This window comes from Pinus tabuliformis, chromosome 8 (genome assembly GCF_031772625.1).
Source record: "Pinus tabuliformis cultivar Carrire ecotype Pingquan chromosome 8, CPIR1, whole genome shotgun sequence".
In the NCBI taxonomy this organism is placed as follows: Eukaryota; Viridiplantae; Streptophyta; class Pinopsida; order Pinales; family Pinaceae; genus Pinus; species Pinus tabuliformis.
The window spans coordinates 1,519,147,839-1,519,219,927 of record NC_142294.1 but is presented as its reverse complement, the minus strand read 5'-3'; the positions used below and the strand labels follow the sequence as shown (position 1 = coordinate 1,519,219,927).

Here is a 72,089-nt window from a genome sequence, read left to right as displayed (position 1 = left end):
ATTCAGCTTGGAATACGTGTTCCTTAACCGTGGTCTTATTTTGCCTTTATTAACTTTTATTACATGAAATTTTCACTAGGGTTGTTACAAGACACAACTCTAGGCCATCACATCTAGGGATGCGTGGGAGCGTCTAGTAATGAGCAATGGACTATAGGTGGACATGGAGATGCATGGTGGGGTACCATAATGTGTTGGATTGCATTGTGGAGTAGGAGTGTCTTACATCACATTAAGTACACACGAGGAGTGACTGGTGTCTTGATGCAGACAAGACGCGGGGCGGTACAAGATGGTATAGCCTTGGTTGAGGGTATCCAGTGGTGTACAAGGACAAGCTGCGGCTTACAGTGGCATGAAAAAAAGTACATGATACTCAGTGGTATGCGGTGACACATGATGCAATACAACATACTCTTGGAGCGTTGCCTCCAAGGAGACTTATGGACTGGGGCATTGGGTGTACCATTGGATGCAGCTCACCTAGGATTGATGAGGACATTGTTGAGCATCTAGGGACACCGTGTTTAGTAGAGACATGGCTTTGAGAGAGTTATCAACACATCCGAGGCAAAGAGAGTGTCATCCATAAGATCACTCTTGAGCATTTCGACAGACTTTTGATCATACCCTTTGGGACATACCCGCCCATCATACTCTAATGTTGCTTACAATCACAGAGTGTTCAGTTGTTTCCCCTTGACACTCTCCATTCAGGTTGCAGGGCATGGGAGGCTCACCCTATATAGTTAGATGAGACACCGCGTGTCATGAGCCGGGAGGAGACTCTCTCGTTGAGTATAGTCTCGAAGATGGTGTGTTGTAGCGTACAGTATATCTCCATGTTGGGTGGTATCTTCGAGAGTATACTCATGGAGTTCATGTGATGGCCTACGTGGTAGGAAAACTTCACGAGGATTTGGGCATGGTGCCACATTATCATGATCCCCTACTCATTGATGGTATACAAGGGACTTCTGGTACTTATATCGGGCAGGATAGTGAGTGGAGAGAGGGGAGCTTTAGGTGGGACAGGATGGATTGGAATCCTGGTATTGAGGGATTCCTTCATGTTAGGACATTACAAAGATTTGGGATGATTTAGTGGCACGTTTGGGACCCTGGTATTACTAATGGGGATAGGAGTGATCAATAGACAGAGGAGGCGTTGGTTCAGGCATTGCTTGAGGACAAACACTTTTTGGCAGGGAGGACTGTAATATCGCCAATTTTTATTTTTAGCATTAGAGATGAGTTTGGGGGAGAGGACACAATTCCGTCACTGAGACTTAGGAGGAAAAGAGAATATTGTTGCTCTAATGGAAAGTGGGGACAACAAGAAAGAGAAATTCGACCCAAGGAGGGAACTCGCACTCTTGGGAGAGAGAGGCAAGAGAAGAGAGTGCGAATGGAGAGAGAGAGAGAGTGGGGACCAAAATGAGAGAAGGAGCCATGAATTATAAATAGAGAAAGAGGCACTCATTTTTTTCATTTCATTCATCTATTCGAAAATTGTGTCTTTGACATAACATGCTTAAGTTGAATCCAAGTCTGCAGTGATGTTTAGCACATGAGTGTCTCCGAGTAGAGATCTCAACCCTTGCTTCAGTGGACTTCGAGTGCTATCCCAAGGAGGGAGTCCTACCTATACCAGTTCATACTAGCAACAGGGAGTGCAAGTTTGTGGAGAGGATTGGCAACAACAGCTTAGGGACTACGTAGTTCTTGGAGGAGGCATGCTTAGATGTTGAGGAGTGAAGGGAGATAGGGGTTAAAACTTGAGGTGGAGTCCGGGGAAGTGTTGTGGGAGCTTTTCCAGCATTTTTGCAAAGTAGCAATCACAACATTTGCTACATGTTACATATTCTGCTTGTGGAGGAGGGCCAAGCAATTGGGGGTCAATTTTGGAGTGTCAAAAATAGGACAAACCCTTTCTGGGTTTTTTTCTGGGTTTATTAAGGAGAGGCCAAAAATAATTTGGCAGAATTTTATGGGCATATTTGAGGGGTCAAACAGGGGTCCCAACTTAGCCAGTAGCTACATTCCCTGGGGGAAAATTGGGTTGAAATTCCAAGGTCAACATTTGGCTAATTCCTTCATGGGTTTTTGTGGGTTATTGGTGGAGAGCATGGGGTTAATTTCCTAGAATTTTTTGAGCATCCGAGGAGGCCCTAGCAATAGTTCTTTGCAACCAACAACATATTTTCTAGGTAGTTTTAGTGTAGAGCCAGGAGAGAGCAACAACAGATTTGAGAGGGATTTCTTATTGTTCATTTGGGCTTAGCTAGCTTTCCTTGAGCAAGCCCAGGTGCACTCTTTCCAACACCACATTGTACCCTCTTATTTATTAATAAAATGGCTCAGATCAACGCAGTTCATGGAGATTTCTGGTTGTTAAATGTGTTATAAATTTTTATATATGTTTCTACTATGTTTGTTTTGTTTAACATTGTATATTTCCATTGGGAATATTACATGTGTAGTGACCGGGGGCCAGGGGCTTAACCCCGACCCCTTCCACCATACATGTAATGCTGAAACGTTAAATAGAACTTTGCAACAATGGTTAATAAGAGCCACAACAATAGAGATGGTAGACCGTGGAGTTTGTAGGCTTTAGGTCGAGAGTTCGATCCTGCCCGGGTCTCTGGCCAAGCTTCCAATTTTTTTTTCATTCCCGGGGTGCCATGTGGCAACCCATGATTGGGCCACGTGGCACCCAACCATCAGTCCACCAAAAGAAGCCATCAACCAATCAGATTTCGCCAACATGCACCAATCAAATGAAGCCACTTGCTAGCCTGTCATTGGCCCAAGGGTACACAATTAACCTGTTGAGTCATCGTACGGACTGCCTAGTCAACAGTCCTGTATTTCAACCTGCAAAAATTTTATTTGTTTAGGAAAATGACCAGAACACGATATCTAGAGCATATGATGTCGGTTTTGAGAGATTCAAATTGTGTTAGATTCAGGACGGATAACTTTATGTTTTCACTATAGTTTCGAGAACTTTTGAACACTTTCATTTTGAGCACTTTACTGATCCTCTGGATCACTCCTCCCCACTGGAAGCTTTTGGACCACCAAAAGACTATTTTCAGTCAACAAATAGGTGAGGATACAACTCCCTCACCCTTCCAATCTCAATCCATTTGGCCTTGCTTGGATTTGTTCCTTTGAGCCCCACACGAAGGTACTCCACATTCCCTCTTCTTGAAGTTCTTGTTTTTTTGTCAAGGATAGTATCTTGCTACAATTCTTCAAGATATTCAGGAGAGAAATCTTCTATTGAAGGAATCTGAACATTCTCTCCTTGATCTTCAATCAAAGGAGGCTCATATAATCTCAAGTTCTCTTCACCTTGAAGCTTTTCTTTGCTGATGCAAAGCCTTACTTCATCTCCAACCTGAAAACTGTGGTCAACACGATGCTTATCATGTCTAGCCTTGTACTTGGCTTGAATCTTCACCAAATGTTCTTGTACCATCTGATTCACCAACTGAATCTATAATGGATAATTAATATGTGACGCAAAAATTGATGTTGTATTGATTTTACCTTTCAATGCATTGAAGGCTTTCTACTGCTTGCCTCCCCATTGAGAGACATGTTTCACCCTTGTCAAAGTATGCAATGAAGCTAACTTTGTCTTGAAAGTGGTTTTCCATGTATCACCTTTAGCAAGTCTTATTTGATGGTAACCACTTCGCAAGTTCAACTTAGTGAAATAAACAACATCCTTCAATTGATTTAACAAAACATCAATGCGAGGAAGAGGATAATGATTCTTTACCATGATTTTGTTCAAAGCTCCAAAATCCACACACTGTGATCACCATCGCCATGTACCATCCTTCTTCAGAGCCAAGACATTAGGAGACCCACAAGGAGATGTACTAGACCTAATGACCCCTTTGTCAAGTAGCTCTTGCATCTGCTTCTTGATCCCTGCATTCTCTAACACTGGCATCTTGTTCATACCAATGTTCAAAAGTGATGCATCTTGCTGCAATTGAACTTCATGTTGTTTTCCTCTTTTAGGAGGCAACACGTCAAACTCCTGAAACATATTATCACATGTGTTAACAACCTCGACTAAATCATGTTTGAGTTTTACATCACATCCGCGGAAAGCTTCATATTCCTCAACATCTTTGTGTTTGATCATTAACAATGCAAAATTCTGACTAGCATTTACAAGCCTCTTCATTTGTTTAGCATTCACAAGAGACAAATTCAACTTCTGTGATGTGCTCTAACAATGTACTCAATCCCATCTTTAAACAAATGATACTTTATCTCATGGCGATGAAATATGGATTTCCTATCATATAAGTACGGGCTTCCCAAAACAATCCCGCATATGTCAAGTGGTACTACATCAAGTTCTACCTCATCAATAAAATTTGTAGTGATGACGAATTTAAGTGTGCATTTTCTTGTCACTTGCAATTTGGCATTGTCACATACCCAACCCAAAGGATAAGGTTTAGGATGAGGAATGGTTTCCAAGTTTAGTTTCTTGACAATGCCTTTGAAATAAGGTTGGCTTGGGATCCACTATCAAACAAAGTATCTACTTTGTTATGTTTTGATATGACTCTAATATGGAAAAGCTCAATTCTTTCTTTTTCATTTTTAGTTTCAATGGGCTTGCTAGAAGAACTAGTACTTGCAATAGAATCCTTACCTTTCAATCCCATGGCTGTGATTTTGGTCTCATCTCCGGAATCAGATCCTAGATCTTGTTGAGTTGTTGCAACAGTCTTTTCTTTCTCCTTGTTGACAACATTTTGAGTCTCAACTCAAGATGAAGTTTCCAATAATTGTATTCATCATGGCCTTCTTTTGAACAATGTTTACATGTGAGTTTTTCTCCCTCTTTCTTAATTGAAGCATTCTTTTTGTCTTTGCCTTTAAACTTCCTCTTTCCTTTGTCTCCAGACTTAAATGGCTTCTCACTAATCTCTTCAGAAACATTCTTCCCTCTTCCTTCTAAATGAGTTTCCTATACGCATACTTCATCTAGATTTGTAGGGTTAAACATAAGAATTGTATGCCTCAAGTAATTATGTAAACCACCTATGTCTTTGAGGGGAGTGTCTTGAGAGGATAAATGTACACCCAAAATGAGAGTTCTTCTTCTAAACTCTCAGGTATAACTTTGAACACTCATACCTTTTGCTTGTCTAAAATTTTGTTTGTCCATTATTGCTTTCTGCATATAAGCCAATGGATAAAATTGTCTCCTTAATGTAGCTATGACGTCATTCCAAGAAGAAATTATCTTACTTGTTTTCTTTAAATCCTCTTGGGTTTTGGCCTCCCACCATATGAGAGTTGCACTTTCGAAACGAAGAGAAGCAAGTTGGATTTTAGTGGAATCATCATCAATTTGTTGAATCATGCAATAGGATTCACGCTGACGAATCCAATTATCCAATTTCTAAGCATATACTTCCCTATTGTACATAGGCAATTCAAATTGGACATCAAGCTTTAACAAAGGAGTTTTACCATGTCCCTTTGGATTTCTTGGAGGAATATGTGAAGGGGTTTAAGTAGAAGAATATGAGGGTGAAGATGGAGGTGAAGAAAAAGGTGGAGGTAGAGGTAGTTGTTTGTCACAATTTCCTCCATTACCTTTTGGAGGATTTGAGCTCTCTCCTTATAACCTTGTGTTTCTATCTTCAAATAGAACTTTCACCATTTCAAAGAAAGCTTTTCTGAAAGTTCTCTCACCCTCAGACATCCCCTCATGACCTTCTTCATATGCCATGACTAGTGAATCTTGAGGTATGTGTGGCTTCCTTGAACCCACTTGAGGATTTGGCTCTTCAAGCACTCCTTCTCCTCTTTTCAGCTTCAACCTTGTAAGCATCAGAAAACACTTGCAAACAAAATCAAACATTGAAAATAACCTTGAGCTCCGATACCAAACTAATCTGTATTACAAACTTGAAGGTTTATGGAAAATTTGCAAGTAATTTTTTATGTCTTTTAGGAAATGGATCAATTTGAAAAAGTAGATAAATTTATAGTTTTAAAAATCAATTTGCAGCATAAAAACAAACACAAATATACCATACGCAACAACACAACACAACAAAATGATAAAGGAGTTCACCCCTCTTGGGCTACATCTCCTAGTCCAGCTTCCAATGTTGGGCCTCTTTCATTAAGTGCTCAAATTTGTGATTTAATGGATTTACAATGCTCAAAATGTAAAAATAATGTCTCCAATGGCTTCAGAAGACCCAAAAACCCCAAGTTGGGCTCTTTTTGGGATCAATTTGGCCAAAAACTGAGAAAGTTATGCTCTAGAGAAGTTTTGTTGCTAATTGATCTACAAACTGGCTCCCATATCTAACCTTCCTACGAATTTCGCAGTTCAGGAGTCCGTCGAGCGCCATTTTCGCTTGGCTCTAGTGAGATTCGCGTTAGATTCGACGTAATTTTTTTAGATGCTTTTATTGTCCAATGACCCTTATGGAAGAAAAATTTGGCCACATGGGGCCTTGTGGACGAGGGTTCTGCCCGCCCCCGCCAGCTTAGCCCTTAACCATCAGGGCACGATTTCGTTGGTTCCATATAACTTGGCGCTAGTCCCTGATTTTCCGCACCCGTCGCTTTGACACCTTTCCCACTCCACCCGTGGTTCTTTGCATCAACACATCGCCTAGGGTCGTGCCATACCCAAGCCCTCTTTGTATTTGGCTCTGGTTCCCAATTGTGGTGGTCCCGTGGCATATCATGTAACCTCGAGCTGGGCTTTGACCCATCTCCCAATATATTAACACCTGCAACCTCCATCCACCTATCATATGACTATCATGTGACCTCGGGCTGGGCCTAAGCCCTGAGCCCTCGATTACTCTGTCGTGGGTTGTGGTCCCGTGGAATGTGTAGTGACTGGGGGCTAGGGTCTTAGCTCTAACCCCTTCCCCCATACATGTAATGCTGAAATTTTAAATAGAACTTCACAACAATGGTTAATAAGAACCACAACAATAGAGACGGTAGACTGCAGAGTTTGTAGGCCTGAGGTCGGGGGTTCAACCCCGCCCTGGCCTTTGGCCGACCTTCCAAAAAGTTTGTTCTCTCTCGGGGTGCCATGTGGCAGCCCATGATTGACCCACATGGCACCCAACCATTGGTCCACCTAAACAAGCCATCAACCAATCAGAATTCGCCAACATGCACCAATCAAATGAAGCCACTTGTTCGCCTATCATTGGCCCAAGGGTACACAGTCAAGTTACTAAGTCATCGTACGGATTGCTAAGTCAGCAGTCCTGTACTTCAACCTATAAAAAAATTAGTTGTTTAGGAAAATGATCAGAATGTGATATCTGGAGCATATGATATTGGTTTTGAGCAATTCAAATTGTGTTGGATTCAGGACAAAGAGCTATACGTTTTGGCACCGATTTTGAGCATTTTTTAACACTTTCATTTTTGAGCAATTTACTAATCCCCTGGATTAATGAGCATGTTGGAAATGTGGTAAGGAGCATCTTATGAGGGATTGTCTGCAGAATCAAGGTGGTAGGCCTTAGATTTATAGTGCACAAGAAGTGCAGATAGTTGGGGTTGTTGGGTAGAGCATTACACAGATTTATGCAGTGCTGGATAACAAGCAGGCAGATCACTATGCAACTATTATCGAGATGGACGGTAAGCTTTGTGACCAAGTTGTTTCTATTTTGATTGACCCTGGATCTAATTATAGTTATTATAGTCCTGACCTGGTGGATAAGTATGGTTTGAATAAAGAAGTGCATGCAGGATATTGGTTAGTGCAGTTGGCTACAGGTATGAAGAAGATAGTGCATCATTGGGTAAGAGCTTTTGCTTTTGAGTTGAATGGTATTCCTACATCAACACATTTGAATGTATTATCGTTGGGATCATACAATATGTTTTTGGGTATGGACTGGTTGCATCTTCATAGGACCAAAGTGGATTGTTATGACAAGGTCATTGAGTGTTTGGATGACAATGGAGAACAATGAATCTTGCAGGGTAAGAAGAAGGCAACATCAGTTAGAATGGTGACAATTATGTAGGAAAAGTATAGTCACAGAAAAGGGTGTGTGTTATTTGCAGTGCATATTTCTAGTGATAAAGGTAAGGATGTTGAGGATGCAAAGGAGGTACCCGATCTTGCAACAGTTTCAGGATGTGTTTCCAGCAGAGATTTCAGAGTTGTCGCTTCATAGAGAAGTGGATTTTTCCATTAAGTTGGTACTAGGGGCAACACCAGCATCGAAGGCACCGTACAAGATGAGCACACAAGAGTTAGTAGATCTGAAGTTACAATTGAAGGAAATGCTTGAAAAAGGATACATTAGGCCAAGTGTATCACCTTAGGGTGCACCGATATTATTTGTGAAGAAGAAGGATGGTACTCTTATGTTATGCATCGATTACAGACAGTTGAACAAGGTAACCATCAAGAACATGTATCCATTGCCGAGGATTGACGACTTGTTCGCAGTTGGATGGAGCAGTAGTGTTCTCGAAGATTTATCTGAGATCATGATATCATCAAATGCAGATTATGGAAGAGGACATATATAAGACAACTTTCCAGACTAGGTACGGGCATTATGTGTTTGTTGTAGTTCCATTTGGTTTAACTAATGCTCCAACTACCTTTATGTACTTGATGAATAATGTGTTGCATCCTTATATGGACAAGTTTGTTATTGTATTCATTGATGACATCTTGATATATTCTAAGAATGAGGAAGGGCATGCCGAGCACTTAGCAACAGTATTGAGATTGCTGAGAGAGAATCAATTGTATGCTAAGCTCAGTAATGCAGTTTCTTCCAGACATAGGTACATTATGTAACACCCTCCTCCCACATCTACTCAAGCAACCGGTCAACCAGGGTAAACATGTGATGAGAAGTTACTATGATATGATTCGACTCCCTATGTGTCTGTTAAGGAAGTAGAACCGGCGGAACACATCACACAAACCTTCCACATCAAAAACAATACTTCCAGGAGCCATCCCAACCACTAAAGTAACCAGCGCTTGAGACCAACTGAAGTTTTAATGCATCAAACCCCTAGACGCTCCCTTGATATGGACCAACGTGCGTCCAGGAGGCTCCAAACACTCCCACAGCAAGGGAAAGAAAGCGTCCGGGGACTTTTTCCCCCAACGTTGTGCCTGCGACTCTGGGATTCGTGCCACTTTTTCAAGACCAATGCCCAAGTCACTGCCCATAACTCAATGGCACCTTCAAAAATGTATTTTCACAGCGAAACAAAGATACATTTGAAAAGATATTGGCAAGGACTAGACTAGACCCCTATTAGCCATGACTGGAATTTCAACAAACATGTCCCAAACGTGAAAGCTACAAGTCTTAATAGTAGAACTGAGCATAGGGGTCTCATACTTATCTGAGAATCACTAAGAAGCATTGATGCCTCAACACATTAGCTGCAATTTCATCTATTAAGCCATAGATATATTGTTCATTCATTTACAAGTAAAGACATGATGAGAGCCATACATAGCCACTGTCATAATACATGTTCATAACCAACATAATAACAATAGAAATAACAAGGAAACAACAGTTATATAATCCACAGATAAACCAATATAATACTCATGAATTAACAAGGAGAAATAATCTCATATTAATGATGCAAAGGCTAACCAGGTGTGGGAATTCCATGAACCACCCGACTGTAGACATTGTTGAGCCAAATCTCTCTTCATCCAGTCATCCCCATGCCATATTCAAAGCATGAATGTGGGATCTCATGGAACAAACCATCAAAATCGAACCAGGGCTTCCAGAGACCAAACCACCTCAACCCATCAAACAATGATTCCACCTCACGGTCGGACATCACAAACCATCACTAGATTGGTCTCTACCCAAGCCTTCCGGGGCTCCACAACGTTTCTTCCAACCAAGGCTTCCAGGACTAGTAATTCAACCCACAAATGTCATCGGGCTCCTACAACGTTTTTCCAACCAAGGCTTCCAAGACTAGTAACTCAACCCAAGTTGTTATAAGCCTTCCAAAGTGTTTGTCCAACCAAGGCTTCCAAGACTAGTAACTCAACCCAAGTTGTTACAAGCCTTCTAGAGTGTTTGTCCAACCAAGGCTTCCAAGAACTAGTAACTCAACCCAAGTTGTTATAAGCTTTCCAGAGTGTTTGTCCAACCAAGGCTTCCAAGAACTAGTAACTCAACCCAGGATAAAGGAAACATGAGAACCAACCAGAAAAACAAAGAAATGAACCCACAACACCATGACTATCCAGGAAATGGCAAGGCCAAGCAAATCCACTATCATTCTAGGAAATCCTCCATTCAAATGATAGATCATGACCAATAATCCACATGCATATGCCATGCATGCCAAAAATAGTGAGGAAAACATACATGCAACTCGGTACCTGCAAGAAAAACCCGACGTAGCTGCTGATCCTGACCTCTTGCGCTTTCATGCTCTTCCTTTGCCTTCTTGCTCCAAAACTCCAATTATGCCACACTCCTCCAAGAGTGCTCCAAGAAATATCTAAGTGTCCAAGAGTGTGTGAGAGAGAGAATATAGAGAGAGCTCCAAAAGTAAACTGACAAAAGTATGTGAGCTGATCCTCATAAGCCTTTTTATTAATGAGGCCTCTATTTTCTTCATTTTCCATTTTCCTCCTCACATGCAACCTGTGATCTTTCACCTCCCTTTTCTCCTAATTTACGTTATTTTCATAAATAAATGTCCCAAAATGCCACTTTTCCTTTCCAAAGTATTTTCCATTGTCTTTGCCAATTTCCTTAGTCATTAATCAATCGCTAGTGATCCCCATCACTATGCTTTTGCCCAACATTCAGCTTGGAATAAGTGTCCCATCAACCATGGTTATTATTTTCCTTAATTAACTTTTATTACATGGAATTTTCACCAGGGCTGTTACACATTACTTGGGACATGTTGTCTCTAAGGAAGGTATAACAGTGGATCCAGAGAAGATAAGGGCTATCATGGAGTGGGAAGCTCCTCGAAACGTGGATAAGGTAAGATCATTTATGGGTCTAGAAGGATATTATAGGAGGTTCATCATGAACTTCCTTCGCATTGCATATCCTACATCACTACAAAGGCAAGGTAAGAAATTTGAATGAACAAAGGATTGTGCATCAAGTTTTGAATGGTTGTTGACAAATGCTCTAGTGTTAAAGATTGCAGATCTGAACAAGGAGTTTGTGGTGTGTACAAATGCTTGCAAGAGAGGACTTGGTGGAGTCCTTATGCAGGAAGGATAGGTAGTATGCTATGAGTCACGTAAACTGAATGAGAATGAGCAGAATTATCCAACACACGATCTTGAGTTGGCAACGTTCATCCGTGATTTGAAGATGTGGAGACATTATCTTCCTGCAGGAGGTTCATCTTGATGAGTGATCACAGTGGATTTTAGTATCTATTTGACCAATTGAATTTGAATGTTAGACAAGCTAGATGGTTGGCCACAATCAATGAGTTTGACTTTGAGATGAAGTACATTAAAGGTAAAGAGAACAGGGTTGCAGATGCTCTTAGCAGGCGGATACAGGTGAATCACATAGCAACCATGTGCTCTTATGGGACAAACTTACATGATCAAATCTTACAGGCAGGTCAGTAGGATGATAAGTACAGGGAGCTTATGCACATGTTACAGTAGGGTATAGATGATCACGATATGGACTATCGTCTCATAGCAGATGGCGCGATCAGATTTAGGGATAGGATATATGTGTCAGATAATAGTGAGCTCAAGAAGACTATCTTGAGAGAGTTCCATGCGAAACCGTATTCAGGTCACTTGGGATATCAAAAGACATTGACAACAATGAAGAAGTTATATTATTGGTAGAATATGAAGAAGGACGTGGCATGATTTGTGGCTAGATGCTTGGATTTTCAGTAGGTGAAGGCATAATATAAGCATCCAAGTGGATTACTACAACTAATTTTGATCCCAGAGTGGAAGTGGGAGGTGATTTCCATGGATTTCATCACAAGGTTGTCGATGAAATCTAGACAACATGATTCCATCATGGTTGTGGTGGACAGGTTGACAAAGGTTGTGCACTTCATTCTAGTGAAGTCTACATATTCAACCAATGATGTAGCACATGTATTCATCAGAGATGTAGTGAGGTTGCATGGTGTCCCGAAGAGGGTTGTGTCAGACAGGGATGCTAAGTTCACTTCCAAGTTTTGGAAGGAGTTGTTCGCAGGATTAGGGACAGAGTTGGCCTTCAACACAAGTTATCATCCATAGACAGATGGACAGATAGAGAGGGTCAATCGGATATTAGAGGACATGTTGAGGATGTATGTCATGCATCAGCAGAGGAGATGGGAGGAGTACCTTCCATTGGTTGAGTTTGCTTACAACAATGGGTACCGGGAATCTTTGAGGATGAGTCCATTTGAGGCATTGTATGGGCAGAGTTGTAACACTCCCATTAGTTGGAGTGATCCAGTAAACGGGGTGTTGATTGGACCGGATATGTTGGCAGAGATGGAATAGGAAATGCAGGTTATAAACAAGAATCTAAAGGCAAAACAGGACATGCAGAAAAGCTATGTAGATCAGAACAAGTTGTTTAAGGAGTTTCAGGTTGGGGAACATGTGTACTTGCGCATCAAGCCCAAGAAGAGCTCCTTGAGGATTGGATCATGTGCCAAGCTGGCACCTCGGTTTTGTGGACCTTTCAAGATTCTTGAAAGGATTGAACCAATAACCTATCGACTTGCATTGCCTCCGAAAATGAAAGTCCATGATGTTTTCCATGTGTCATTGCTTAAGAAGTATGTTAAAGATGTTGATCATGTGATTGATTGGTCTGTATTGCAGGTGGAGCCAGATGGAGAATTCTAGCTGGAACCTCAGTGTATATTGCAGAGAAAGATGCTCATGCTCCGAAACTGAGCAATCGAGTAGGTTAAAGTGTAGTGGAAGCACTTTGGGCCTGATGAAGCTACATGGGAGATGACAGATCAAATGTGGGCTATGTATCCTTCTTTATTCATTAGTTGAGCAAATGTTTTTGGTATATGTTTTGGTATATGTACATTTGTATATGGATGTAAATATTGCCATGAACTGTGTTATAAATCTCCAATAAGTGGTATGGGTGTCATGTTGTTATGGTTATTATGTTGTTATGTGTCATGTTGGTTTACTTCTCAACAGGCTTATCATTGTAAATACTGCATCGAGCTAAGTTATAAAGCTCCATGGGCAATATGTTTTGCTTTTAGCAGTGTTGTTGGTTGTAGGTGCAATTGAACACCAAGGATGATGTTTCCCCAAGGGGGAGGGTTCTGTAACAACCCTTGTTAAAATTCCATGTAAATAAAGGCAAAATAATAACCACGATTATGGGACACTTATTCCACGCTGAATGTTGGGCAAAAAATCCTAGTGTGGATGTTCATTTGGTTTATTATGGCTAAGGAAATTGGCAAAGTAAATGACAAAGGATTTGGAAAGGCAAAGTGGCATTAATTGGAATTTTATTTATGAAAATAATGGAAATTAGGAGAAAAGGAAGGTGAAAGGTCACAAGTTGCATGTGAGGAGGAAAATGAAGGAAAAATAATGGAAATTGAAGAAAATAGAGGCCTCATTAATAAAAAGGCTTTTGAGGATTAGTTTGTAACCTTTTTTGTCAGTTAAACCTTCTATCAATTCAGTTTTGGAGCTCTCTCTATTCTATCTCTCTCACTCTTAAACACTTATAACATTCTTGGAGCACTTCAACATTTGATCAAGAAAAGCAAAGAAGGCAAGAGGAAGCAAAGATCAAGCTAGGAAGAGTGAGATTAAGCGACTACAATGAGATTGTTTGTAGGTATCGAGTTGCATGTATTATTTCCTTGCTAGTTTTGGCATGCATGGTTATGCATGTGTGTTCTTGGTTCTCTTACTGTCATTGGCATGGGTTTTGCAAGGTGTGACAATGTTCTTAAGCCTTGCCTTGCCATTTTCTATATAACCATGGTGTGATGGGGTTCTCATGTTTTGGTTGAGCTGGATTGCTGGATGGATTTGAAACTGAGTGAGGTGGTCCATGAAAGCAAGAACACATGGCCTAATGATCCTTGAATTACACTGTGGATTGCAGTAAAGCCTTGTCCTAGTAACCCATGCATCAGACTATGGGTTGCGGTAAAGCCATATTTTGTGTTACCTCGGTAGGCCTAGGAATCCTTGACCAGTGAATGGCAGGATATATAGTAAATCCAAGAGGTGGGTGCCTTCGATGAGGCCTAGGAATCCTTGGCTGGTGAATGGCAGGATATACGGTAAATCTTGGAGGGCAGAGTCTTGATGAGGCCTAGGGATCCTCAACCATTGTATGGTGGGATGTATGATAAAAGCTAGATACTAGGAGACATGAAAATTCCTCATGGTGTAGGTGGAGAAATCCGGTGGCATCCATGCTTGTTTAGGGCCTAGCGATCCGGTGGGGATTGTGGTAAAGCTTGATTCTATTGATTAGGGTGAGGTGGTTTAGCCTCAGGAATCTTTGGTTGATTTTTGGTTATGTGTCCCACATTGATGCTTGGAATATGGCACGAGGGTGATTGGTTGAAAGAAAGATTTAGTTCAACCAATCTATGGTCGGGTGGTATGTGGAATTCTTAAACCTGGTTGGCATTGCATTCATTAATAGGAGTTCCTTTCCTTGGTATTTTATGAGCAAATGTATTGGTTCATATGTGGCATTTATGGTTGTTGTATCCTTGTTATTTATGTTGTTTATATGTTGGCTATGAGTATGTTTTATGACAGGGATGATGTATGGCTCTCATCGTGTTTTGAATTGTAAATGAATGAACAATGAATATATGACCTAATAGATGATAATGCAGCTAATGTGATAAGGCATCAATGCTTCTTAGTTATTCTCATATAAGTATGAGACCCCTATGCTCATATATGTTGTTATGACCTGTAGAATGCATATTTGTGACATGTTTGACGAAATGTATGTCATGGCTAGTAGGGGTAAGATCAAGTCTTTGTTCAAGTATTTGCATTAGTATCATTGTTTCGATGTTAATTTTCATTTCTAGAAGTTTCATGAAGTTTTGGGCAGTGGCCTAAGACCTAGCTCTAAAAAGTTGCACAAAATTTGGGGTCGCTAGCTCAGAACTAGCTGAAAAGGTCCCTAGTCGCTAGCATGCCCTTGCTGTGGGAGTGAATGGAGGATCCCAGTCACATGCATGCCCATGTCATGTGAGCGATTGAGGCTTTAGGTTAGTAAAATGTCAAGTTACCTCAGGGGTTGGTCACCTGGAAGGGTTGGTTGGCTCCTGAAGGTTCTGTAACATGTGTAGAAGGTCAGATTGGTTGTGTTTTGTCGGTTCCACTTCCTTAACTATACATGGGGAGTTGAATCAGATCATAGTAGCCTCTTGTCACATGTTTACCCCAGTGGACTGATTAACTTGGGTAAATGTGGGAGGAGGGTGTTACAATTATGAAGAAACATTTGCTCCGATAACAAGGTATACAACTATTATTTCATTGGTCTCTTTGGAAACATCGACGGGATGGAACATCCACCAAATGGATGTCAAGACTGCATTCCTAAATGGCACAATTGATGAGGAAGTCTATATAGAGCAACCCTTGGGATTTTAAGTTAAAGATTGAAAGGCATATGCTTGCAGATTGAAGAAGGCATTATATAGCCTCAAGAAAGAACCAAGGGCATGGTATGCTAGAATGGATGCATACCTACAAAGATTAGGCTTCTCAAAGAGTTATGCTGATCCAAACCCTTATATTAAGGTTGTGAAGGGAGAGTCGGTAATTATTCTTCTTTATGTGGATGATCTTCTCTGGATAGGTGTGGAAGGTCAAATTGAAGAATGTAAGAAGCAACTAGCAATAGAGTTTGACATGAAGGATCTAGGGTTGATGAGATCTATCTAGGTCAAGGAAAGTATGTGATCAAGATGTTGAAGAGGTTTGGCATGATAGAGTGCAAACCAATGACAACCCTGATGATCACAAAACTTGAAAATACTACAGAGTTTTGAATCAAGGCTTGTGGATCCTTCCAGATATAGGCAATTGATTGGTTCACTGATGTACTTCGTGAATACTTGACCATACATATGTTTTGTCGTAAATATCCTCAATCAAATCCAAGAGGATTAGAAGCATGATCATTGGATAGTAGCAAAACATATATTGAGATATCTCCAAGGAACAATCCACTACTGCCTAAAATATGATAGGAGGAATGATGTCCACTTGTTTGAATATACAGATTCTAGCTGGGGAGGCAATGAGTAGGATGGAAGGAGCACTACAGGAGGATGTTTTAGTTTGGGATCCTCCATTATCTCATGGATGAGTAGAAAGAAAAATATGGTTGCTTTGTGTAGTGCTGAGGTTGAGTACATTGCAGCCTGTGAAGTAATAAGAGAAGCTGTCTGGTTAAGGAAGTTGCTATCATACCTATTTGAAGGACCAATGGACCCTACAATGATACATTGTGATAACACTAGTTATATACAATTGTCTGAAGTCCTAGTATTTCATGGAAAGGCAAAGCATGTCAACAACAAGTATCACTTCATTTGGAAGCTAGTACAAGATCGTGTGTTGTAGCTTACAATATATCTCCACCGATGAGCAGGTAGCTGACATATTGACAAAATATCTTCCTATTAGAAGCTTGTATATCTGAGAGACAAGCTTGGTTTGGTTGATGCATCCTCCCTGATTGAGAGGGAGAGATAGACACATCATTCTTTTCTTCACTTGGGAAGACATAATGGAGGATTGGGTAAACATCTAGCATCCGATACTCTTTGAGGATGTGGTAGTGCATCCAAGATAAGATTAGTCTTGAATCGATATTCTTTGAGGACTATCTATCCAAGATAAGAATAGTCCAAAGAAGGTCATACTTTGTGAACACCCGGGTGGGGTATGTACCTTGAGAGACAATGATGATGGTGTCTATAAATCGTTGGTCTCACCATCATTGTGCTCTGATCTTGTGGAGAGATAAAGCTATTAGTCAAGGCCTTACTATGTGACAATTTTGGTTGTTATGATGCTAAACAAATGGGTTACCAATCTAACTCTTCTTATAAGATCTCTTCAGATTGAGAATGTCCACATACCATTTATGAATACCTCCCTAGTTAAGAGGGAGTGTTGAAAAATGTGTAACTAGGTTCGGTCTTCATAAATATGAAATGTACTTTTGATTCTTGTAAATTGTAAAATGAAAGAAAATTATTATTATTATTTTTGGAGCATGGGTTTCATGCTCATGGTCTTTTATTTTATAGGTCGAGCACCCATTGTGTGCTTCTAGGGTTGGTCCTAGGTCAAGAAGTCAAAAGAGTCATTGTCATAAGCTGAAGGCCCCGTTAGGCACATTGTAACTTGTAAATAAAATTATTTTTGTCCCTAAAAGTGTCAAAATACCCTTCAATACCAAGTGGGCCTGATAGCTGGCAAGTCAACCTAATTTGAGGAGCAACGTCCACCTTAAGAAGCCTATATAAAAGAGGAAACTCGACCTCCTTGGAGGACATTCATCACTTACTCATTCAAGCGAAGGAGGAAGAAGAAGAAGGCAACACAGGAGGAAGAGGACAGAGGGGATTTGTCTTTGGGCTATTTCTCTCTCACATGTGCGAAGGAAGGCTAGGGTTTATGCAGTTGATCAAGGGTTTCTTCTACATGTTCGATCTTGAAGAAGGAAACGAAAGAAGGTTAAGTGAAGGTCACAAGAAGCCATCCTCAAGCTCCAGAAGGAAGAGAAAGCCAAGCAAAGGTCTGAGGAAGCCTTGGAGGCTAAAAGAAGCTCACACGTGTGGCAACAACAACTGCAGGAGGGCCAAAAATTTCAGGTCTGCAGTGAAGGCCAAAATTCTGCAGCTGGGGGTCGAAGTTGTGCTACTAGAAGAGATTTGACTGGGTTTGATTTGGACAAGGAAAACACATCTCCCGAAAGTGTTGGAATTGGTCTTGGAGGGTATTGGTCTTGGTCTAAAGGTCTTGGAATTCGTCAATTGAAGAATCTATAAGAAAGAGAAGAGATTTGCAGATTTTCCTCTCAAGTAGAGATGTTTTGGCCCTGACTTGTAGCCTATATTCCCTGTTCTTGTTCTTCTTGTTTTGGTAGTTGTTTGATGATATACAAACATAATAATAAGTAAAGAAGCTAATAAGTAAGAAAAGCAAAAAGACATCACAAGTAGTTATCAAGAAAAGAGAAATTAATCTAATCATTGCCTATAGATTTATCAATAGTGGTGTCTCTTGGATTGAATTGAGATGTTGAAATTGCCAAGGAGTCACACATTTGATTTTGTCCTTATGGGGAAAAAGACTATGTTAAAATAACTAAAATTTTGGAGAATGTCCCAAACTCTTGAAGCATATATTTCAATATTTTTTTGATTTTATAATTTTTCTTGGTTTGATTTATGATTAATTTAAAATCTCCTTTAACAACTAATCCTTGATGCATATTTGGGTGGAAAGGACTAAGCCTTGAATAATGCCTCATATTATGCTTCATTGTTTGTGCAAGGAAACTCCAATTTGAAAGCATAAGAATAAATTTGAGAACTCGTGTGAAATATCATCTTAACTCCAACTCCAAAACTAGAACAAACACCATCAAATGTCATTTTCCAGAATCTTTAAAAAATGTCACTTTCACATTCCTTAGTATATTTCATATCAAGAACAACATAATATCCCATCCCTAAGTCTATGCAACTTTGCATAAGGTCCTACATAGTAATTCATATGAAAAAAACTTGCTTATTACATAATTTGACCCTATCCTAATAAATAGATAGATCATGGTAGTAAGCTTGCGGAAATATATATTCTCCAACCAAAAAATAACGAGTATTATGTTTTTTATTTTTATTATTTATATGCGATGAAACTGAGAACTAGGTTAGGATTGTACTTATATGACATGGGGCTGATTCCATTGATTACAATTATAGACTTTAAATGTACTTACACAACCCCATATGCAACACACAAGACTAGTCAAAATTTGAATCAATGATATCATAAAGAGTGTCTTGATAATGCACTTTATCACCAACTAATCTACACCTAAAAAATAATAATACAAAAACACAATCACAAAAATAATTTACATAAAATGAAAAAAAAAATGTATCAACTTTATGCATCCTAGCGAAACTATAATTTAACATAAAATGCAAAAAAAAAATTAATGTATCACATCCTAGCAAAACTATAATTTAATTTGAGTTACACAATAATAAATAATTCTAAACACTATGTACACAATTTAAATTTTCAAAAAAAATTCACTATTCAATTAAAAACAATCAAACCAAACATATTGATATATAAGATTCCCTTATTTAACCAAACCAAATATATAAGATTCCCTTATTTAACCAAACCAAACATATTGATAAACATATTGATATATAAGATTCCCTTATTTGTCAAATAAAAGACCCATGCTTAATTTAAAAAAACTTGTGGTTAACGATAAAACCTTTTTATTTATGAGCCATACCATCCATTTCCACCCTAATTTTTGTAAAATTTTAAAAAATATGCTCACTTTAACTTCTTTAGATTTAAAGTTACATACTCTAACTTAATTAGATGTGTAACTGTAACCTCTTATCAGAAAATACATGCTCTTAGCTAACCGACTCTGATAAAATACCACAAAGGCCGACGATGTGAGGGGCGTTCGTTTAAAAAAACCACCTAAATCACAACTTTGCAAAACGCTTAATTTATCTTGTTATCTTCCTGCATTGCGCCAACTTCTCAACTTCTCATATAAGCAACGCTTCCACCTGGCTTTGATCACATCAATCACATCTTCTTTTGAAATCATGCCTCTGCGAAACGCCGCGAATATTTGGCCAGTTTTCTTGTCCTGGTTAGTCTTATAACGTATGTCGGAAGCATATGAGCACTTTTCTTGAGGTACAAGCCTACACACTTCACCAGTATCTGTGGCTGCATCATAGCAGAGCTCAGACGATTACTGGTAATTCATTGAATACGATTGTTGGTTGTGCGCGGCCAGCTCTGACGGGTGTTTTGGTTGCACCGTTTAGGCATCGCTGTTTGTCTTGTTTTCGTCTCCAAATTATAAAGATGGACTCTGGGAGGTCCGGGAGCAAGGGCAAGGGGTCTAAAGCGAAGGTCCCTGTATCAACAAATCAAAATTCTGCACATCATAATTCTGATAGAACTGTCTCTGGCTCATGTGAGTCTGGCTCACACCCAGTTTCTAGTTCAGGAACTGGGTGTGCCCCAAAGGACTCTGCATCAACAATTCGAAATTCTGCACAAAGTCATATTGCTGATAAAACTACCAGTGGCCCATGCGGGTCTAGCTCTCGCGCAGTTTCGAGTTCAGGAACTGAGCGTGCTCCAAGTGTGTTTAACCCTCCGTCAGTTTGGGGCTCAAAAAAGTTAGATTTCTCAGCTGGAGGGCATAGCATTGTTGTGCCTATGGAAGGAAAGTCGATATCGAGTTCAGAAACTGAGCGTGCTCCAAGTGGGTTTAAACCTCCGTCAGTTTGGGGTTCAAAAACGTTAGATTTCTCAGTTGGAGGGCATAACATTGTTGTGCCTACGGAAGGAAACTCGATAAGCGGTGCACCATCTGCAGAATTAGGAAGCCGAGAAAGCGAATCCATGGAAGTCCAAGAGAACCCTCATGTTGTGCGAGAAAGCAAAGGTGCAGCAGGTGGTGCAATTCAACGCGTTGAGAGAAGTCCAGGAAAATTGGTAGCAGAGCCATCTGGGTCTGTAACCTTGCAGGCCTCTAGTTTCGATACGAAGAAGAAACAGAGGGCTGAGGGTTCCAACCTGGGCGTCATGAACAAGGGTTTATCGTCAAGTTCAGAATCTAAGGATCAGAGAGGGAACAAAGAAGATAGGTTTGATGGAGGGAGAGGAGACAGAGGAGGAAGGAGGGGAGGCTATGGCTCTCAACGCGGAGAATATGATGGGGGAAACAGAGGAGGAAGGAGAGGAGGCTATGGCTCTCAACGCGGAGAATATGATGGGGGAAACAGAGGAGGAGGAGGAGGAGGCAGAGCGCAAGATGGCTCTCAAAGAGGAGGAGGCGATCGAATTGATGCTCTGGGTCGATTGTTGTAAGAAATTTTCTTTCTTAAATACATATTTTTTTTACTTGGTTCTTTTTTAATGTCTGTATTTTGTGCTTTTCTGGTCTTGTTCTGAATTCAAAAAACTAATTTTATTTAGACAACCTTCCCAAATTTGAAATCTCTATGGAATTTTGTTTTGCAAATGCGATGTATTCAAGAATGGTACTGATGTTTGTAACAAATCTGTATAAACAGAATTGTAGGAATGTTAAAATTATAATCCTTTATAGAAGAAGACTTCCAAATTTTATGAAAATAAAATACGGGGTTTGACATTTTATTCAAATCAATGGGTTTTGTTTATGTAACATCTACACCCAATTGTTAGCCATTTACTTTGGCGCCCTTACTAGTTAACTCTGTTCAAGAGGATTGAATATGAGTAAGAAGTTCAACCTGATGAGCTGGTGTCGGATTCAGATTTTCCAAGGTATGACTATAATCTTGTGTCCACAATATGTTGGGGGTGTCGGCACTTAAGGAACATTTGGTAAACAAGTATCATAAACAGTTTTGGCACAAACGTGCATGGTTTTTCTGAAGTGTACCCTAGTGTTGATGCTCTCATTGAACTTTTCTTTGATATTTTTGATGTCCTAAAGGACGAGTAACAGCATGTTTATAAGAAGAATTGAGTGATTACAAGAACCAAGTAATGGTGTGGTTGGTCTTCATAAGTAAAAGTTCGGTGTCTTTCATGAGTCTGTTAAGGCCTTCAATTGACCGAGCAAAGAACACGGCCTGCGTGTGAGGAATATCCAAGACCTGTTGAAACTTGAAGCAATGCCCTATGTCCATTTGTCTTTGTCGAAAATTCATCAAAGTATTCTAAATAGATATTTTTCAATTTCAGTTCCTTAATCTCTGTACGACAATTCCCTTGCCAAGTATGACAACGGTGGCAACATTCTTTGCAATTATTGTCTGTTGTTGGAAGAATGTAGGGAAATGACTGAGATCCGCATTCTCTTCTTCTAGATGCTGCTCTACATTTATTGACTCTGGCAAAGACTCTTAACAGATAACTGTAATTGTTGATTAAAGAGTCCACAATAATAAAAATTTGTATGACAGGATTGAGGGATTTGTATTGAAGTGAAATAACTTTGACATTGTAAACAGAATACTTTAGCTGATTTGCTTTCTGTGTTGCATTTTCCATGTGTAGTCCACCTTCTACATTCACGTGCTTTAACTTTTTGTTAGTCTCTTCTAGACTGTGTAAGGTAACTTGAAACAAGAATGGCTGCTTATTTGTGAAGCTTCTTTTTAATTGAGCTAATTTTTAACCCTTTCGAGTTCCTACCATCTTCTTTTCCCGAGTTTACCAATTTTTGGTAATCATATTAGTCTATGCGCTCTTGGAGTCAAAGGATATTACCTTGGAGTTTGAACCCTTGCAAGCAACTGTTTGATGGCTTCATTCCCTTTCCCCTGGAGTGCAGGAATTTGTGGTATGTATAAGCTTTGAGATATTCTTGTTTTTACTAAATTATCAACTTCATCACTCCAGTGCTGTTTTTCATATTATGTGGTTGCCCAAGTTCACCATACAGAGTAAGTAATTGGCTTCATCTATTTTAATTTATAATGATGCCAATTTGTTTATGAAGATTCCCCCAGGGAATCAAATCTTGCTCTGCATTTCTTTGGAATTCGTTCGCAACTAAAATTTCCTTATTTCTATGATTGTTTACTTCTACTCAAAGCACCATTCCAGGGTCTTGAGTAAGATACCATATGCTATTAATCTTTTGTTCATGTGAACAGAGTTGCTACAGTCTAGCAAGACTGCTCAGGGATTGGAATATTAGACCTTAAGCATTTAATGCATTACCTATTCCATGCTCTGGTAATTGTTCAGCTATGCCAATTGTTCCATAGCCATATGTTGTCACACAATATTGATGTGCCTGGTCAAATGTGATTTTCTTGGTGAGAATTTTTGGCTTATATGCTCTTATGAGAGGACTCTCTTCTTCAAGGGAGACTTCTTTAGCCCAGCTCATGTCATAATGCACATATGGAATGCGAAAATAGCTCCGCTTTTACTTCATTTTACTTAAATATGGCTAATAGTAATTCTATCTCATTATGTGTCTTAGTAACAAATAAAATAATTGATGAATAGTATTTAAATGTCTTGGGACTATTTAAATTGCTTAAGTCAGCAGGTACCTATATTTCAGTGGTCCCTCTAAAGGTTTCTCAAGGATATTAGATTCCATTGTTTATTAAGGCTACCTCCTTGCTCTTTTTCTCAGGTACTTGGACTGGTCCATGGCAGAAGATTTAAAGTTGAATTTAGGTCATGTCATGTAAACAACTTTTCCTTTTACTATTTAGCTTATAAGAATTTTAAATTGTAATTTTTCTATTTTACCTTAATTCAGACCTTAGTTGCTTTTGGTTTCTGGCTTATGTGGATTCTCCTAAGTTTCTAATCTTTCTTGCATTACCCATTATTTCTTACTGCTTTGCATCTTTTGTTTAAACATCATACCTGTCTCTTCTGCTTGTAATTGTGTAAAGAGGCTTAATAAAATGAATTGGTATTGTTCATCTCCGAGTCAAGGTGTCATGGTCATATATCATCACAATCTTTTTAGCATTTTACAGTTTTACTTTAATAAATGTTAGTTGTTTGTAAGGATCACAAAGGCAGATTAACTGACCTTATCAACTAATCAATAGAAACATAATTTGTTCCCTGTTTCTGATCCTATTTGGTTACTTTTGCTACTGTGGCTTGTTAAGATTCATGGGCTTGTGTCCAGTCTGCAGGGATCTATTTACTTCTTTCATTCTGTAATTACTCATTTGAAATATCCAGATAGAGGAAAGTGCCTGTTCTTACTGCCAAATGCAAAAGGAGCTGGTAATCCGAAGGGACTTGACCAAATTTAACCTGTGACCTTTTGAGCCAACCCTTGTGGCTATATGTATATGTTTGTATCTAATATAATAATTTAATCACAAATCCTTTAGTGCTGAACCTTCTTATTGCTGCAGGTCATCTGTTTTGCGGCATAGAGCTGTTGAATTGAAATTGAACATTCGAAATGATGGATATGTGGCAGTTGAAGAGCTGTTAAAGCTGAATGTAAAAACTCATGCACGAGTCCCCCTTTACTCTCACTCTGTTGATGATATCAGAGAGGTGAGTAAGAGTTGGCAATCTATTCAGACCATGCTTTTTGTAATCTGTCTGTCAGTAAGATACTGTACCTAAGTTAGTAATGTGATGCCAATAGCAGAACCAACATATCCTTTTTAATTTTCCATAATATTACTGTTTCTTGATTTGCTTTGACATAATTTATTTTACCTGTCACCAAAGCTTCTAATCCCTGGCACTTTTCAGCATTTATATACTGAATGTCATGTTGACAAGCCATTCTCCATGTGTTGATATATGAATGGCTAGCCATGTTTCAGGGATGGTTTGATGGGTAGAGTATGTATGCCTTCGTAGACTTAGCAGTCAAATCGCTGCGCGGAGGTGGGTCCCTTGTCCCATAAGCAAGGGGGTCTCATACACCAATTTGGTGTTTGGCTTGGCTGTGACCTTAAAAATGGATATTATTATTATTATTATTATTTAAAATTGATTACAACTTAGGCAGTGTCAAAAGAGCTTCTGGGAGTCCATACAAATTTGAGTGTTTATTCTGTTACTTTTCATATTCAGAGAATACACTGTTATCTGATTTGACTCTTTTATTACTTAAAGAAAGGAACATATGCCGTAATAGCATTTGATGTTTTACATCTCTTCTACCCCATAGCGAAAATGTTTTCTGGTTTCTTCACGGGAAGAATATAATGACCTTATTGTTTTACTGGTTGGTTTTCAGAATGGATCTGTTAGATGTTTAATCTAGCATTTTATGGGCATATTTGTCGCATTTGTTTTGAGTCTTATGCATTATTCAAACGCATAGGTATGTATTAAAGATTAAGCTACCACATTGCAAATTTGGTGACTGATTTCATTGAACTTTGAAATTTGCCAGGCAGTAAAGAGGGATAATAAGCAACGCTTTGGTTTACGGGAAGAAGTGGGAATTTTCATGATTAGAGCAAACCAAGGACATAGTATTGAGGTATTACTCAGCTATTGCTTCTTGCTACATTTTGTGTTCTATTTGTGACATGTAGATTATATCTTCCTTTTTGTTTTTAATTTGTTTATGGTGCTAACTTGTGAATCTTAAATTGTTTAACTTAATGTTAAAATTGATGAAATTTGGCATTGAAGTAATACCTGCATTAAATTATCGTGCAATTTATCTTAGAGTTTGGAATATGATTCTCCTTAATACTGCTATTGATATGGAATTTTGGTCCAGATTTTTCCCTTTCAGTTAACTGTTGAAGTCAACTAGATCATATATGTGTAATGTGAATGTCGAATTTGTCTCTGCCCACTTTCTAATGTAGCAGCTATCTATTTGAAGCTGAGAAATTTATCTCAAATAGTTTTTGACTGGTCCATGTTTTACTGGGCAGTTGGTAGACTCAGAAGAGTTGTTAAAACCTATTCTGTCAGCTGAAGAAGTTCCAGGTGAGAAATTGTACCATACACTTCTTTTTTTTGTTTTTCCTGAGGCATTCTACAAGATGAAACTGAATGGAAAGTTGTTGATTTTAGCAGTCTTCAATTTCATTTGTGCTGCTGCATTTCTGTATTAACATTTTTTTACTAAATGCAGTGTGTGTACATGGGACTTATTTGAATTGTCTGGAGTCGATTAAGAAGGATGGTCTCAAACGCATGAAAAGGAATCATGTCCACTTCGCAAGAGGTTTATCAAAAGACAGTGGTGTTATTAGTGGTATGAATTCTTCTGAATTTCTATCTTTGTGGAATCCTACAGAAAATACTAAATAGGTATGCCATTATACATAGGATATGCCAGTTATGCTTGCCCAAGGCATTTACTTTCTGATTGCTTGGCTGATGGTTATATTTTTGACCATCTTTTCACTTCGGAAACATGTTTTACACACAGGAAGAACGCACTCCATGCATCATTAGCCAAAATCTTAGAAACAGTTAAATGCAAGTTATGAGACCTTGGCGACACACACACAGATGCATTATATTAGAGTAGGTATATTTTAGTTGGCAGAAGAACAATATCGTCATTCCACTTCAAATCAACAACTTCTTGTTAGATGTAGTTTACACATCACAAGCATCATACCATATCTGAAACTCTTTAGATTTACTTTAAATGCTACAGCTACTGATTTTTTAGACTTTAAAGATTTTGCTTTTCACTGTTTTTTCATCTCTCCACATATCTAGCAAGTTAGAGGATGGAAATAACTTTTTGCTCCTTTGGTTTCTCGTTTCCTTTGTACAATACAATTTAAGGTATTCTTTTGAATTATAAATCTGTATGAATATCATAAAGCCAGCATCAAAACAAGGCAGGTTGTAAGTAACATATCTGAATAAATAAATCAGCATAGATCCATATTAACCTAGGATCTATTAAACAGCAAGAGGGGTAAAAAATAAATCTGGGTGCAAATCTTTTGGTTCTTAAAAGATCTGTTTTGTTGATTTTAGTTGTTGAATGTTACAGATAGATGATACACGTCTTATCCATGCTAGGCTGTAAAATGCACCTCATTTCTCTTTGCAATCATGTTCCTGTGAACAACAGTATAAAAACTTAAAAGAGTATGACATACAGATAAAAGTGGTGTTTTATTTTTATTTTTTGGCACAATAATGCCAGATTTTCAGTTAGTGTCATTATTTAACTATAACAAATTCCATGAACATGTGGAGACTTTTGTTATTGCCAGCAGAGTATATTTTGAATATCAAATTATTCATATTTGAAAGTAATGTGTTTCTCCTTTGTTTGCATCCTATTCTTTACACGGCTATCATCCAAAGGGTAGACAGTGATATATATATATATATATATAAACATGTCAAGTTGGGAACCCTAGAATTTATTGAACCCAACCTTGAATTCTGAAACAACGGTCCACTGATTGGAAATATGTTGACCATTGTTCTACCATGTCAAAGTGTGAAAGTTGAGTTGCTAGGTTTGTAGAGAATCCATGAAATTCTGCAACTGCTAATATGAACAATTTGAAATATAATTTCTTTTCATATAAACACATAATTTCTCTACTAAATTTTGCAGCGGTGTTAAACTTGGCAACTAGGGCCAAACTCCTTGTGGGTCATTTTATTTATGGCAGCTGATATTTTTCTTGGATCCCTCTCATCGAGAGGTGTAGGATTGATTTAAAGATCATCCGATTCTGATAAGTATTCATGGAATTATGAATTTATTTGCGTTATAAGACAATTCGTCATGGTTGGCCAGCAACCAAATAAATCTTTTATTATAAATAGAGGTGGCCTTCAAGTCATTTCAACACACTTGGGATCTCTTCCTTTCTCTACTTGTCTTTGGGTTTTAGTAGGAGGAGAGATCTTAAGGAATAACATTGCCCTGATCTAGAGGGCAAAAAGCCGGAACTGCCAGAAAAGCTGGAAGTGCCAGAAAATCCGGAACTGTTGGAAAAGCCAGAACTGTCGGGAACAATCGGAACTGTCGAGAACAGTTGGAATTGCCAGAACTGTCGGGAACAACGGGAACTGCCAGGAACAACCGGAACTGTCGAGAACTACCGAAACAGCAGGAGCATCTGTCTCCGAAGGAGAGCAGCGTGCAAGGGATAGCTAACTAACATTGGGACAGTTGTATGGTACTTAGTAGCAAATACACCAAGCATGCAATGTTACAACTAGCATGCAAGGGACAACTAGCATGCAACAACAAGCATGCTAGGGACAACTAGCAAGCAATGTGCAACCAACATATAGGTTAGGATGGCAACATGGTGCAACAATGGCACATAATGCAGTATAGTGATGGGTACAGTCATGATTAATGAGGCGTGATGAGATGCAACATAGTGATGATGGGTGCAGCATGGTGTAGCACGGTGAGGTGCAACATGAAGATGAAATGCAGCACAACGATAGGTGAAGGAGTCACCTTGGAGAATTAGTTGAAGCAGCATGTCTTCAACTAATCTCATGTATCATCTTCTTGGAGATGATCTATGCTCTTATAAGTGTTGATTTCTGTTGTAAACGCACTATCTCTCTCTCTCTCTCTGCTGAACTATTGAAGAACATATAAGAAGAATTGATCAAGGGTTTCCCCACATTGGGGTTTGTCCTTGGCTAGCGCCACATCTCGTGCCCTCTTGTCTTGGCTTGTCTTCTACGATTTATGTTTATGTTCTATCTGCAGTTTACTTTAATGCTGATGTGTTTGCTAATCTGGAAAAGATATGGAGCTAACTGTGAAAATTGAAATAAATTGCTCTAAGCATAGAACATACCTAAAATTAACATGGTATTAGAGGTGAGGTGAAGACAATGCCTAAGCAAGAGTGAAAGAGTAATCACCGAAGACAATTGGGAAAGGACAAAAGGATTAGTGGATTCCTCATCCCTCTTCAAATTCACTAAGGGTGAAGGTGAAGTGGAGAATATTATCAGAATGGCGCAGCGGAATATGGCCTACCTAAAGATCACTTCATTGTAAGACCAGATCCCAAGGTGGAAGGAAAGGCAGATAACTAGTTTGACCATTATGCGAAGGAGTGTCTGAATGGCAGGGACAGATCACTTGATGATGATAACAATCATTCCAGGGACATCTTCAATGATCAAAGGAATGACAGGTAATGCAGGTCATGAAGGAAATGACCGACTCTCATAGAAAGCAAGGAACCCCAGGTATGAAGAATCAAATGTTGTTTCTGATAAGATAAAGAAGCGTTATCTTGTATTGGCCCTCTCCTTCAGATTCTTTGGGAATCTGGCTTATAGATTGTAGTGCTTCAAGGCACTTCATCAGATAGATGGGTGCACTCTGTAATTTGGTAGAGATGGAAACAATCGTGGGATTATACTTGGAGCCGATGCCACCTATCCCAAAAAGGGTGTAGGGAATGTTAACTCTCAATTGAATAAGGGTAACTCGATTCATTTACAAAATCTCTTTTATGTACCTGATCGCAAGAAGAACCTAGTGTCCATCTCGAAAATGGAAGTCAAAGGTTTTAGGGTGGCATTCATCGATGAAAAGGTACGTGTTAAAAATATAATTTTCAAAGATGTTTTTTCTCATGGGTTCAGGGTTGGCAATTTGTATCAAGTTGCAGGATGGTCCATTGGGGATCATGTCAATTGACATATCGCATCTATAACACCGGAGGTCTACTTATGGGGCCCTACCTGATGTGAGTCAAATGGTGATAGGGATGTCTGAATTCAAGTAGAGCATGAAGGTACATGTCTGAGATGTACTGAAGGAAAATCTTATAAGGGGACCATTCCCCTCATGCAGCAGGTCCACAAGTTTGGAACAACCTGAGGAGTTTGAGATTCATGATCGGCAATCTCATGTATACAGGTGGAAGAAAGCCCTTTATGGCTTGAAGAAAAACACCCCGGGCGTAGTATGAGAGGATTGATAGTTGTATGATGAAGCTGAGATTCACGAGGAGTGAAACCCATCCAAACCATTACCTGAAGGTTGTGGATGATAGACCTCTCATATCGACACCTTATGAGGACGACCTATTTCTGACAGGTGCAGACCCTCTCATTTGCAGAAGTAAGAGGGAGTTGGATTCCGGATGTGGAATGATAAACTGCAAGCCTGTGACTACCTTGAGGATCTTAACTTTCAAAAGTTACATGGTAGTGATGTCGGACCAGATTTGGGAAATGCCTCTGAGTTTCATAAACTCATTTGCGTTGATGTTCTTGGTGAACTTCCGTCTGGACATATGTTTTGCAGTTAGCATGGTGAGCTCATATTTGGTTGAGCCTCACTGGATTGGTGCCAAGAATTTTCTGAGATATCTTTGAGGCACAATCTCATTGATTGAGATACATTGCCGGAAATATGAAACTGCATGATTATTCGAATGCTGACTAGGCAGGCAGTGTGGAGGATCACTAGAGCACTTCTCTGTGCTGGTTCTCTTTGGATTCTGCTTCGATATCATGGATGAGCAGGAAGCAGAAGTCAGTTGCTATAAGCACCGCCAAGATCGAATACATAGCTACGAGTATAATCTCGTGTGAAGTTGCATGGTTGCAGAAGCTCCTAAGTGAGCTGTTTGTACACATGATGAATACCACTGTGATTCTTTGTGACAATCAGAGGGGGGATTCGATTATTGAGGAATCTCGTAATCGATGATTGCTCCAGTAGATAGACATCAGATACTGCCCTGTTTGCGATATGGTAAGTTGATGAGCAAGGAGGCTCCATTGCATTGAGGCTGATGTACAGGTCGCATACATTTTGTCAAAGGCTCGGGGAAAGGTCAAATCTGTGACTTTCCCAAACGACTTGGAGTCGTTGAGAGACCTTCTTATAAGGGTCCTGCATGTTGCATGCATTGAGCTCTGGGAGCTCTGGGGGGCTTGGTGTACTTACCGGAGCAACATACGACCACAGGGCGACTCACCCTCCCCTGGTGGTGCGCTATGAACAGGATGATTACTTCTCTCGTGGCAACTGTGGAACATGATGATTAGTTCTCCCGTGGCAACTGTGGAATATGATGATTAGTTCTCCTGTGGGCCGGGATGATTAGTTCTCCCGTGGCAACTGTGGAACAAGATGATTAGTTCTCCTGTGGGCCGGGATGATTAGTTCTCCTGTGGGCCGGGATGATTAGTTATCCCGTGGCAACTGTGGATTAGGATGATTAGTTCTCCTGTGGGCCAGGATGATTTGTTCTTCGTGGCGACTATGGAATAGGATGATTAATTTTGTGGGCCAGGATGATTTCTTCTCTGTGGCAATTGTGGAACATGATGATTAGTTCTCCTATGGGCCAGGATGATTAGTTCTCTGTGGCATTCACTGACAGGATGATTCTTTCTCCTGTGGACAGGATGATTAGTTCTCCTGTCGAGGCATCCTACCCATGTAGTCTGGGACTCATGGGAAGTACCTCTCATCTGATCAATGAGCAGGGAAATGAGGATAGGGACCATAGTAGTACTATCGATGGACGCATCGCTGTATCTACCGTACTCCCTATGCTAGGATGACCTCCATTGATCTGGGATCAGTATGAGTGGTTTGAGACACTCTCTTGTGACATTGATCTGGGATCAATGAAACTGATCTGGGATCAGTATGAGTGGTTTGAGACACTCTCTTGTGACATTGATTTGCGATCAATGAAACTGCTTTGGGATTAGTATGAGTGGTTTGAGACACTTTCTTGTGACATTGATATGGGATCAATGAAACTGATCTAGGATCAGTATGAGTGGTTTGAGATTCTCTCTTGTGATATTAATCTGGGATCAATAAAACTCACTTCGGGTCAGTAAGAGTGATGTGACACATTCTCTTCAGACGAAACTGACTTCGGGTCAGTAGAGAATGGTGTGAGACATTCTCGATCAATTCTTCTTCATGGTTCAGTAGAGTAGAGCAAAGCAGAGCAGAGCAATGCAGAGCACTAATGGCAGAGATAGTACAGTCGAACATATGGATCAACAGATGGAGTTCTCCCTAGTTGAGAGGGAGTGTTAAAATTGGAAACTAGGGCCAAACTCCATGCGGGTCATCTTATTTACGGCAACTGATATTTTTCTTGGATCCCTCTCATCGAGAGGTGTAGGATTGATCTAAAGATCATCCGATTCCGATAAGTATTCATGGAGTTATGAATTTATTTGCATTATAAGACAATTCGTCAAGGTCGGCCAGCAACCAAATAAACCCCTCATGTGCTCAACGTTTTAGTATAAATAGAGGTGGCCTTCAAGTCATTTCAACACACTTGGGATCTCTTCCTCTCTCTACTTGTATTTGGGTTTTAGTAGGAGGGGAGATCCTAAGGAATAACGTTGCGTTGATCTAGAGGGTAGAAAGCCGGAACTGCCAGAAAAGCTGGAACTGCCAGAAAAGCCAGAAAAGCTGGAACTGCCGGAAAAGCCGGAACTACCGGAAAAGCCAGAATTGCCGGAAAAGCTGGAATTGCCGGAAAGCCGGAATTGCCGGAACTACCGAAAAGCCGGACTGTCGGGAATAGCTGGGACTACCAGGAACAGCCGGAACTGCCGGAACAATCGGGAACAGCCGGAACTGCGAGAACTGCCGAAACAGCTGGAGCATCTGTCTTCGAAGGAGAGCAGCATGCAAGGGATAGCTAACTAACATTGGGACAGTTGTATGGTACTTAGCAGCAAATACACCAAGCATGCAATGTTACAGCTAGCATGCAAGGGACAACTAGCATGCAACAACAAGCATGCTAAGGACAACAAGCATGCTAGGGACAACAAGCAAGCAAGGTGCAGCCAACACATAGGTCAGGATGGCAACATGGTGCAGCAATGGCACATAATGCAGTACAATGATGGGTACAATCATGATTAATGAAGCGTGATGAGATGCAGCATAGTGATGATGGGTGCAGCATGGTGCAGCGCGGTGAGGTGCAACATGATGACGAAATGTAGCACAACGATGGTCTATGCTCTTATCTAGATAAGTCAAAGTGTTGACTTCTGTTGTAAACGTACTATCTCTTTCTCTCTTTGTTGAACTATTGAAGAACATATAAGAAGAATTGATCAAGGGTTTCCCCACATTGGGGTTTGTCCCTGGCTAGCGCCACATCTTGTGCCCTCTTGTCTTGGCTTGTTTTTTGCGATTTATGTTTATGTTCTATTTGCAGTTTACTTTAATGCCGATGTGATTGCTAATCTGGAAAAGATATGGAGCTAATTGTGAAAATTGAAATAAATTGCTCTAAGCATAGAACATACCTAAAATTAACAAGCAGAATAGGAACATAAATAAACACAATCACACAATTCAAACACTATTCTTCTAGGGAACCCAACTAGGAAAACCCTTGCTTGATTATTGATAGAAACTGAGCATTAAATCTCTTACAAATACAACTTGTTTCAATCTGAAAACAAACTTGTTTTCTTGCCTTGAACCAGGGCTGGAACCCTTGCAAGATTGCTGATCCCTATCTGCGCTCTGTTAAACTCACACAAGCCTCAACACACAAGCAACAACCTGTGCTCTCTATTGCCTTGTCTCACCAACTTGTGCTCACAAGACAATGAATCAAATTGTGCTTTCATTCCTCCTTTTAAAGCATGCCAAGGAGAAACTCATTGTGGTTCCTTTGATTAAGGCACAAATCAAGGAACCCTTTCTCACTATTATTTTCAACACTCCCTCTTAGCGAGGAATGTGTTCCTGGAAGAACCTTGTCTACTTGGGGCTGTCTCCAATACTACCATGTTCTTCGCTATTGCAGTTGCTCCCTCAGAACTAGAAGGCTTCCTTGCTTTCTTTTGTGGAATTTGCTTTGAAGATGTGTTCTTTCCCACCATGCTTTGCGTGTCCACCTCTTTAGTCAAAAGTGCCATGTTGTGGTTCCTTTGATTAAGGCACAAATCAAGGAACCCTTTCTCACTATTATTTTCAACACTCCCTCTTAGCGAGGAATGTGTTCCTGGAAGAACCTCGTCTACTTGGGGTTGTCTCCAATACTACCATGTTCTCCGCTATTGCAGTTGCTCCCTCAGAACTAGAAGGCTTCCTTGCTTTCTTTTGTGGAATTTGCTTTGAAGACGTGTTCTTTCCCACCATGCTTTGCGTGTCCACCTCTTTAGTCAAAAGTGCCATGTACCCTGTGTACCTTTGTGTTTGCTTCTTGATGCTGGGAGACTCAACTCTCTTCTGATCTCCCTTAACCAAATCCTCTGCCCACTTGGCTCGAACTCTCCATATACTGAAGTCTCTAATTGAGTGGCTACCTCCACTCGCCTTGGGCTATGGTCTCATCATCTTGGTGGTCAGTTGAACTGCCAACTAGCTTAGACTGAAACGGAGATACTGGCTGAGGCTTCATCTTGAGAGCTCTATTCTGCTCTCGCTCAACCACCACTTCTCTACTTTATGCTCTCCCTGCCTTGCTCAAGGCTGCACTTGTTTCTACCTACAACTTGTAGAGATTCTTCAACCTCACACCTATCTGCTTCTTACATCCAGAAGCTAAGTACCGGAGGTACGCCTTACCTCTGCTGAAATGATATCATATCCCTTGTCCTCAAGGGTAGCTACAAAAGCAAAATTCTGCCTCAATCCTAGAACATAAAGGACATCTCTAAGATGAAGAGGATCACCTGTCTCCCTTTAAACGCTTACAATACCAACGCCTCTAGCTGCATACATGCCATCATCTCCTAGCTTGATCTGAAATTGCATGTTCTTCTCCATCAGGTGGCCGAAACTCTTCCTGTGCCAGACCATGTGGAAGGATGCTCCTGAATCAATATTACAAATACTGCTATTTGCTGAGCTTGCCATGCAATCAATCAATGAGAAATATTTCTTGAACTGGGCAGAAAATGCATCTACCTTCACTAATGCAACAACATGATACTTACTGGACTTCTTCTTCCGATTAGGACACTTAGAACTAGAAGCATAGTGCTCAAACTCATGGAAATAGAAGCTCTTGATCTTATTTAGATCCTTCGTCATGCCCTTTTGACTGGACTCGACCCTCTCCCTAGCCATTCTTGCCCTTGGCCTTGCTTGCTAGGGAAAGGTTCTGCTCGTCCATTGTCATAACTGATCTCGCTTCTATGATTCCTCTTCGGATCTCTTCTTGTATGCAGTTAGTCCAAAACCTCTCCCAATTTGGAAAGTATCTCTCTCCCACAAACAACATCCTGGAACCCTTTCCAAGATTTGTGAAGTCCAAGTTAGGTAAAACTCCCAAGGTCATGATCAGATACAACCACAACCACACCACCCAATTCATCTCGTACCTGAGTGAACCTTGACAAATATGTGATGATGGGCTCATCCTTGCTCATCCAAATACTCCGCAACTTCTCCTTAAGAGCAAGCTTCTTTGTCTCACTTGTACTCTGATATAATTGTAAGATGGCTTGATACATCTCATACGCTGTCTTCTTCCCATGGATATGAGGAACTAGAATAATCCTCCTTGCCTTGATATCCTTCTTAGTATGCTGGGTCAACTGTTGGGGATCTTATGGTGGTGGTACAGTGTTTTCGACGAACTCTCCAACCCCATGATCCTCCTTTTCCATGGAATGAAGTTCGATGCCCTCTCTAAACAGTGGTATGATCTCAACCCTTGGAACGCCATCCTACTTCCCAGAGAGCTCTTGAACACCTGCGCACTAACAGTCTTGTAGTCTTTCACTAGACTGTACTTAGGGCCTCTAATTCTGCCTCTCCTACCAGATCTGAAATCCTTCACAAATATGGACTTAGGGCCTCTTTTGACACCTACCAACAACCCTCCTTATTGCGTTTATGTTAAAATTGGCAACTAGGGCCAATCTCCATGTGGATCACCTTATTTATGGCTTTTGATATTTTTCCTAGATTCCTCTCATCGAGAGGTGTAGGATTGATCTAAAGATCATCCGAATTCGATAAGTATTTATGGAGATATGAATTTATTTTGATTATGGACAAATTGACAAGGTCGGCCAACAAACTTATGTAGGCTCAGAAGCCCAACAGTCACATCTATTCACCCTCAACGTTTGCATATAAATACAAGGAGCCTCCTCATTTGGACAATTCATTCACTCATCTTCTCTCTCTCTCTCTCTCTCTCTTACGCAGAAAGAAGGACGCTAGGGCAGTAGGTCATCTCTTTGACCAGCGTTGACCAAGTGTTGACCTTCCAGAAGTGTGGATTGGGTGTGGTTGCCTCTCCTAGGCAGGCCGCAATTTTTGGCACGAAAACCGAGGTGATCTGATCTCTAGTTTGACTGGTATTGAGTGCCCTAGTTTAGGGCTGCAAGTTGACTTCAAGAATCTGCGAATTGATTGTACTTTTGGGGCTGTTTCTTTATGTTGTTCGAGGACAAGTTGACCGGAAATTGACCAAGCATTTTAGAGGTCAATTACAACTAGTTTGACCAAGTTTGACTTTTCTGATCTAGGGTTTGCTGCTGCTGATATAAAATTACAGAATTCAGATTTTGTACTATTTCTCTCTGCTAAACTATTGAAGATAAAAGAAGATTTGATCAAAGGGTTTCCCCACGTTGGGGTTTGTCGCTGGCTAGCCGCCACATCTTGTGTCTCTTGTCTTGGCTTGTTTTTTGTTGATCATTTAATGTTCTATCTCCAATTTACTTAATGTATATGTGATTGCTAATCTGTGGGTAATAAGAAGAAAAATAAGTAAACTGCTCTAAGCATAAGAACATACCATAATTTAACATGGTATCGGAGCAGAGGTGAAGACAAATCCCAAGCAAGAGCAATCACCGAAGAGAAGGTTGGCAAGGTTATCTTAAAGAAATCATGGGGTCCTCAACACACTTCTCTGCTGAAGACAAACTCCTTGAGAAGTCTGACTTTCACGGATGGAAGATGTCTCTCGATCTAACATTAGAAGAACAGGAAGTGTTGGACCATGTGAGAGACAGAATCGTTGAGTCTCCATCAAATGCATCCGCTGCTGCTAGGAACAAATGGACCAAGGGAGAAGTCAAAGCAAGGAAGATCATCCAGGACTCTATCGACAAGCGCTTGGTGGCCTATGTTTCCGAGCTGAACACCTCCAAGGAAATCTACGATAGACTGGTGAATTTATTTAAAGTTAATGATGCAAATCAAGTCTTGTTTCTTAGAAATAAGCTGAAGGAAATTAAGAAGGGAAAAGATGAGAGTATGCAAGCATATTTCTTAAGGATCACCGAGATCAAGAACGATCTCCTATCTATTGGGGAAGTAATTCCTGACAGGGAAATGACACTCATAACTCTTGGAGGACTGCCATCTGAATGGTATATATTTAGGACTACGCTTCTCAACAATAATGTAATTCCTGGATTTGAGGAATTAATGGCCAGATGCATTCAAGAAGAAACAAGGATGGAAGAGCAAGAAATGGCCATACTTAAAGGTCATCCCTCTGCCTTTTCTTCTCATACTAAAAGAAGAAACAATTCCGGGGCTAAATTCAAAAGAAAGGTTGGACCAAAGGGTGGAAGAAAAGGATGATGTTACAATTGCAATAAAATGGGTCACTATGCAAGGGAGTGCCCTGATAAAAGGGACTCACACCGGGACGATGACTAAAATCCCTCTCAAGGCAATCAAAGGAATGACAGGTCAAATGGCAGAGGTAAAAGAAGTGCCGAAAATCAAGGAAGAGGACAACCATTCAAGAAGGCAAGAAATTCCAGGTATAAATCTAACACTGTTAACAATAAGCAAGATGAATATTATCTACCAGCAGCTCTATCTACTACTGCTCCCTCGAACTCGCTGGGAAATTGGCTTATTGATAGTGGTGCTTCAAGGCACTTCACTGGTTACAAAGAAGCTCTCTATAATCTGATAGAGAAGGAAACCAACCTGGAAATTGTTCTTGGAGATGATTTAAAATATCCCGTGAAAGGCGTAGGAAATGTCACTCTTCAATTGAATCAGGGTAATACCATCCACTTACAAGATGTATTATATGTACTTGATCTCAAAAAGAACCTGGTGTCCATTTCGGCAATGGAAGACAAAGGCTACAAGGTGGCCTTCAGTGATGGCAAGGTACGTGTATGGAAAAAGAACTTTAAAGATGCTTTTACTCTTGGGTTTCAAGTTGATTCATTATATCAGGTCGGAGGAAGTCCGCTGGGTGTCATGTCTTGTGACACATCTCTTCAGTCCGAACCATGTCATCGGAGGTTTGCTCCCCTTCATTATAAATCTCTACCCGATGTAAGAAAAATGGTGACCTGGATGCTCGAGTTCAGATTAGAGCAAGAAGGTGTATGTCCAGGATGTGCCGAAGGAAAGCTCAAAAGGGGACCATTCTCCTTGAGCCAAAGCAAGACCTCCGATATATTGCAGTTGGTTCACTCTGACATATCCGATATGATGCCTGTGAACTCCTTGGGAGGATATTTATATTACCTCACTTTTACAGATGATTATTCTCGCAAGACTTGGATATACTTCTTCAAAAAGAAGGATGAAGTGTTCTCCTGGTGTCGGCACTTCAAAGCCTTGATCGAGAATCAAACCGAAAAGAAAATCAAGACCTTAAGGACTGATAATGGGATTGAATATGAATCCAATGAGTTTCATGACTTTTGCAAAGAGGCTGGCATTAAGAGGGAGACTACTACACCATATACTCCTTAGCATAATGGTGTGGCGGGAAAGGAAGAATCATACAATTGTGGAAGCTGTCCGTGCTATATGCTCCATGATCAAAGACTTCCAAAGTTTCTATGGGCCGAAGCTGCAAATACCGCCGTATATGTACAAAACCGATGCCTTCATTAAGCATTGGGTTCCAAGACTCCCAAAGAAATGTTCACCGGTAAGAAACTAGACGTATCTCATTTTAGAATTTTTGGAATCCCTGTATATTTTCATGTGCCTAAAGAGAAAAGGTATAAATTGGGTGCATCTCGAAAGAAAGGAATCTTCGTGGGCTATAGCAAAAATACTAAGGGCTATAGAATCTATGTCGTTGGTCAAAGGGAAGTCAAGATTAGTCATGATGTCACCTTTGACGAAGATATGGCTCTTAGCAAAGTAGACAATATTCCTACTTTAAGGGGATCTAAAGAAGCTGATATATGCTTTGCAGTCAACACATTGAGTCAACATATGGTTGAGCCTCACCACTCACATTGGATTGGTGCCAAGAATCTGTTGAGATATCTTCGTGGCACAATCACTCATGGGTTGAGATACATTGTCGGAGATGTGAGACTACTTGGGTATACTGATGTTGATTGGGCAGGCAGTGTGGTGGACCGAAAGAGCACTTCCGGGTGTTGTTTCTCTTTGGGATCTGCCTCGATATCCTGGATGAGCAGGAAGCAGAAGTCGGTGGCTTTGAGCACCACCGTGGAAAAATACATTACTGCTAGCATGGTCTCCTATGAGGCAGTCTGGTTGGGAAAGCTCTTCTGTGAGCTGTTTGGATTTACATTGGATACCACCGTGATCCTGTGTGACAACCAGAGCGGGATTCGTTTATCAGAGAATCTCGTATTTCATGATCGCTCCAAGCATATCGATATCAAGTACCACTATATTCGAGATATGGTGCAGCGAGGAGCAATAAGGCTCCAACATATCGATACAGATGAACAGGTCGCTGACATCTTGACAAAACCCCTAGGAAAGGTCAAATACCTGAATTTCCGAGAACGGCTTGGTGTCGTTCAGAGACCCTCTTATGAGGGTTGAGTATGATGTATTGAGCTCTGGGAGCTTCGGGGGGGCGCGGGGTACTTCTTGGAGCGACATGTGACCACAGGGTGTCTCACCATCCCCTGGTGGTGCATTATGTATAGGTTAAAGGTTCAACCTTCCCCTGTGACACCCCGTGGCAATTGTGGAACAGGATGATTAGTTCTCTTGTGGGCCAGGATGATTAGTTCTCTTGTGGACCAGGATGATTAGTTCTCCTGTGGACCAAGATGATTAGTTCTCCGTGGCATCCACTGGACATGATGATTCGTTCCCCTGTGGACAGGATGATTAGTTCTCCTGTCGAGGCATCCAACCCATGCAGTCTGGGACTCATGGGAAGTACCTCTCCTCTTATCAATGAGCAGGGAAATGAGGATAGGGACCATAGTAGTACTATCGATGGACGCATCGTTGTATCTACCGTACTCCCTATGCTAGGATGACCTCCATTGATCTGGGATCAGTGAGAGTGGTTCACACTCTGAGACTGACTTCGGGTCAGTGGAGGATGGTATGATACATCCTTGATCATTTCTTCTTCTTCATAGTTCGAGCAGAGCAAAGCAGAGCAGAGTGGGGTCAAGCTGTACATGACAGTGCATTTGATGGATGGATAGCAGTGACGGTCTGACGGATTACAGATGAAGTTCTCCCTAGTTGAGAGGGAGTGTTAAAATTGGCAACTAGGGCCAAACTCCATGTGGATCACCTTATTTATGGCTTCTGATATTTTTTCTAGATTCCTCTCATCGAGAGGTGTAGGATTGATCTAAAGATCATCCGATTCCGATAAGTATTTATGGAGATATGAATCTATTTTGTTTATGGACAAATTGACAAGGTCGGCCAGCAAACTTATGTAGGCTCAGAAGCCCAACAGTCACATCTATTCACCCTCAACGTTTGCATATAAATACAAGGAGTCTCCTCCTCATTTGGACAATTCATTCACTCATCTTCTCTCTTTCTCTCCTACGCATAAAAAGGGCCTCTTTCTCTCTCACACGTGTGGCTGAAAGGAAGACGTCCTAGGGCAAGGAAGACACAGAAAGGAGGACGCTCGGGCAGCAGGTCATCTCTTTGACCAGCGTTGACCAAGCGTTGACCTTCCAGAAGTGTGCGGATTGGGTGTGGTTGCCTCTCCTAGGCAGGTCGCAATTTTTGGCACGAAAATCGAGGTGATCTGACCTCTGGTTTGACCGGTATTGACTGCCCTAGTTTAGGGCTGCAAGTTGACTTCATAAATCTGCAAATTGACTTTACTTTTGGGGCTGTTCAAGGGCTGTTTTTTCAGGCTATTCGAGGACAAGTTGACCGGAAATTGACCAAGCGTTTTAGAGGTCAATTACAACTAGTTTGACCAAGTTTGAATTTTTTGATCTAGGGTTTGCTGCTGCTGATATAAAATTACAGAATTCAGATTTTGTACTATTTCTCTTTGTTGAACTATTGAAGATAAAAGAAGATTTGATCAAAGGGTTTCCCCGCATTGGGGTTTGTCCCTGGCTAGCCGCCACATCTTGTGTCTCTTGTCTTGGCTTGTTTTCTGTTGATCATTTAATGTTCTATCTGCACTTTACTTAATGTATATGTGATTGCTAATCTGTGGGTAGTAAGAAGAAAAATAAGTAAACTGCTGTAAGCATAAGAACATGCCATAATTTAACAGTTTAAGATGCCAAATAATCATTGTCCAACCTGGACTATCACCCTGCACATTGCATCAACTTAGAATGGCATACATACCTCTTGAAGACTCCTTTCAGCTGTCTGAAACCCTTGGCCTGTGCACTAATCTTCTGGGATATTTGCCCTAGTTAGGGCTACCTGTAGCAGCTGCTACAGCCCACCTACTTGGCCTTCAAATCTCTTCCAGAACTGCCCTTAGATGCTGCCTGCAAACTGCCCTTAACTCGGCCCTGTCCAGACTTCAAAGAGACCCTATCTTGCTCCTTTGCTCCACCTGAACTTTCTTCGTAAGTGTTGCAGCGATCGCAGACCAATATGCCCGCTCACTATGACGAATTTGCTCTTGAATGTGCTATCTTTATTCTGATCCATGCTCTGTTACCATGTAGAATTTCCTTAATTCTGCAACTGTTAATATGAGCAATCTGAAATATAATTTCTTTAATATAAACACAGCATTTCGCTAGTACTTTTTGCAGTGGAATAGGAACAGAAATAAACACAATCACACAATTCAAACACTATTTTTCGGGAACCCAACTGCGAAAATCCTTGCTTGATTATTGATAGAAACTGAGCATTAGATCTCTTACAAATGCAACTTGTCTCAATCTGAAAACAAACTTGTTTTCCTGCCTTGAACCAGGCTTGAAACCCTTGCAAGATTGCTGATCCCTATCTGCTCTTTATCAAAGTCACGCGAGCACCAACCTGCGCTCTCTACTGCTTTGTCTCACCAACTCGTGCTCACAAGACAATGAATCAAATTGTGCGTTCATTCCTTCCTCCTTTTAAAGCCAATTCAAATGGCTAAGTTTAGTGAGTTTCTAATTAAGGAGTTCACTTTTGTGATTGATTGCGTTAGCACGAGTTAACTACTCATGCAACTTGTCCCATCTCAAATCAAGGACTTGAGACTCAAACACATGATCTTTTCCTCAATTAACTTGCACTAGAAGACTAATAACTCAGCCTTCCACTTTAACACATCAGTTAACTGCTTCATAACTCCTAACTTTTAAGAACTTTCCTAGATCTTAGGAATTCGTCCTAACTTATAGGAAACTCGAGCATGCCAAGGAGAAATTTGTTGTGGTTCCTTTGATTAAGGCACAAATCAAGGAACCCTTTCTCGCTATTATTTTCAACAAGGTTAGTCTTGGTCAATACTCATGGATGCTGTACAATATATGCATTCGATTTATTTGCTCTAATTTTGCTACCTTTTTGCATTCTGTTGATAGGAATGCGCGGTAACTGTGAAGTGTTGATATACTTGGATGCAAAAAAGGCTCTACAAGGTAAATGTGTATTTTCTTTCAAGGTTATGCTAGTTTTTCAATGAATTTCTTATCGAGTATAACGTTGGAGCTCATGCAATTCTTTCACTGATTCTTTCTAGATGGAATGAAGCTTTTCATTTCTGAAAATGGAGTGATTTTGACAGAGGGTTTTGAAGGTGTTGTACCACCTAAATATTTTGCAAATATAGAGACTCTTGAGCGTAAGAGAAGTAAAAAATATTGAAGGAAATGTCACATTTGAAGTATTCAACGCAGTGGAATGTGCATGAAGGAAACCAACTATCAAGTATAGTTAGATAGTGAAAGAGGATTGTTAGCCATAGAACTGTGGTTAATTTATATTATTGTTATGAATTTTTTGTCATGGTCAGTGCTTTCGATCATGCTGCTGTATAGGTTTGGATGATTTTATTATGTTTTGTTGCAAAGCATGAAAATTTTGAACAGTTATGTAAAGGTAGATTATTTTGTGTGCTTGGCAGCATAAATTTTTTCTGAAACAAATTAGTTACCGTGCTCTGAATCTTACATCAGCACCACTGGTTTGTTTATTAGCAGCTAAGTGGAAAGAATCTTGTATATCTTAGCAGGGCATATCTGGAAAACAGGCATAATGTTTCATAAAACGGGCCTCTATTGTTGTGGTAACAGGCATGATAAATTTTTGGTTCAATGCAAGAGCGAGATGCTTTTTATTAAATTGATTTGTCTGAGTACTTACGTGTTCCAAATTAAACTTGATTAGATATTTACATTGATTATGTGCACGAAATATTCTGATTTCAGATGACGGGGTCCGTTGTGCTTCTTGTGTCAATCAATTTGCCACTCACAACTCCTATATGGTTAAGGTGGGTGAGCCAATGCCATACATTTCTACTACATGGTTAGATGCAAAATGGATTTATGATCATTGTCAAGCTTTGTGATAGTGGAGGAGAAAATCACATTCCTCTAATATGGATCCAAAATGGTTTTATTCAATGCCCCTACTATGCAAAATTTTGGTAGGAAATCCTCTGCGAGATTGTGTCCATATGCTAGGGAAGTTTCACCTTTGTGTGCCAATATAGGTTCGGCTCTTTGTGAGTACTGTTTTCGGCATGATGGGCTCCAATTCTATGTCAAGTTGCTCATTGTAGGTACTTGCCTTTTGTCCCGGACCTTATCCTCCAATCTTCACATATTTTGGATCGTGGTGGCCCTGTGCCTAATAACAATTCCTAGGGCTATGCGTAAAGCTTCTAAATTCTGCCAGCTGAAGCGAGTCGTTTTGAGGGGATTATCCCCAGAAACCTCATGCTTGGTAGTTTTGTGTCTATTCTGTTTAGGAGTTTTTTTTGCTCCCTCTCCAGCTTTATTTCTGCGGAGAGGAAGCCAATTTTGAGGTCAACACAACCATTTAGATTGATCATGAGGGTGGCAAAGATAATAGGTCCGTGCCCATGGCAGGGTATCTTTAATAATATTAATTCTCCCATGCCAAATCGTATCCTATTCATAATTTCTTGGCTTGGCTTTTACACGAGGCAAATCCATAAGGACAATCCATTGATGACATCACCACTGATCTCAAACCCTCTTTTCATTTTATTTTTTTTGAATACAACTTGAGGTTTGAATACAACTTGGGGGAATGGTTGCAAGGACAACCTCCACATGGAGGTTCAAAAGTCTTTATTGACAAAATAATGTAGGTGGTTGTGGAGAAAACACCCACTCATAATAGAGACATATACAAGAAACATGAGAGATATACAATAAATGTGTCGCATTCTCTAACATTTTTTAATTTTTAATTATTTTATCTCTCTAACATTGATACGAAATTATGTTACTTCACACGGATATCGAAATATTATTTTATATTATTTTATTTATGGCCGGAAGTGAGGGTGAAGTATGTTTACCAAATTTTTGTATAGTCATTTTTAATTTTTATTACACTTTGACGTTTATTTATTTATTTAGAGAACATTTAATTTTAATTTTAATAGAAATGTGTGAAATGGAGGTTGAGCGCCACTTGGTGCAACTAAGGTCTAGCTTTCATTGTTGTTCATGCTTCTCACAAACTTGTCTTCTTGGCGGTGGGCTTATTTTGATAAAACCCTATTGGAAATCTATAGAGATTAGGTTAAGGTTAGGTGGCCTGTGAGGGCCAAAATGGCTAACCAGGGCAATAGGGTTAGGTGGCACCCTACACATTTTGCATGATGCTCCATTTTGGTGCTCCAACCATTGTTTCAAATGCTTCATCTTAAGCCTCGATACAAAGAAAGTAATGTTTTGTTGTGGCTTTGATATTGGTTTCCAAACACCACAAGGATGAAAAAACCATAGTGTGAGCATTTCAAGGATAGAATATGTGTGATACTTATGATTGATTTATTCAATGCTACTTTTGCATTTAGTTGTAATCCTCAAGTATTATACAATTCACAATACAATTCACAATATATGCAGAGTGAAATAGAGAGTAGAAATGACGAACAATTTAATTTTGTAAAAAATAATTAAGCTTTATATTGGTGAATTGATTTGGCTATAGGTTGAATGAATATAGATCATTTTGTTATCAAAGTCCAAATTAGAAAATACTTGGTGAACACCATTTATTGGAAACAATAAACACCACAATGGATACTAGAAGCGTGGAGAACCATTGTTGCAATGTCTTGTAAGAAGCAAATAGTTGAGATGATGGGTACTTCTAAAAAAGAACAATTGGAGCATAGCATTGATACATTGAATGATTATAGATCATTTTGTTACCAAAGCCCAAATTAGAAAATACCTGGTGAACACCTTTCACTGGAAACACCACAATGGATACTAGAAGAGTGGAGAACCATTGTGGCAATATCTTGGAAGAAGCAAATAGTTGAGCTGATGGGTACTTAATAAAGAACAATTGGAGCATAACATTGATCCACTGACTAAGATGGTGATGCAACTATTGGCTATATATTGAGCTTTGACCTTGCATTAGAGAGGATGAAGTCTATGCCATCTTTAAGGCTTGTCATGATGAGCCTAAAAGACAACTCACAAATTATGTCACCTAGGTTAGTTTTGGCCTAATTTATTCGAAGATGCAAAAAACGTGTACAAAGTTGTGATAATCGCCAATGAATGGGTCAACTAACACAATTTGATGAAATGCCACTACAACCTCAATTTTTTATTGAACTGTTTGAAAGGTGGAACTTTGACTTTTTGGGGCCAATCAATCCCCCACTAAATCTAAAGGTCCACATTTTGGTTTGTACTGATTATGTCACAAAATGGGTAGAAGGCAAATCACTTCTAAAGGCTATTCATCAAACTATGACATGTTTCCTTTATGAGTTTTTTGTTCTCTTTGGGATACCATGGGAAAAGATTATTAACAAAGGAGCTTAGGACACTTCTCACTTTCTAAGATCTCATCAAGAAGTATAAAACTTTGAATAGGTCTCATCACTGTACCATTCATAGGACACTGTATAGGTAGAGAGTATCAACAAAGTAATATAGGCTATATTCACAAAGATTATACAACTTTACCATTGGAATTGGGTAAATAAGCTTCCAAAAGCTCTTTGGGCTTTAATATGGTGAAGCACCATAGGTTTCACTTCTTGTGGGCTTGTTTGGGGTAAGAAGGTTATTTTTCCAACTGAATTTGAAGTTCAAATATTAAGAACTACACCACAAGTCAATTTGGACCTAACCACAATGAATTAAGTTAAATCAATTAAATTAATTTATTAAGCTCTGTTAAGATGCGTTGCATCATTTTGTGGTTATCCAATAATAAGGGAAAAGGTGCAATGACAAATTTATTACAAAGAAGTTCTAAAAAGGTGACCGGGCTCTATTGTATGATTTCATGTTCAAGGATTTCAAAAGGAAACTCTATATTCAGAGGCTAGGAATCTACATAATATATATTTATATATGATAATGGGTTTGTGAAGCTACACACCATTGATGAGACATGAACTACCCTTATGGCTAATGGAAACAACTTGAGTTTTTTTAGAAAACCACTATTTAGGGAAGACTTCATGCAGAGTATCTAAACACGTGGGTGTACTATGGATCTCAAGATTGTTGATGCGATGGAACCACATAAACAGTCAGTTGTGAAAAAAACGTTGACTAGAAAATTCAAAGGTACAAACATGCATCTCAAGAGATGAGAGCAACTCTAGAAAAGATGAAATATGATCTCCTACAAACAACAATGTAATTGTAGTAGACAACAAATTGAAATTTTGTAACAATCATTATCTTATTAAAACATAACAAAAATACAATATTGTCCTTGAAGGATTACAATTGCTTCTCTTAATAAGCCTTATATAAAATCTCTTAGGAGATTCACTCTACTCAAATTTACTACATCTAAGTCTAACTAGTGTGACTTGTTAAGTCAAACTTGACAAGGGAGTGAAGAATAGTTACAAGAGTAATGACTAATAATATCCTTCAAAAAATGAACCATTTGACACATGTAATAGGGAATCTCTTCTAAAGGGATGCATAATACTTAGCATGTGTATATTTTGTCATAAATGTGTTATAATATGTAAGAGCAATTTGTTATCCTTGTTGTATTTTTATACTAACCAAAAGTAGAATATGCAAAGATACACAAGTGTAAGGAATTTGTCATAAGGGTGAAAGTAATCGCTCCCACATGGCACACTCATCTTGCAAGAATTCCCCTCCAAGTTTTAACCCTCATTCCCTCTCTTCGTAGGAGAATAACTCAGGGTAACCAAAATATTCCCTTTTTGATGAAGGTTTTCTTTCACAAAGTTGAGCTTTTAGCTCAAAATTTTGAACTTCACCTTTGCAAAGGGTTTATTAGAATGCTAGCAACCTACAAATTGATGAGAACATAATTGAGAACAACAACTTTTTTGAATGCTAATTTCTTAGGAAATGGTACATGATATCTACATGCTTTGAGAGATCACAAAACACTTGATTATTCAAGAGCACAACACAATTTTGATTGTTATAGAATTGTAGGTTCTAACATGTGACCAATGACCTCTGCATCAAACTTGCAAAGCCAATTTTTCCCACATGTTAATGATGTTGCCATATACTTCATTTCAATTGAACCAAGTGAAACTACTTCTAACTTGCTATTGAATTGGAAAATCATACTTAATCCCAAGTTGAAGTAGTGCCTACAAATACTTTTCCTTACGTTTAAGTTTTGTGTGCCATCTAATTCTACAAATTGATGTAACAAATCTCCATCTCCCACATACTTCATATCATAATAAATTGTGCATTTTAGATATGTGAGCACATGTTTTGTTGGAACCTAAGGTTATGTTTCTTCATCACTCTGGAGCTTCTAAAGATAGTTGAAAGATTGAGTAATTGATTGGTGGAGTAGTGGAATGAGTGGTCGAGGAGTTAGTTGAGTAATCAACAGATAGTTGATTGAGTGGTTGACTAGTGGTATCATTGATTGAATGGTTGAAGAAAGCGATTTGTTGGTCAGGTTAACTCAAACATTTGATTAGATGAAGAGACTTAGGTTGACTAGAATAATTAACTAGTTGAAGAAACAACCTTATTGTCTTCAATTGTGTTGAGTTGGATCTTGCAGTGATTGTCTCTGGGCTATTTGATTTGTTGTTTGGAACTTGATTTTCAACAAATCATATCAATAGATATTTGAAAATAGCTTCTAAGGTTGATCTTGTCATTTTAAATGGACAAAATTATGTTGTTTGGGCACTAGACATGGAAACCCTAGTGAAGAGAAAAGGGGTTTGGAAGTATATGAAAATCACTATTCTAGATTGGAAGGATAATGAAATAAAGTTTGTCATCAATGGAAAGAAAGATGAGATTGATAGAGTCATTTCGACACATTTCTCGCGAAATTTGTTTTCATATGAGTGGGATCGACCACTCCCTTGAGGTACAAAAGAAGTTGAAGTCGTTGTTTGACAAAGTTGAAAGTCAGGGCATGCAATTAGAGAAAACATGATTTCTCTTTCGAATTCATTTGGAGTATCACTCTCACACAAGTTTGATATCTTTCGTAGCTAGGAAAAGTGCGAAGTCTATTGCCGGGAAGTCGAAGTGAATTCGAGTTTGGGGAAGTCTAAGGATAAAGGAAAAATCAAAATTTTGGTGCCTCTCTCTCTCTGTTTCGTGTTCTGGATTGGGAGATCGAAGTCTTCCAAGTTTCTCTGTTGCCGGAAGTTGCTACCTAGTCGAAGTCGTTGTAAAGGGGTCAAATTTCTGGGAGGCTAACCTGGTGTGGAGGGAAGGTCTTGTCTTGGTCTAGGGTGAATAATCTCAAATAATACTAATGAAAGGAAGAATTTCTTGACTGGGTTTTCCCCTCGAGGGGGGTTTTGCCCTGGCATAGTGCCTACATATGGTGTCTACTGTTTTATGTCATGCTGCTTTGGTAATTGCTTGATGAACTAAAGGAAAGAAGATATAAAGAATTGTAATAATAAGAAATATCATAAGTAATTATTAAGAATAAGAATTTTTTTTTGCCTTTTTTATTTTCTAACATGGTATCAGAGCTTTTGGTGAAGAAGGAAGTAAAAGGTAGTCTCAAGCACTTGATCTAGAAACCATTCAAAAGGACCATCTCAGGGAAGAAGTCTACTATACTCAAGGAAGATGTCTAACACAATCAAGGGAGAGAACAAACTTAAAGGGGCCTCTAACTATAGGTCCTGAAAGAAGAGGATTGACCTAATCCTTGAAAAGAATAAGGTACTGGACTTGGTCAAAGGAAAAGTAAAGAAGCCTACAGAGGATTCTAGTGATGCTAACAAAGTGAAATACAAGGAATTAGAATTGGTGGCCATGACTCTGATGGTAGAAGGAATAAATGACAACCTTTTCCCATTCATAGCTAACATTGATCATGCTCAAGAAATGTATGAAGCCTTGTCAAAATTATTTACTATTAAGAACATTGGTCAAGTAGCAAGTTTGAAGAATGAGCTAGGGACCATAAAGATGACTAAGGAATGTAGGAATTTACAGGGTAAGTTCCACAGAAAGAATACCAAAAGGACACCGCTCACAACCAGATCTCAAATCAATACACCAGTATTTTTGACGTGGTTAAAACCCTCAGAGTGCAAGGAGGGAAACAGTCCACGGCCTGTCCCAACGTGGGTACTACAGGCAATTTATTAATCAAAGAATGAAAATTTACATAAGCTTCTCTCATGCACGGATTACCCGAACAATGACCCTCCATGCGCTTTAAATAGAACTCATGGACCAATCGGGTGTCAAGCCACGGATCAAGTGTCGGTAATACCGAGGTGAGAGTGAACCGTCGGATCACTACATATCGTGACCGTCGGATTGTAAGTTACAAAATGTACAACGGTAAAGAAACACACTTTACCTAACTCTAACCTAACTCTATGCTAGATCAAGTTGAACTTAACTATATCCTATGTGTCGGAATATCCTAACATCCCCCTTAAGAACAACTTGGGATAGGATTGAAGGATTTACAAATATGACACAATAGGAGAAGGAAGGAGGCACTAGAGCCTATCCCCCCTTAGTGACAACTTCCTGAACTCCAAGCATATATCGAAGTTTAGTGAACTTCGCCTCTGTGAGAGCCTTTGTGAAGATGTCTGCAACCTGATCATCTGTTGGACAATATTGCACTTCAAGAACATGGTCATGAATGAGCTTTCTGATGAAGTGCATGTGTAGTTCAATGTGTTTGCTGCGCTGATGCTGGACTGGATCTTTGCATAGCTGAATGGCACTTTGATTATCACACCAAAGTGTGGTTGGATGCTGCTGCTCAAAGCCAAACTCTGATAGGATCTGACGAAGCCACAAAGCTTCCTTACTAGCTTCCACGGCACCACGATACTCTGCTTCTGCTGACGAAAGAGAAATGGCAGCCTGTTTCTTACAAGCCCATGTAATAGGTCCTGAACCAAGAGTGAAGACATAACCGGCAGTAGACTTCCGATCATCAAGGTCACCAGCCCAATCAGAATCAGTGAAACCAACTAACAGAGGAGCTGCTTTGGCACTGTAATGAATCCCAAACTGTACTGTACCTCGAACATAATGAAGTATTCTTTTAGCTGCTTTCCAATGACTTTCACGGGGATTTTGCATAAAACGAGCAACAAGGCCAACAACAAAGGAAAGATCAGGACGAGTATGGGTTAAATACAAGAGTTTTCCGACAAGTTGACGGTATAAGGTAGCATCAACTTCAGGAGAAGTACAAGAGACTGAAAGTTTGACTCCAGACTGAAAGGGAGAAGGGGCTGGCTTACAGTCTTCCATGTGAAAATGACGAAGAATATCACAAGCATACTTGGACTGGGAAAGGAAAATACCCTCTTGGGATTGCAAGACTTGAAGACCGAGAAAATAGTGTAAGTGTCCTAAGTCTGTCATTTCAAATTTCTTTTTAAGGCTGGACTTCACATGGTTTATAAGGTTGGGATCACTACCAGTAAGAATAAGATCATCAACATAAAGAACAAGGATGATAAGAGAGTTGCCCACTTTCTTGGTGTAGACAGTATTGTCAGAATGACACCTAGAAAAGCCAGATTCTAAAAGAAAGCTATCCATTTTGGCATACCAAGCCCGAGGAGCTTGCTTGAGGCCATAAAGGGATTTCTTAAGTCGACAAACGAGGCTGGAGTCTGTTTGTATGAAGCCAATGGGTTGTTCCATATAGATTTCTTCCTGCAAGTCCCCATGCAAGAAGGCAGATTTAACATCCATTTGATGGACTTCCCATTTTAAAGAGGCAGCAAGGGAAAGAACAAGGCGGATAGAGTTCATTTTGGCAACTGGAGAGAAGGTTTCAGTGTAGTCAATGCCTTCAACCTGTGAAAAGCCCTTAGCAACTAGACGAGCTTTATGTTTATCAACTTTCCCATCTGGTCCATACTTGGTTCTGTAAACCCATTTGCATCTAACAAGTTTGCGTCCCTTTGGTAGAGGAACAAGATCCCATGTATCATTTGTCATCAATGAATGATATTCTTCATTCATAGCTGCTTCCCAATGTGGATGGCCTGAAGCTTCTGCAAAAGTGTCAGGATCATGATTTACTGGAGCTTGAGCCAGTAAAGAAGAGGCTCTTTCAAACTGAGAACGTGTACGTCGCTGATCTGTAGGATCACCGGCAAGATCACCTGCTGCATCCCGAGTAGCACGGACCCATCTTGGAAGTTGAGGATCCTGAGAAGGTGGGGGAGGATTATCATCCTCGCTTTCATCATCAGAAGAAGAAATGTTTTCAAAGATAGAAGAGATAGGAAGAGGTGGCACATCCGCCGGACTAGGCTCGCAGGCCGATTTATTTTCATCAAATTTTACATCTCTTCTAATGATAACATTTTTGGACTTAAATGGAATAAGTCTATAACCTTTTACATCTTCAGAATATCCAACAAAAGTACATTTCTCACTCTTAGGTTCTAAAGCTTTATGCTTTTCATCTGGAATATGGGCCCATGCTTCACTTCCAAACACACGAAAGTGACTTACATCTGGTTTAATGGAACTCCAAGCTTCTTCTGGAGTGATATTCTCTAGAACCTTAGTAGGAGTGCGATTGATTATATAATTTGCACAATTAATTGCTTCGGCCCAAAAACTAAGACTGAGTCCTTTAGATTGCAGCATACAATTAGCCATTTCCTTTAAGGTGCGATTTTTCCTTTCAGCTACACCATTTTGTTGTGGAGTGTATGGAACAGTATGTTGCATTTGAATTCCATTTTCGGTGCAAAAGTTGATGAATGCGTTTTTAACATATTCTCCACCATTATCAGTTCTTAGCTTAAGAATTTGATGTCCAGATTGTTTTTCAACAAATGCTTTGAAGGCCAAAAAAGTGGTTAAATACTTCGCTCTTGAGTTTTAAGAAGTATACCCAAGTGCGTCTGGAGAAATCATCAATGAAAGTTAAGAAGTACTTGCAGCCAGAGAATGAAGCAACAGGAAGAGGACCACATAAATCACTGTGCACAAGCTGTAAAGGGGCTGAGGCGTGCCAAGAGGCACGTTTGTCAAAACTGTCCCGATGATGTTTTCCGAGTACACATCCGGAACAAACACCATCTTTGCAAGATACCATAGGAAGACCTGTCACCATATTTTCTTTACATAGATGCTGAAGGGAGCGATAGTTTAAGTGACCAAACCGCTCATGCCAAAGTTTGCTCACTTCATCATTATGAGCAACAAATACTGAGGGAAGATGGGATGACCCAAAGTTGTGAAACTTATACAACCTTTTGGAATCATCAGCAAGACCAGTAGCTAGAATCTGTTTAGGATCTTTTAGATCCTTGATTACAACATCATGAGGTGAAAATTCAACAATTTTACCTTCACCTGAATGAGTTATCTGATAGACAGATAGAAGGTTGCAGGATAAGTTTGGAACACATAATACATCATTGAACTGACCATTGTCTAGATGAACAGTTCCAGTCCCTACAACATTAAGAGATCTATCATCACCAATATATATATTTTGGTGTTACAATCATTTAAAGAAGAAAACATGGCTTGGTTTTTGGCCATGTGACAAGAGGCTCCAGAATCAATGAGCCACTCATGAGAATGAGAAGAAGAAGAAGATACATTTAATGCATAACCAGACTGAGATGATTGACGATGACATGCAGAAAGTGCCGTTCCGGAAGTTGAAGTTGAAGTAGGCTCCAGATGGATGTTATGTTTCTTCATTGCGGCTTCCAAGGCTTCCATCTTCTTAAAGCATTTAGATTCTAAGTGGCCATCTCGATTACAAAAGTTACAATGTCTATCAGTCTTCTTCCATTTGTTTTTATTGGTCTTATCATTTTGCTGAAATGATCTTTCATTTTGAGGCTGAGATGGTTTAGGACCATTCTTTTGAGGATATGACTTCTTAGGATTCTTTGAATTTGGTTGCTGCTGGGCGGCTAACGCTTTCGTGGAAGAGTTTCCAAGATTAAGAAGACCAAGGTGTAAGAGTTTTTCTTGTTCTCTTATTAAGGAATCACAAAAGGAGTCAAAGGAAGGGGCCTTGTAGTCTTGTCCTTGACAAATGAAAGCTTCCCTTGTAGAATGGAAAGTGGAAACAAATACAGAGTAGGCTGGTCCCAACTTAGTAAGGATGGAATAAATAAGGTTACCATCTTCTTTCTTAACTTTAACACCTTCCAAGAGATATCTAAGGGTCTTGAATTTGGACAAGAAATCTTCAATGCAAGAAAAATTATTAGGATCCAAAGTAAGCAGCTCATTTTCAAGTTGATGGGCTCTAATTTCATTTTTAATCCCAAAAACTTTAGCAAGTTTTTCTAATGCTTCATGAGGAGTCTCAAGTTCTGCAATGTGGAATCTAAGATCAGGAGAAATAGACATCCCTATCAAACCACGTGCTTGATCTTGTCTATTTTCCCATTTTGCCGCCTTGTCTTCATCTTTTGGTTTCTTCTCTTGGTCTGTGGCTATTCTGAAGAGACCTTTACTTCTAAGTAAATCTTCCATGTAGGCTACCCATTGGAAGTAGTTAGTGCTGTCAAGAATGACTTGGCATGGACTTTCCATTTTTAAAAAAAACTGAAGCTGAAGATGCTGAAAGTAAGTGTTCCAATGGATAGATCTCGAAAAAATAGGCGGTTTTAAAAAAAACGGCTCTGAAAAAGGCTTCCGGATGAAGAAGTTATGGCTTTTTGAAAAAAAAATTGTTGACGTTGCCGGCAAAGTGCGCGAATGTGCGGGAATGAAAAAATCCGCCCCCACAAAATGGAGACTTGAACCCAAGACCTCTACTCTCTTAAAATAGCTTTGAACCAATTGATCTATACAAAAAATTTGAGAGAGAGAGAGAGAGAGAGAGAGAGAGGGGGGGGGGCCTCGGTTTGCGTGCTTGCCTTGAGAAAGCTCTTTTTCCCTACAAAACACAAAACACAAAACCCAACACGAATATGCAAAGAAAAACGAACCTTGCGGCTCGAAGTTAGCTTTAGCCAAAAAACTAGAAATTTTAAAAAAAAATCTCAAAGTTAGCTTTAGCCGAAAAACTAAATATTTTTCTCAATGTTTCTGATTTTCCGAGATCACACTAAGGTGCAGGGAAAAGAGCATACGCATGAGAAAAATCCTTCCTTTCTGTTTCTGATTTGCCCAGATCGCACAGAGTCGCAGGGCAAAGAGCATACGCAGAAATGAAAGGTATAGATCCGGTTAAAAAAAAGGCTAAATAAACTGAGACCGAAATAAGCAGAGAGAAAATAACAGTAAACTGCAAAAAAAAACACTGTATACCTCCCGATCTGAAAAATGACGCAGCTAGGGCTACCGGAAACCTTTTCGCGTGAAACGAAAGGGGTTCCTCACTGGAACAGATGCTCCGAACGCAACAGAGCAGTCCTCTCGGCCCGAAAGCAGTCAGAAACAACAGATCTAGGAAACGACAGCCGCATGCAGTTCTACCGGCTTCAGATTTGGATCACCAACGGACGCGGCCCTCAAATAGCTCTGATACCATGTAGGAATTTACAGGGTAAGTTCCACAGAAAGAATACCAAAAGGACACCGCTCACAACCAGATCTCAAATCAATACACCAGTATTTTTGACGTGGTTAAAACCCTCAGAGTGCAAGGAGGGAAACAGTCCACGGCCTGTCCCAACGTGGGTACTACAGGCAATTTATTAATCAAAGAATGAAAATTTACATAAGCTTCTCTCATGCACGGATTACCCGAACAATGACCCTCCATGCGCTTTAAATAGAACTCATGGACCAATCGGGTGTCAAGCCACGGATCAAGTGTCGGTAATACCGAGGTGAGAGTGAACCGTCGGATCACTACATATCGTGACCGTCGGATTGTAAGTTACAAAATGTACAACGGTAAAGAAACACACTTTACCTAACTCTAACCTAACTCTATGCTAGACCAAGTTGAACTTAACTATATCCTATGTGTCGGAATATCCTAACATCCCCCCTTAAGAACAACTTGGGATAGGATTGAAGGATTTACAAATATGACACAATAGGAGAAGGAAGGAGGCACTAGAGCCTATCCCCCCTTAGTGACAACTTCCTGAACTCCAAGCTTTGAAGGGAGTCCCCAACAACTCCCAAAGATAAGTATCTCATTTCCTCTCAGTTTTTGGTTTCATGTATTCATTTAGTTTTGATTATATTAAATACTAATCACCATTCCGCCTCTATTGTCTTGATTAGGAAAACACTTGCAAGAAGTATGGAGGATGACCTCTCAAGACAAGGTTTGCTAAGAAACAAAGGTATGCTTTAAATACATTGATTTCTTTATATTGAAAGGATCATTCATTTGACAGTGTATTACTAACATTGTTATGTCTAGCTATATTGAATCATAACGATTCTTATTTTGGGTGATTCATCTCTTGATAAATCTACCCACCCCACTCATATTTTTAACTGATTTTGGTAGAACCCTAGATAGGTTATGGAAAACCCTCACAGAAGGGTATGCTAATGTGAATGTATGAAATCTTAAACTGCTTAGGGATATTGTGAAATATTGTTTGAAGTTTTTATTGATAATGCCATGTTTGGGATTTTGGTATGATCAGGAAAACCTAACTTGTTAGGTTGAATGATAAGGTCTAAAATCCAGAACCTTTGAAATTTTGGTAATGTTTGGTTTTCTATGTTTATACATTTAAACCTCAACTCATTAGGGTTTGGTGGAATGTGTGAGAAAGACCCTTTCAGTGTCTTAGAAATGATTTCCTTGGTATGGGTGTGTTTGTCTTGATCAAACTGTAGTCTAATAAAGTTTGTATGGCTAACTCTTATTTGATATTTTTGTGAAGTTGGGTTTGACTAACACATGATATGAAATGTATTTGCATGATGATGAAATCTAGGCATATATAGATATGTCATTTTGGTTGAAACCCTAGGTTGGTCTAGGTCAAATGTATTAATGTTGCCAGACATATGATATGCTTATGAATTCCTAGATATGTTTGTTGACATGGTTATTGATGGTCATAAGTTTTTAGGATTTAATGGAAGTCCTTATATGAGATTCTAGGATGATGGCATTTGGAAATCTAGGGTTTTGCAGCTAAATCCTAGTAGTAGTTAAATTGTCTAGTATGTGTTATATAACAATATGAGATCTATTAATTTAATGATTGTTGAGACTGTGAAAATGGAATTCTAGGGTTTTTGAGTTAAACCTTAGTAGAAGTAAAAATATCTGATGTATGATGACAATACGATGATTTGAAATTTGTGTAAGATTAGTTTTGGTTGGGATTGATGGTTGATTGGAAATCTAGGGTTTGCAACTAACCCTAGTGGAAGCTAGTCATGTTAATAACTAAACTGTGATTGGTTTTGATTGAATCGTGTATGAAATCTAGGATTTGTATGAAACCTTAGTGAAAAGTTTAACATATGAATTTTGAAAGGTTGTTAGATACTTTATTTTTGTTTGAATTATTTCTAGGGTTTACTATATGTTGTAGTAAGGTATGTCATACCTTTGGAAGGAGCATTGAAACCCTAGATGGAATGGAAATTGTTATGATGTAGTCTAGGGTTTATGACAAAGTCCCTAGCGAGATGTTGAAGATTATATGTCTCTTGTTTGTAATTAAGTCTGGGTATCTGATATGTATAAAGTTGGAATGCTTCTGTGATTTTGATATGGCTAACTTCATGCTTATATAGATTTGGTTGTACTTGCTATCTAAGTTGTGCATGTACACAATATTCAATTTGGTGAAGATGCTCGTTGATGTGATAAGCATGATGAGGATGATAATAACTTTGATGAAATGGTTGGAAACCACAAAGGATTCTCTAATGATGAAAAGAAGAAGCCGATCTCCCTAAGGAAGCCTGAATAGAAGAGATCTACCTAATATTAAGAGGGAGTCCAGATGAAGAGATGCTTCTTGCTTGAGAGGGAGGGAATAGCTTGGTTTTGATTGAAGAATGAATTTTGGAGGATATGTTGTTGCATGAGAAGTAGGAAATGAAAGTATATGATTAAGGAATCTTCTGTCAAAGATTCATTTGATAATCTACTGAGTTGAGAAGCAACATTTAGAACGACCCCGAAGGTTTGTATTTGATTATGTACATATGAAAGAATATTTTTGATTGGGGTTGTGTTTGTACAATTAAATTTCTCGAAGGTTTTGATAACATGTTGGTTACCAATCAGTTTGATTGGGAGAAATTGGTCATCCTTGATCTGCGGGATCAAGGGGTGTTGAGGCTTTGTGAGTGAAGCATTTCCTGGGAAGAAATTTGGTCGACACTTTGTGTTGATGTCTAGGTCCCGAAGTTGGAAAGGTGGTGTTGGTCATTGAGATCTAACACACACCTGGATTTCTGGGTTGATGGTTAGCTAGTAAGCCTGATCGTACCTAGATGGGTTGAAAGCTTGAGTCCATTTTATTCCCACATGGATAGATTTCCTTGGTCAGGAATCTAGTCCGTGGCATAGCAGTGTCTAAATTTTTGAGAGACCAATGGATAGATTGCCCTGGCCAGGAATCTAGTCCGTAGCATTGCGGTGCCTAAGTTGTTGAGAGACCAATGGATAGATTTCCCTGGTCAGGTATCTAGTCCATGACATTATGATGCCTAAATTTCTTCATGGTTCATATAGTTTGAGATCTTCCATTGTACTTGTATATGATGAATAACTGTCTAGTTAAGAGGTAGTGTTGGAAAATGTAACTAGGTTCGGTCTTCATTTAATGTATTTGAGTCATCATCAAATGTACTTGTCAAAAGAATAAAGATTTTTTTTTTTATAATTATTATTGTGACTTATTAAGGCATGGGTTTCATGCTTGGGTCACCATGTTTTAGGTCAAAGTTCCCATTGAGGACTTCTAGGATTTATTCTGAGTCAATAGAGTCATTGTAATTTTAAAGAGACCCTTCTTGGGCTTTTGAATCATGTAAAAAGGTTAAATATTGAGTCAAATATGATTTATGTATCCTCCACACCATGTCGGCCTAAAAGAAGATCAAGTCGGCCTAAGGATCCTATTCGATCTCACATGGAGCCTATAAATACAAGCACATCAAATTCATTTGGAGTATCACTCTCACACAAGTTCGATATCTCTTGTAGATGCGAAAAGTGCGAAGTATTCCAAGTTTCTCTGTTGTCGAAAGCTTCCAGTTGTTGGAAGTCGCTGCCTAGTCAAAGTTTTTGGAAAGGGGTAGAAATTCTGGGAGGCTGACTTGATGTGGAGGTAAGGTTTTGTCTTGGTCTAGGGTGAAGAGCCTCAAAGAATACTATTGAAAGGAATAATTTCTTGATTGGGTTTTCCCCTCAAGGGGGGTTTTGCTCTGACATAGTGCCTACATCTAGTGTCTATTGTTTTATGTGCTACTGCTTTGGTAATTGCTTGATAAACTAAAGGAAAGAAGATATAAAGAATCGTAATAGTAAGAAATATCACAGTAATTATCAAGAATAAGAAAATCTTTCTGCCTTTCTGATTTCCTAACATAAAGAAGGGTGATGGGTTGGCATCGACTAGGAAGAATCGAAATAATTCATGTCAATAATATGGAAAGTCGGGATATGCAAAGAAAACCTACTGGAAGAAACATGATGTTTTGGAGGAGAAGTTTAGATAACTCGAAGCTAAAGCATTGCATGCTCACATTGTGAAAAATGAATGAGTAGTTAATTTTGGTTACACTTATCATATGGTGAAGGATTCTTCTTTATTTTCCTCCTTGCACAAGGTTGTTGAGCAACAAATTTATCTAGTAGATGATTTTTCTCTCGACATCACTGGTCATGGTGAGGTATTTTGTCAGCACGGTAGAATCATGAATGAAGTGCCCAATTTGAGCGTGAATTTGCTATCAACTTGTCAACTGACACATGGTAAAATTGTTGAATTTTGGTCTGATTGGTTCCTTTTTAAAGATATGTGGAAAGACAAGTCGGTTTTTCATGGAAGGCGTTCTTGACTCAAAATATGCACTGTATAAGTTTCATGACTTGTTTCAACTAGATGTTGAATTGAATGCTCTCATTGCATAGATTGATGATCTAGGAAAATTATGAAATGAACTACTCATACATCTGGATTTTTGAAGTCTAAAGATAATGGAAACATAGAGCATGGTTGTTGATTTACTAAGGTTCTTCCACTTAACGAAATTTATAGAGGGTGTGTCCCAAACAAGCATCATCAAGCACCTTTCCACTCTAGAAAGGCATGATGTGTGTAGAAACCATTAGAGCTTGTTTACAATGACCTTTGATGCATTAAAAAATCTTCATTGGTACATGTGAAGCATATTTTAATCTTTATTGATGACTTCTCAAGGTTTACTTGAGTTTATTTCTTAAAAAATAAGTCACGTCTTTGAAAAATTCAAGGAATTTAGGGTATTGGTTGAAAATTAATATAGTCAATCCTCTAAATGCTTAATATTAGATAATGGAGGAGAGTTTGGGAATCAACCATTTGAAGAATAACTTGTTCTATTGAGTAACTCTTGGTAGAGGTATGCCCCTCTTACTCAATAGAATGGCATGGAAAAAACATAAAAATCAAACCCTAGTTGAAATGGTTCGATGTATCTTAAAGGCCAAAGGTTTATCGACTAAGTTTTGGGTTGAAGTTGTTTATTGTGCCAATCATGTCCTGAATATTATTTTGACTTTTTAGTTATGTGACTCCAATTGAGAGATAGTGTAATGACCCACCTACAATTACAAATAGAATGTGAATATTAGCACACATACGGGCCATCCATATGATAGCTACATATGCATGACCCGCATGTAGTGCAATAGTATACATACCGGCTAATGTTGGACTCTATCTATGCTTAAGTTAATAAATCGATTATCGAAGTAAATTTCTAACTCACCATAATATATATATATATATATATATATATATATATATATATATATATATATATATATATATATATGATTAAGTCCTTAATCAAAGATATATAGATAGACAACAAAAATAATAAATTATGAATTAAATTTAATTGATGTATAATTTAATTTAATTATATGTTAAGAATAAAGTGAATTATTAAAAATTATAAATAAAATAAGTAATATATTCCATAAAACATTATATTAAACTAAATAAAAGAAAACCATAATAAAATCAATTCAATCAAAAGAAACAAAGTCGGCAACCTCAATGAGTCACGTAATAAATATACACTCATTTAACATAAGGGAGACAAAGAGACATTGCAGGTGGCATGTAATGAAGAAGAGTCGAGGAGATGACAGGTAGGGCGGTGGAGAAGTGGAGACAGTGGGAGAAAGAGTTTATAAGGGAGTTTTGAGGGAGGATTTTCTTTTGGAGAATGGAGAAAACAGAGAAGGAATTTACAACAAAGAGTCATAAACTGAGCAAAGATCACTGAGCCTTGATTGTTCTTGATTCTTTTGGGCACGGGGGCCAGGGTACTGAAATTCTGAAGTATTCTGGCGCTGGGTACCAAGGTTGTGCCCAATTTGGTAGGGAGGTTTTGGTCTTTTGGTAACGAGAGCGGGAGCAGGAGCAAATCAAAAGCATCTTCAACCACAAAAACCCAGGTAAGTACTCAACATCAAATTGATAAATTTTGATATTATGAATTCTGGTTAAATTCTTAAAACAAGTTTCATATTCTGTTTAGAGTAAAAATTTGATTAAATTAATTAGAGACCTACAGATGGTGTGGTAAGAAGCTCTTAGTGGGTCACTTCAAAGTTCTTAGGTTAATTGTTTGGGTGCATATTTTCGATGATTGTAGAAATAAATTGGATGCAAATAATCATGCTTGCATCTTGATGGGCTATTCTGAAGAGTCAAAAGCCTGTCAATTGTTTGATCTTATCAAACACAAATCATTATTAGGAAAAACATATTCTTTGATGAGAAATATTATGGCATTAATTTGTTGAACTCTTCCTCTGGATTGTTGTGTAATGATCCCTTTGACATTACTGTAGATAATGGATCCTCTCACCTTTTTTCAGTATATTGACCACTTAGTGAACCTCAGATATTTCTAAGTCAACCAACCAATGATCATCTTTGAATGAAACCATGACATCTTCGACTTTCTGATGGTTCATTGACCTCTTGTTTATCTTGGGGGGCTACTAAAATAATTGAATCCGTTGGATTAGATGTTGGTGATGTTTCTTTAGGTCGAAAGACTCACAGTTAGAAGCAACATGCCAATATTGTGTTGAGGGCTTGTGTTCATGAGACACAAGATCCAAACTCCTATGCTGATGCACAAGGACACGACACATGCTAGGTAGGTTGAGATGGATTCTCTTGAAGAATCACACTTATAACTTAGTTTTGTGACCCTCAAGGGAAGAACCTCGTGAAGTGTTGATGGGTATATAAGATCAAATTCACTTCTGAAGGTGCTATTGCACGTCATAAAAATCATTTGTTTGCAATAGAATTTTCACGATAAGAAGGCATTGACTACACCGAAACATTCATTTTGATTGGCACATTCATCAGATGGATGTTAAGAGTGTCTTTCTTTATGGTGACTTATCTGAAGAAATACACATGGAGCAACCTCCTAGTTTTGTGACAAATTCCAATTTTGTTTGTGGACTATAGAAGTAGTTGTATGGTTTGAAGTATAACCCCCCTGGCTTGGTATGATAAGATTAATTGATTCTTTCTCAATCTTGGGTTCAAACATTGTGAATATAATGTCATATTTGATTTATTATGCATTAATGGTGATAGTTTGATTATTTCTATATATGTTGATGATTTGGTCGAAATTGAAAATATTATTGGTTAAATTCTTAGATCGAAGAGTTGACTTGTTGACACCTTTGAGATGATAAACCTTGGTATTTAATTTTTACCATTAGATAATGATCCCTTTCTCTCTCAAACTAAACATGTATGGGATCTATTGAAACAATTTAAGATGGATGATTGTAAGCCATGTGATACACCCTGTCAACTGGGTATCAAGTTAACCAAAGAGTGTCAATCTTTGATAATTGATGCTACCCTTTATCAATAGCTAGTCAATAGCCTTGTTTATTTAACTCATAGTTGACATTACATTTCCTTTGTTGTCAGTGTGGTTTCTTAAATTATGTAAAATCCACGAGAAAACCATTGGAATATTGCAATGAAAATTGCTCATTCCATTAAGGGTACCTTTCATTTCGGTATCAAATAAGGTCAAAGTTTAGATTTGTTGGTTAACTTCATAGAGTCTGATTAGTCAAGTGACAACGATGATAGAAAATCCACTTCTCGTTATGTGTTTTGCTTTAGCACTAGACCCTTGATTTGATCGTGCAAGAAATAATGTGATCTCTCTGTTGCCTACACAGTTGAATATCACATAATTGTTTATGTAGAGGCATAGGTAGTTTGGGTTTGTAAACTCCTAAGAGTGTTATCCTTCGAAACCTATAGAACATGTGCTATTTTGGGTGGGCGGGGGTGTTACCCATATCTAATTTTATATTGGTTCATCACGCCTATGAAGCTTTTGGAGACAATTAGTTGAAGGATCAACTAACATGAAACATTCACTTGAGTCACTGACTAGTGGAGCAATCCACTAGGGTTGTTGGTTGAGAAACTGACTAGGAGATTAGTCAACTGGCGGAGCAGTCAACTAAATGGTCGACAAGGCTGGTCGAGTAATCAACTAGTGGACAATTGGTTGAGTCATCCACTAGTGGGATTTTTAATTGAGTGGTCGAAGGAATTGACTGGATGGTTGGGTCAAATTAGGTAGTTGATTAATTGAGAAAAAATGGGTTGACAAGAATGATCAACTAGCCAACAAAAAAAAACACAAATTTCATTAAACAGTTGTAACTATTAATGCTTGTTTATGGATCAAAGCTTTCATAGGTCAAGGAAGTTGGTTAAATATGGAAATTATAAATAAATGATCTTATGGGTTGAATAAATGTGAATTATTATCATAATGTGTTGTGCTTAAGTGATGTAATGTTGTTTTTAGACACACCCGTCATCTTAGAGCTTAAATACCATTTTATTTTTCTTTATTTTTTGTTCTTTGTCCTCAGGTTCCCTCCACCCCCAACATGTTTGACATTTTTCCATTGAATATCTTTGAATATAATAAATATGGATTTATAAAATCATAATCTAAACCACTAGATGATTTCTCTAGAGTTATTGTTTTTTAGAGCATGCATTTAGTAGTAGATTTTATCCTTGAATTGAAAAGTAGTGCTACTCATATCACTTTTTTTTTCTTTTTTTTTGGGGGGGGTGGGGGGGGGGGGTGGAAAGGGATTAGAATTACCACCTTTTGCAATCACGTTTACAACAATTTTGTAATTATGTATTGAACAATAATATTAACAATTTTTTTTTCCCTTTCCGAATTTATAACTTCTTTAAAACCGAGTTTAACAAGTTATACCATTGTGATCAAATTCTTAAAATGAACATTTCAATTGAAAAGTAATTTTCTTAGTCACATTTCCATTTTTGTTTGTCTAAAATTACAATTTTTATGAAATCGTGGTTTTGATAATTGGCATCCTTGCATCTAAAGTTAATCCCAAATAAAAGACGTGTTAAGAGTAGCATTTTCTTTTGAGCTTAATTGGAAATGAATTATTCACCAATCTATTTGAGCTAAAATCCTTTAACTATAAAAATAATTGAAAAATAAAATAAATATACATTATTTAAAAAAAAGTTACAAATACAAAAATAACACATTGATTTTAAAAAGACATTTTAAGGAAATGAAATTGAATTATTTTATAAAAAATATAAATAAAACTATTAAGACAATTTAAATTGGGACAAAATCACGTCCTATTCCATGCATCCCCATTTTCTAGCTTCCTCCTTGATCCTCTTCACTCGTCACTTTAAGGATCTCAGGTGTAATTTTAGAAATTTTCTTCGATATTTTTTTATACATGCGATGATGAAATATTTATTTTGAATAAAATTATTGAGCAATTTTTTTATTTACAATAAATTGATTGATTGCAGTTTTGATAGTTTGATTTGGCGACAAATTAGTTAGCAACATTATGACATTAAATTAATGTTTGCAAAATGCAACAATATTTTAATCCTAGAAAAGAATGGGTGTTTTTTTTTTCCCATGGAAAAAAGTCGTAATTTCTATTGATATAAAGAAATTACATTTTGTAGATGCAAAAAGAAGAGAATGGGTGTTACTAGAGCACCATTTTTGTTTTGGAGATTGATTTTGGTGTTTTTTTATTTAGAAATATGGATTTTTAAGGTTAATTTTGTTTATTTGTTTATTTTGATACCTTAATTCTCTTCAAATTAGTAGATATGTTAATAAGCAAGGTTTTGTAGTCTAGCATATGAATTCACTTTATAGTCTCTACTATGTGCTTAAGTGATGTAATGGTGTTTTTAGACACACCCGTCATCTTAGAGCTTAAATACTATTTTATTTTTCTTTATTTTTTGTTCTTTGTCCTCAGGTTCTATCCACGCCCAACATGTTTGACATTTTTCCATTGAATATCTTTGACTATAATAAATATGGATTTATAAAATCATAATCTAAACCACTAGATGATTTCATATTTGACACCAAGAGAATAAGCAAAGTTACCCACTTACTAGATTTCTCTAGAGTTATTGTTTTTTTAGAGCATGCATTTAATAGTAGCTTTTATCCTTGAATTGAAAAGTAGTGCTACTCATATCACCTTTTTTTTTTTTTTTTTTTTTTTTTTTTTTTTGTTTTTACAGGGGAAGGGGTTAGAATCACCACCTTTTGCAATCATGCTTACAACAATTTTGTAATTATGTATTGAACAAAAATATTAACAAATTTATTTTTTTCCTTTCTGAATTTATAACTTCTTTAAAACCAAGTTTAACAAGTTATACCATTCTGATCTAATTCTTAAAATGAACATTTCAATTGAAAAGTATGTTCTTAGTCACATTTCCATTTTTGTTTGTCTAAAATTACAATTTTTATGAAATCATGGTTTTGATAATTGACATCCTTGCATCTAAAGTTAATCACAAATAAAAGACGTGTTAAGAGTAGCATTTTCTTTTGAGCTTAATTGGAAATGAATTATTCACCAAACTATTTGAGCTAAAATCCTTTAACTATAAAAATAATTGAAATATAAAATAAATATACATTATTTAATAAAAATGACAAATACAAAAATAACACATAATGATTTTAAAAATACATTTTAAGGAAATGAAATTGAACTATTTTATAAAAAATATAAATAAAACGATTAAAACAATTTAAATTGGGACAAAATCACATCCTATTCCATGCATCCCCATTTTCTAGCTTACCTCCTCGATCCCCTTCACTCGTCACTTTAAGGAGTTCAGGTGTAATTTTAGAGGATGTCTTCGATATTATTTTTATACAAGCGACGATGAAATATATATTTTGAATAAAATTATTGAGCAATTTTTTCATTTACAATAAATTGATTGATTGTAGTTTTACAATAAATTGATTAATTGCAGTTTTGGTAGTTTGATTTGTCGACGCATTAGTTAGCATCATTATGACATTAAATTAATGTTTGCAAAATGCAATAATATTTTAATCCTAGAAAAGAATGGGTTCTACTGGAGCATCATTTTTGTTTTGGAGATTGATTTTGGTGTTTTTATTATTATTTAGAAATATGGATTTTTAAGGTTAATTTTGTTTGTTTGTTTATTTTGATACCTTAATTCTCTTCAAATTAGTAGATATGTTAATAAGGAAGGTTTTGTAGTCTAGCATATGAATTCACTTTATAGTCTCTACTTTGTGCTTAAGTGATGTAATGGTGTTTTTAGACACACCCGCCATCTTAGAGATTAAATACTATTTTATTTTTCTTTATTTTTTGTTCTTTGTCCTCAGGTTCTCTCCACCCTCAACATGTTTGACATTTTTCCATTGAATATAATAAATATGGATTTATAAAATCATAATCTAAACCACTAGATGATTTCATATTTGACACCAAGAGAATAAGCAAAGTTACCCACTTACTAGATTTCTCTAGAGTTATTGTTTTTTTAGAGCATGCATTTAGTAGTAGCTTTTATCCTTGAATTGAAAAGTAGTGCTACTCATATCACATTTTTTTTTTTGACGGGGAAAGGGGTTAGAATTACCACCTTTTACAATCATGCTTACAACACTTTTGTAATTATGTATTGAACAATAATATTAACAAATTTATTTTTTTCCCTTTCTGAATTTATAACTTCTTTAAAACCAAGTTTAACAAGTTATACCATTGTGATCAAATTCTTAAAATGAACATTTCAATTGAAAAGTAATGTTCTTAGTCACATTTCCATTTTTGTTTGTCTAAAATTACAATTTGTATGAAATCATGGTTTTGATAATTGGCATCCTTGCATCTAATGTTAATCCCAAATAAAAGACATGTTAAGAGTAGCATTTTCTTTTGAGCTTAATTGGAAATGAATTATTCACCAAACTATTTGAGCTAAAATCCTTTAACTATAAAAATAATTGAAAAATAAAATAAATATACATTATTTAAAAAAATTACAAATATAAAAATAACACACAATGATTTTAAAAAGACATTTTAAGGAAATGAAATTGAATTATTTTATAAAAAATATAAATAAAACGGTTAAAGCAATTTAAATTGGGACAAAATCACGTCCTATTCCATGCATCCCCATTTTCTAGCTTACCTCCTTGATCCCCTTCACTCGTCACTTTAAGGAGTTCAGGTGTAATTTTAAAAATTTTCTTCCAATTTATTTTTATACATGCGATGATGAAATATATATTTTGAATAAAATTATTGAGCAATTTTTTTATTTACAATAAATTGATTGATTGTAGTTTTGGTAGTTTGATTTGGCGACGAATTAGTTAGCAACATTATGACATTAAATTAATGTTTGCAAAATGCAATAATATTTTAATTCTAGAAAAGAATGGGTGTTATTGGAGCATCATTTTTGTTTTGGAGATTGACTTTGGTGTTTTTTTATTTAGAAATATGGATTTTTAAGGTTAATTTTGTTTGTTTGTTTATTTTGATACCTTAATTCTCTTCAAATTAGTAGGTATGTTAATAAGCAAGGTTTTGTAGTCTAGCATATGAATTCACTTTATAGTCTCTAATATGTGCTTTGATTGCGTAATGAAAAATTCATTGCAAACCTACCAAACCTCTAGATCCAAAGGGTAAAGTATAAGATCAATCTCCTTCATGTCATATTTTCTTCCCAAATCATTCTTTTACTTTGTAATGAGCTTCTCAAAACTCCTTTAAGAATAATTTCATCTTCATATAATACCAAACAAACATGTTAGATTTATCAAATACATAATAAAGATTTGGATTAATTTCAGTTTTAGTGAAGCTCAACTTTATTAAGTACTCGTTAATCCTTCAAATTGCCATGCACATGGTGCATAATTCAACCCCTAAAGGGACTTCTTCAACATGATTTTAATTTTTTTTAGATAATTAATCTATACTTCTTTTTCAATCACAACATTCAAAAAAAAATGTTTACATCTATCTAGTATAAAAGTTACTAAGAACTGATGCAATATACATTATTATTCTAATAAGAGTATATCTTCTAATTGGGGAAAATGTCTCTTCATATTCAATCCAAAATTTTGAGAGAATCCTTTGGTTACGAATAGTGGCTTTCTATTTATATGATCCCATCGATGGTATGCTCAATCTTGTACAAATAAGCATTGGAATATATTAGAAATTTTGTCACTAGTCTTGATACAATCTCTCGTACATAATTCTTTAGGAGGGATTCACACTCCTTAATGTTGTCTTGATACACCATAAATACTTTTCATTATCCTTATCAACATTGGAAAGCTCAACATCAATTATATATAACTTTAGTTTATACTTTGCGGTCTAGCCTGCATAGCATGCTAAGTCTAAGTACTCTAGGCTATTTTTCTGCCTCATTCATCTCCTAATCATGTTGGGGAGGCTTGTCCCTAAGATGTGTGCCAATATTTGAAGAAAAGTAGAGAATAATAATAATATAATTGAAATGAAATCATTGCAGTAGATTACATGTGCATTAAATATAAGAAAAAACATGCTACTAGATTGATCAAAACATAACAATAATATTACCTTAGTCATCTGGTGGCTCATTCATAGTAAATAAGATGTTCTGATATCCTCTCCATTCGATCCCTGTATATGGGTATTGGACAAGATCAAGGACATGATTATCCTCTCAAGCTAAAAAATCACCAATCTCTATATTGATTGACATACATGGCCACTATGTTTGGCCCCTCTTGGAAACCACTGCCCCCACTTGTGCATATGCACATTATTCATAGGCCTCATAGGGGAATAGGGTACTGTTAATGTAATGGAATGAAACCTATGAAAAAATAAAGTAAATAGTTGTGACACAAAGTGGAAGAATATCTTCCCATGAACAATAAAGTGACAAAGATCCAAAGGAAAATAAACATGTTGTAACAATACCCCCGACCACATTATTAATTGGAGAATTTGTGCTAAGCCATCTAAATTGTACATCAAAGGGAAATTAATGCACTAAAGTGTGCAGGTGTTGTGATAATAAGGGATATGAACCTAACCTCCTATGCATTGAATGTATTTACCCATAACTATCCACCAACAACTTATAGAGGCACACCACATCAAAATGTCATGCTTAGCATATATTTGCATATATGTCACTTGAATCCTCCAATGCTGAGAAGTATGTTAGGGAAATAGGAAAAACCTTAACCCTCCTAGACAACCTAGTGATAAAATAAATATCCTCCCCCATGGGATGATACCATAGATGATACACATATAACCATATATTGATTAAAAGCTGAAAATAACTCTGTTTATGAAAAATGTGGAAAAGTAAATAATGTGCCTTAAATTGTACATACACATTAGGCATTGTTCTTTATATCATATAATAATCACTAAATACCCATCGTGCTCTATGTTATGTGGCACATTGGTATAGTTACAATGCTCTATTAAATATGATATATAAGGGCTTCATAACATTTAGTGCACTAGGGCTCCTCGAACTAAAACCATAACCCCCGCCCCCCCCCCCCCCCACACACACTAGAACTAACATGTATTTATTTATTTTTTAATATAATATTAAATAATTTGTATTTTAAAAAATAGTTTAATATAATTTTATCTTATACATTAATGTGACAACATTTCCCTCATCTAATTACTCTAGATGTAATTAATTTTTAATATTTTAAATAGTTATAAATATAATATTTATAATTTTGAAGGGTACATCTAATTTATTGTATTAAATATAATATAAATAATTTTTAAATTTTTTTATCACTAAAAATTTAATATATGTATATGTAAAACTTTGATTTGAAATTAAAAGCAATTCTTCACATTGGTTCACTACCCTAATACACTATTGGACTATCTTACCATTATAATTACCATTTAGTACATTATTGAACTCCATCGCTTCTGCCTAACATGCATATCCCTATGACTGAAGAGATGCTTCAGGCTCTCATGGCTTCTCTTGTCGAGGTAGTTCCTCCAAATTTTCAAATCTACTAGCATCACCATCCTCCATGTTAGGCACTTGAAGGATTGATGCACTAGTTAGTAATCTCTTCAATTCGATGAATGCACTATCACATTAATCTATATCCATTTATACCTAACCCCCTTGCATTGTAATGTGGTGATGGGTTTCGCAATGTTTGAAAACCATTCCACGAATTTCTGATAATAAATTTCTAACCCCATGAAGCTACACACCTAATAAGATTTTTCGGTGACGACCAATCCGTTATGGCATTCACCTTTTTCAGGTAAACTGAAATCCCTTCTCTTGAGATGATGTGCCTAAGGTAATGAATTTTCTTATGAAAGAAAGAGATTTTCAACAATTCTCCTTACAAATTTCCTTTAAGCATGTCAACGCAATCCTTAAGTGCTCTTCATGCTCCTTTTTATTCTTGGAATGCATGAGAATATTATCTAGAAAGGATTGCACAAAGTGGTCCAAATACCTTTGGAACATGCCACTCATGAGGCTCATGAAAAATGTTGGTGCATTGTTCAAACCAAACGACACTACTACAAACTCATAGTATCCAAATTGAGTTCGAAACACATTTCTTGGGATGTCTACTTCCTTAATCCTTAATTGGTGGTATCTAGATCACAGATCAATTTTCAAGAAAATCACTTCTCCCTTCATTTGATCAAAGAGGTCATTTATTTTGGGTGTCACGTACCTATTTTTTTATTGTGTCTTGATTCAAGCCCCTCCAATCTATGCATAATATTAAGGAACCATCTTTCTTCTTAATGAAAATCACCGGTGCAGCCTAAGGTGAAATACTAGGTCTACTAAGTCCCAAATCTAACAACTCTTTTAACTGCATCTACAACTCACAAAGTTTTGGAACTGTCATCCTATAGGGCGTCTTGGATATTGGCTCTGCACCAGGTTTTATTTTGATTAAGAAATTGATCTCCTTGTCAAGGGATAATCTTGGAAACTCTTTGGTGAAAACATCCTCAAATTTTGACAAAATTTGGGGTTGATCTAGGGAGAGTCCCTTCTTGTCGCATATGGCTTCAACCATATATAATTTATAACCTTTCCTAAGGAATTTTTTTACCTTCATTGTTGAGATGAATCACAAGAACATTCCTCTCTTTATACCACAGATCTTGTCTGATATGCCTTCATCTTCTACACATTACTTTCTTTTTGAAATAGTTCGCCAAAGCTCGATGAGATTTTAGCCACTCCATTCCAATGATTACATCATACACCCCTAGTGCAGTGATGCATGCCTTCAACTTAGTTGCACACACCCCGAGTTTTACCTCACATTGGTCAACACTAAGTCCTACTACTTGTTTTAAACTAGAAGCCATTTTGACTATTTAAAAATCATCGCGCTCATAAGATACCAACTCAATTTTTTTTAATGAAAATGGTGAAATGAAACTATCTATAGTACCATAATCATTTTTTTAAAACTTTCACATGATTTATCATACCTGAGGCATCTACCATGCTCGATTGGTGTTCAACTTACTAGTGATAAACTATTGCATAAATCTAATGGAGCTTTCCTACTCCTCCCATAAGTGTTTTTCCTTCTATATGGTTGTTACTAGGTTGTAACAAAGAACAATCACACTGGCAGTGAGGTCCAACAAATCCCAAATAAGTGATGCATGGTAGAATTTGAATAGAATGTTGCAGGGCCCTCTGGAATGAGCTCCTTCCCCTGGGGCCCCTACCTTTGCTTGCAACTTGACGTTCCTGTCCTTGACTTGCACAAGTCCTTGAAATCACTGGTGAAGTTGAACTGGCAGCCATTGAAATTCCCGTTGCCATTGTTCTAGGTACTGCCCTTCTTCCATATGGAGATGGCCTCAAAATTCCAACCCGAGAGAAGGTCAAAGTGGCCT

At 38.1% G+C, this 72,089-nt stretch overlaps 1 protein-coding gene across 4 annotated transcripts; it reads left to right on the top strand.

Annotated features, from left to right (window-relative positions):
- The first annotated feature begins 19,819 nt into the window (after positions 1–19,819).
- On the top strand, positions 19,820–43,069 carry LOC149241667 (uncharacterized). Of its 4 annotated transcripts, XM_089374043.1 has the most exons (9): positions 19,831–21,029; positions 21,087–21,207; positions 23,487–23,540; positions 24,235–24,382; positions 25,239–25,328; positions 25,735–25,789; positions 25,938–26,060; positions 42,491–42,547; positions 42,649–43,069. In XM_089374043.1, the coding sequence occupies exons 1-9, from the start codon at positions 20,006–20,008 to the stop codon at positions 42,771–42,773; spliced, it is 1,797 nt and encodes a 598-aa protein (XP_089230169.1). In that variant the 5' UTR covers positions 19,831–20,005; the 3' UTR covers positions 42,774–43,069. The 4 variants fall into 4 exon arrangements, 3 of the variants coding, with proteins under 3 accessions (XP_089230168.1, XP_089230169.1, XP_089230167.1); XR_016246594.1 differs by having other exon boundaries at positions 19,820–21,207; positions 25,938–26,116; positions 42,649–42,704; XM_089374041.1 differs by having other exon boundaries at positions 19,831–21,207.
- Positions 43,070–72,089: the final 29,020 nt, after the last annotated feature.

What these genes read in the sequence shown, in the direction of transcription:
- LOC149241667 (XM_089374041.1), top strand. Translation starts at nt 20,006, where the DNA reads ATGAGCACTTTTCTTGAGGTACAAGCCTACACACTTCACCAGTATCTG. An exon ending in TTGAATTTAGGTCATGTCAT is followed by an intron (nt 23,541 to 24,234) that starts GTAAACAACTTT and finishes TTATTGCTGCAG; the next exon opens with GTCATCTGTTTTGCGGCATA. An exon ending in CTGTTGATGATATCAGAGAG is followed by an intron (nt 24,383 to 25,238) that starts GTGAGTAAGAGT and finishes GAAATTTGCCAG; the next exon opens with GCAGTAAAGAGGGATAATAA.